The following is a 64,580-nucleotide window of genomic DNA, read 5'->3' on the forward strand; positions in this document are numbered from 1 at the left end:
TTTTAAAATAAATTAATTTTAATTTCCGAAAGTAATTTGAAATAATATTTTCATTTCTTTCATATTTCTTTCTCTTTTTTTTATTTTCTATGATAATTTTTTTTTCTTATAATTTTTTAAATTAATTACAAATTAAAATCTTTATATTTTATATTTCAATCCAAATTAATTTTTTAATTTATTTATTAATTCCAAAGTTTAAAAAATAAAATTTTCTATTTTCCCACGATTTTTTCCGGGGGGAAAATTGAAAAACGCCATTTTGAATGGCGTTTTTAAAAACGCCATTCAAAATGGCGTTTTTAAAGACGCCATTCTAAATGGCGTTTTTTTATTTTTTTTTTATTTTCGGACGATGCCAGCGTGGAAATAGGGGCTGACGTGGAAGGGGAAAAAACGCCATTCAAAATGGCGTTTTTCCCTTTTGCATTAGTTTGGTAAATAAGTTTCGTTTTGATATATTTTGGTAAAAAAGTTTTTTTTTCGTATTATTTGGGAAAAGAACTCGTTGGTGCAAGTCTGTCTCGTAGACTTTGGCTGTGGTGAGCAAAAAAGGGCCTAGGTGGCATTTGCAGGTTATCTTTATCCCCTTCGAGCATCTCAACAATTTTGCTCATGGGGGCGATTAGTTAGTTGACTTCATCTAAATGCACCATAAACCCACTTTAGATAGCTTGCTTTCCACTTCGCTAATCTCCACGATGTTTCCAGTTTCGAGCCCTTCTTGTTGAGTGAGCTGATCATATATCCATGAGGGGTGGTAAATCTGACTTGAGTTCTCCACTCTTGGATCCACATTCCTTCTCCCCCCTGCCATCTCCATTAGCAACATTCCAAACCTATAAACATCAGATTTGTTAGATATAACCCCAAAGTTCCTCGACATTAATTCAGGAGCGATGTATCCTATTGTCCCTCTGGCAGCACTAATCGACACTTGGCTATGATCCTTCGGATACAACTTTGCAAGCCCAAAATCTGCTATCTTTGGGGTGAAATTACGGTCGAGGAGAGTGTTGTGGGGCTTGATCTCAAAGTGTAGAATTTGCATATTATATCCCCGATGGAGGAAATTAATGCCTCAAGCCACTCCCAGGGCTATATCAACGAGAGTTTATCCTAAGTGAAGGGATGATGACTTGTTCCATTTGAGGAGAAGATGTACTTATCAAGTGATCCATTAGGCATGTACTCATAGATGAGAGCCCTATTCAATCCCTCTGAACAGAATCCAATCAGCCGCACAATGTTTATGTGATGAATCCTACGGATGGTAGAGACCTCATTGATGAATTCTTCTCCACTGCACTTGGAATTCCCCAACAACTTAACGGCAACCAGTTGTTCACCTGAGAGTTCACCTCTACAATATTGACCGGCATCCGCATTCTCCAAAATTTGCAGGGGAGAAAAAGGCCAAAAATTAATGGCGCAAATACAAACCTACTCACTATTGCCAACGCTGCAAGCAGAAGTTCTACCAAGATTTTGGATGTAAGTAGTTATTTATAATGATAAGTAAGCAAAATAGTTTGAACTGTGAGCCTCAAAATCATTTGGGATCTTACTATATAGTACTGTAAAATCGTAATCAATATTACCAGGCCAAGTGTGATCCAATAAACAGCAGTAACACTTGCCTTGTAATCTACACATTTAACAAAATTAATCTCACTTTGTTTTATGAAGAAGACCAAAGAAAGTATCTGTTTGCTCGTAAAATGACTGAAAAACTCTCTGCATTTCATATGAAGGAAACAAATGTGGAGATGGATAAGATTACACACGTTCCTTGAAAAAAAAAATGAAAAAGTGAGAGCCCATTTGGAAGAATGGGTTGAAATTTTCATTGGATTTATTAGATTGGGCCGGCAACCAATTACAAATAGACTTATAGATTGGGCTACACTTGTGAATCTGCTACGCCTTTCCCTAATACAATGAACCCGTTTTGTAGGAGTACAAAAATATCTGTTGTTGAATTCATGACAAGAGCATCATGGGCCATAGGAATCATAGCTAACAGTCTGCAGTAGGGCTCAAGATACTTCACTGCATATGCTTGTTTATATACTATGACATAGACAAATGTACTATTCCGGTTCAGGCATGTAACAGGCCAATACATTAGGTTGTGCGCTGCCCGACTACAGTTCACAAAACTAGGCCATACCCTTGCCAAATAGAAGTACAAGTCTTGGGAGCTCTCATATGCTGACCAAGACTCAAGTGGGAAGTGACAACCACCATTTGCCAAGCTTGCACCGACAATATTAATCATCTCATACAAAGAACAAGGTAGAGCCTCCGTCTCACTTCTCCTTACTTCACACTGGTTGATCTAAAAAGAATGAAATAATCAAATCTTTCGGTTCGAAGCATACTCTATTTTGGAAACAACGAAGAAATCTATCAAGGTCTTTGAAGAATGGACAATGAGAACTAAGGATTCAAAAGGATCGAAAAAACTCAAAGCTTTATGAAGAGATAAAACGAATACAGGAGCACGCTTCGAATTTGAGAAACATATGGGCAGGTAGATCTTCTATCAGGGAGAACGACTCTGATAATTACCAAGCATTAGGACAGGAGAGAGACCGATTAGAAGAAATCTGCCGGAAAAGCTATAATGTAGCTGTTCTGTTTTTCTACCTTCCTTTTGTATTCATCCAGTTCCCTCGGGCATTTGGTGCTGACGATATTTCTAAACTACATTCTGTAACAAATATGTAAATATTAAATAAACTACAATCTGAAATAAATATGTAAATATTAAATATTAATATATAATACATCGCCCTGGGGAAATATTCTTTTCTTCCTTGCTTCTCAAAAAAGATATTAATCGTCTCGTAAGATTTGGTCGCATGATATTTGCCTGAGTGATAGTCCAAGATAGTGTTGTTACTATCACAGATAAATTGGCACTTTGGATCCCCACATTCAGCTGGATCGCCTTTTAGATGGAAAAGGTGTCTGATGGGGAGTTGTCCTCAAGATGAAGGAGAAGAGTCTCTAGCTAATTCAACAATGGAGAGGAGACATACGAGGAGAGAATAGAGAGCAAGGTGTGGCTTCATTATGGCTGTTGGTGGACTCTTGCATCAATCTCGGAGAACTTTTAAAGCCAACCATATGAAAAGCTTGAAATGATTGGCACGTTCTTCTGTTTTATCCTATTTCTTGTTGAATTTAGAATGTTTGGAGCAAACTTTTTACCTAACGAAACTTGTTTTGAGAAAACAATAGGCACGGAGTAGCTGAACAAGTTTATTAAAGAAAAAAATAAAGATGGTACAAGGAAAAGAGAGAGAAGAAAATGGGGAATGGGTTGCAGTCCTCCCAGAGCGAAAAACAGCACCACGTGGTTAAGATTTGATGGAACAAAGTTTGGGGTTATATATATATCGGGGAATACCGACCGACCCCGCTCACGCTGACTTATAATCGGGCATACCCGACCGACCGACCGACCGACCGGCCGACCGGCCGACCGGCCGATCGGTCGGACGACATTACCGACCGATTAACGGCTCTCTACCGACTGAGGATAGGTCGGTCGGGCAGATCTTCTCCGCTCTCCCAACTGACTGTACCAGGGAGTCCGATGCCCGACTCTCACAACATGCCTGACCGTCGGAGGGGTCCGAATCTCCATCCGACGCCACTCAGCTGGCCACCGACCCAAGGTCGGTCGACTCCTCCGATCGTCGTACTGCTGCCAGAGACTGTCAGCCCTGACAGCAGCATGCGGCACTGCCGCCTAAGGGCATTATCCCGCCTAGGGCATTGTCAACCCTAGTGATTTGACAGCCCCACGACGATGCGACACTTTCACGGTGACTCTGACAGTCTACAGTGAGTTGACAATTCCTCAATTGTCTGCTTCATTAATGACGGCGCCATACTACACTCCACTATATATATCAGGGAAGGCTACAGTGCTAGGGGGCCGGAGAAAAAAACACACAGGCTTGCTCCCTCTCTCTCTCTCTCTCGTTGAGCTCCTTGTTTTCTTCTCACTGTTGTCTAGTCTCCTCTCTGACTTGACCGTCGGAGGGTCCCCGTTGGAGCCATCTCCGGTCAGTGCGGATTTTCTTTTGCAGGCGCTCGTTCCCGACGACCAGGCGACGAGGGGATTGGCCGCAACAGATTGACGCGCCAGGTAGGGGGGCAGTACTAATGACAAAGATGAGAGCTCAACGATCGAGAGTCACCGGATCGGCGAGGCGCTCTTCCCGTCGGGAAGAGGCCTCTCCGCCACCCTCCACGGCGGAACCCAGCTCTCCACACCCCGCGGTCACCACGGAGGTGCAGATCGCGGCGATCGTACGGCAGATGACTGTGCTGACGGACGCGGTCAAAAGCCTCTAGCAACAACCGGCACGACTGCAGCCATCACCGGTCGGGCAACCGACGGCACGTCCGATGCCCTCCAGGAGCAGCCGCCGATGCCCGCACCGATCTCCATCATCTCCGTGGGAGCGCCTGCCACAGCGCTCCCACAGAGAGGAGGAGGCGCGGCCGCGGCACGATGCCCATCGGTCCCAACAGCTTTCTCCCTCCCAGCTGGAACGAGCGAGGAAGGAGAAGCGTCCGCGAACGCCATCCGCCTCTCTCTCAGATTCTTCTGGAGACTCCACTCCTGGGGTCTCCCAGCACCGACGGACGGACGACTACGAGCGTAGGTTCGAGGAAATCGACCGTCGGCTTGCACAGTTGCAGGTGGACAGGCAGAAGTCTTCAAACGACGTTGACTTCCAGACCGCCCAACCTCTCTCCCGACACATCCTTGACGAACCAATCCCCAGTCGGTTCAAGATGCCGCACGTGGAGCCCTACGACGGCTCCACCGACCCAATCGACCACCTAGAGAGCTACAAAGCTCTCATGACGATTCAAGGGGCAACCGACGCTCTCTTTTACATCGGCTTCCCCGCCACGCTCCGCAAAGCTGCCAGGGCCTGGTACTCCGATCTTCGATCGGAAAGTATCCACTCCTTCGGGCAGCTCGAGCATTCTTTCGTGGCTCACTTCAGCACCAGTCGAAAGCCACCGCGAACGTCGGACAGCTTTTTCTCCCTCAAACAGGGAGAAAATGAGACGCTCCGGCACTTCGTGGCGCGATTCAATACGGCCACGCTTGAGGTCCGGGACCTCAACGAAGACATGGCCATCTCGACCATGAAACGGGGGTTGAAGGCATCCCGTTTTACTTACTCCCTGGACAAGACCCTCCCCCGGACGTATGCCAAACTATTGGAGCGCGCGTACAAGTACATGCGCGCGGACAAAGGAGCCTCCGACCGACGCTCGACCGAATTCAAGGGCCCAAATGAGAAGTGAAGGAAGGGTCGGGACCCCGACGGACCTAGCAGGCCCTCGACCGAGGGTCGGGTCTCGCCTCCACGACGAAACCAGAAGTCGCCCCGACGGCAGACTCCAAGGCCGACACGCCCTAGGTATGACTCTTACACTCCTCTCTCTGCCCTCCGTGCGCAGATTTTGATGGAAATCGAAGGAGAAGAGTACCTGTGACGGCCTCCGCCTCTGAAGGCAAAGGGCCTCGACCGACGGAGGTATTGCCGGTTCCACCGGGGCCACGGCCACAATACCGAGCAATGCATCCAGCTTAAGGATGAGATCGAAGCTCTCATCCACCGAGGGTATCTCGGCAAATTCTGGAGGAACCCGCCGACTCAACCAGTCGCCGACCACCGACCCCAGCTGACTGAGGAAGCAACGACTAATCAGCCGACGGTCAGGGTCATCAATATGATTTCCAAACGACTTGGCCCGGGGACGACTGCCGGAGGGGAGCCAACGAAGAGGCCACGCCCAGGCGATGTAATTACCTTCACAGAGGAAGATGTTCGGGGCATCCAAACCCCCCACGACGATGCTGTTGTTGTCTCGGCAACAATAGCAAACTATGATGTAAAAAGAATTTTTGTAGATAATGAAAGTTCGACGAACATTTTGTTTTACTCGACCTTCTCCCGATGCGACTATCGACAGACCGACTCAAGAGAGTCCCTACGCCCCTAATAGATTTAGCCAGGGATGCAGTCACAACGGAAGGAGAAGTCACCTTGCCCGTGACAGTCGGAACCGAACCATGATAAAGTACGGTCAATTTGACTTTTGCGGTCGTCCAGTTGTCTTCAGCCTACAACGCCATACTCGGAAGACCCGGACTAAACACCCTCAAGGCGATTGTCTCGACGTACCATCTCTTGGTTCGATTCCCGACCAAAAATGGAGTCGGAGAGATGCGCGGAGATCAACAGCTCGCTCGACGATGCTTCCAGATCTTCGCTCAAAGCGACGAGTCGAAGGGCCCCCTGACGATCAACAAGCTAGACCCACGGGAGGGGGAAGAACGGGGTGAACCGGCTGAACAGCTCATCCCCATCCTGATGGCTGGGGATCCCGACCGAAAAGTATGGGTCGGGTCTCAACTACCCGACCCAGACCGACGACGGTTGGTGGAGCTGCTGAGGGCCAACGCCGACGTATTCGTTTGGTCGACAGCAGATATGTCGGGCATCCTCCCGGAGATAATGATGCACCGACTCAACATCGATCCAACGATGAGGCCGGTGAGACAAAAGAAAAGGTCTTTTGCCCCGGAAAGACAGAAGGCCATCGACGAAGAAGTGGACAAGCTACTTGAGGCGGGCTTCATCAGAGAAACCACCTATCCTAACTGGCTCGCCAATGTTGTCATGGTAAGGAAGGCCAACGGGAAGTGGAGGATTTGTATCGACTACACCGACTTGAATCGGGCCTGTCCGAAGGACAGCTTCCCACTTTCAAAGATCGACCAGCTGGTGGATGCGACGTCCGAATTTCGACTGCTCAGCTTCATGGACGCCTTCATCGGGTACAATCAGATCCGAATGGCGCCCGAAGATGAGGAGCACACCACCTTCGTGACCCCAAAGGGCATCTACTGCTACAGGGTGATGCCCTTCGGACTGAAGAATGCGGGAGCTACCTACCAATGACTCGTCAACAAGGTCTTCAAAAATCAGATCGGGCGCAATATGGAAGTATATGTAGACGACATGCTAGTAAAAAGCGCGCAGGCCGCAGATCATGTCCGAGACCTCGAAGAGGCTTTTCGCACCCTACGACAACATCGAATGAAGCTGAATCCGACTAAGTGCACCTTTGGGGTAACCTCAGGGAAGTTCCTCGGGTTCTTCATCTCACAACGGAGAATCGAGGCCAACCCCGAGAAAATCAAGGCCATCATCGACATGCGGCACCCAAACACCAAGAAGGAGGTCCAGCAGTTGAATGGAAAAATTGTCGCCCTCAGTCGATTCATCTCCCGATCGGCTGAAAGGTGCCTCCTATTCTTCAAAACTCTGAGGCAGGCGAAGGGCTTCTCTTGGTCGGATGAGTGCCAACGGGCCTTCGAGGATCTGAAGAGGTACTTGGCTTCCCCGCCGCTGCTTGTGAAGCTGGAGGTCGGGAAAACGTTGTATCTCTATTTGGCCACCTCCCCTGAGGCGGTCAGTTCAGTGCTCATCCGAGAAAATGAAAGCCGAACCCATCAGCCTATCTACTACACCAGCAAAGTGCTCCGCGGTGCTGAAGCTCGATACTCGAAGACGGAAAAGATGATTTTTGCCCTGACCGTCTCCGCAGAGTGACTCCGCCCTTACTTCCACGCGCACGCGATCGAGGTCCTCACCAACCAGCCCCTGAGGGCGATATTGCGCCGACCTGACACGTCGGGACGACTGGCAAAGTGGACAATGAAGCTCAGCGAGTTCGACATACAGTACCAACCGCGACCTGCCTTAAAGGCCCAGGTCCTGGCCGACTTCATCGCAGAATGCCCAACGACCGACCAAGGGTCGGAAGACGTGGACCCCGGACGAGACGTGGTCTCTAGGCCCGACCCGATCTCCACCTGGGTACTGCACATCGACGGAGCTTCAAACGTTCAAGGGAGCGGGGCTGGGTTCCTGCTCACCAACTCGGATGGGGTAGTCACCGAGTACGCCCTCCGATTCGGCTTCAAAGCCTCCAACAACCAGGCCGAGTATGAAGCGCTCCTCGCCGGCTTGAGAATAGCAAGGGAACTTGGGGTCGTCAACCTCAGGGCATTCTCCGACTCTCAGCTGATCGTGGGGCAGGTCAAAGGCGAATTCGAGGTGCGAGATCCAGCCATGGTAAAATATCTCCAAAAAGTGAAGGATCTCGTGACGCGCCTTGGGTATTTCAAAATCTCCCACATCCCCAGATCGGAGAATGCCCGGGCCGACGCACTCTCCAGGCTGGCGACCTCGACTTTCGACTCTTTGGGTCGGACTTTCGTAGAGAATCTCGAGCAGTCGAGTATCGACAAGGTCGATGAGGTGCTACAACTGACGGCCGAACCAAACTGGATGGATCCGATTGTTCGGTTCCTGACCGACGGGATCAGCCTTGAAGATCCCACGGAGACCAGGCGGCTCCAATGGTCGGCCTCCTGATATGTGATCATGGATGGCCGACTCTACAAAAGGTCGTTCTCCCTTCCCTTGCTCAGGTGCTTGGGACCGACCGACGCAGATTATGCTCTCCGGGAGGTGCACGAAGGAATCTGCGGGAGTCACTTGGGGGGCAAATCCCTAGCCTACAAAGTCCTGCGACAGGGTTACTACTGGTCCACCATGAGGAAGGATGCAGCTGAGTTGGTCCGGAAGTGCAAATCATGCCAGAAGTATGCCAACGTACAACACCGACCGGCCAGCCAAATCGCTCCTATTGTCGCTCCATGGCCCTTCGCTCAATGGGGGGTCGACATTCTCAGTCCTTTCCCTCCAGCATTGGGCCAAAGGAAGTTCATAGTCGTCGCCATCGACTACTTCACCAAGTGGGTGGAGGCCGAGCCTCTGGCGCAGATTACGGAACAGAAGATGGAGGACTTCGTCCAAAAATTCATCATCTTCAGGTTCGGATTGCCGCATACCATTATCACCGACAATGGGCGATAATTCGACAACCAAGACTTCAGAGACTTCTGCGTGAGATTTCACATCATGCACCGACTGACTTCAGTCGGGCACCCGCAGTCCAATGGCGAAGTCGAGGTGACCAACCGGATCATACTATACGGGCTCAAAATCCGACTGAATGAAGCCAAGGGCCTCTGGGTCGATGAGCTGGGCTCCATTTTGTGGGCTTACCGAACCACCCCCCGCGCTCCGACTGGGAAATCGCCCTTCAGTTTGGCCTATGGGACGGAGGTGATGATTCCACTCGAGATTGAACTGCCATCTACCAGGGTCGAGCGGTATCGAGAGCCGGACAACTCCGATTGCCGGAGAGCCGACCTAGACCTCCTTCCCGAACTACGGAACGAGGCTCAACTTCGCATGGCTTCATACCGACAGAAGGTAGCCCGATATTACAATGCCAAGGTCAGACCAAAGCTTTTCAGGCCTGGTGACTTGGTCCTAAGAAAGACAGAAGTCTCGAAGCCCCTGGACCAAGGGAAGCTGGCTCCGAATTGGGAAGGGCCCTACATGGTAGCAGACATCTATGGGCCGAGGGCTTACCGACTGGAGACTCTGGAAGGAAAATGTTGCTCCTAGATTGATTTTGATGATTACAAAGCAGATTGAAGGGATACAAACAATTGAAAAAGTCCTTATGCTCTTCAAGGGCAAAATCATAATTTCACTAAAATCCTGATTTGATAGTACCATTTGGTAGAACAAATGATTTGAAATCTATTGGTGAACATTTCATTGTGTTTGGACTTATATTTTTGAAGTTATGAAGGTTTGAAGTGCATGAGTCGACTCATGAGTCAACTCATGGCACTATGAGCTGATTGGCACGCAAAAATTTCCCATGGCACGCTGGATTTTTGGCTTGGCACGACCTGTGAGTCGACTCATGAGTCGACCCACAAGGCATGAGTCGACTCATGAGTCGACCTCTGCTGATTTGGGCCAAAAAAATCCAGAAATCCAAGTTTCTGATCTTTGCAACAGAAGTCGACTCATGAGTCGACTCCTGATGCATGAGTCGACCCCTGCGATGGGAAATGTCAGCAACGGCTATTTTTTTGCCTATTTTAATTGCCTTTTATGCTTCCTAAAAATCCTCTAACGGCTCTTTATCTGCCTAAATTGTTTTCTCTTGCTACTAATGCCATAAAATGCTTAAAATGGTGAAAGAAAATTGCAGATTAAATAGCAGATCAAATTGCAAAAAAAAAGTGTGAAAATCGGGAGATCAAACGTGAAATCAAAAGAGAACAGAGGATCCTAAATCTGAGATCAACGAAATATTCAAGAAGAAGAGAGAGGATCCACAATATTCAAGAGAGTTTGTGAAAAAGAAAAGCAAAAGCATTCAAAGAGAGAATCTTTCAAGTCGATTGTTTTCAACCTTGATCTAGAGATCGTTCAAAGCTTTCAAGAGATCTTCAATCAACAATCAACCTCTTCTCAAGCGTTCAACCGTTCATTTATCTTGAGAAAATCTGAAAAAGGGGTTCTTCATTTGAGTAAAGCTTTTATTGTTATATTTGCTCATTTAAGGAGCTGTTATTGTATTCATCTGTGCTCTAAATATTCTTACTCTTTGTGAGTTTTTGCTCTTGTTTTTGGAGGATTTTCAAAACAAGGAAAGGTTGATCCGAACCTGAAATCGGAGTGTTTTGGGTTTGCTTGTACCCGGGAAACAAGTGTTCTAGCTTGGGATAGCTAGGGTCGGAGTTTCCGATGTCTTGTATTCTAGCTTGGGATAGCTAGTGTCGGAGTTTCCGACGTTTTATATTCGGGTTGAATACAAAGGATAGTGGATTAAAATTCCCAAGTGGGATCTTGGGGAGTGGACGTAGGTGCAAGGTTAGCACCGAACCACTATAAATCCTTGTGTTTGTGGTGTGCTTTATCGCTTTATCTTATTTCTTTATTATATCCTTGCAATACTGCTTTAGTTAATTAATATTGATTTAAAGCCATTGTTTTGTTCTTCATAAGTTATCTGTTGGGCTTAAAATTTTTAGAAACCCAATTCACCCCCCCTCTTGGGTTGCATAGCTGGGCAACAAGTGGTATCAGAGCCAGTGCTCTAGCCCTTCTTTGATCTAACAATCAAAGAGCCAAAGATCTATGGCAACCCATGTTGGAACTTCTCTAGCCGAGGGGCAATCAACAAACCGACCTCCACTTTTCAATGGGTCTAATTACACCTATTGGAAAGCTCGGATAAAGATTTTCATACAAGCACTCGACTATGATATGTGGAGTATCATAGTGAATGGTCCTCACACACCCACCAAGATTATAGATGGTGAGGAGTCAACCAAACCCGAGAAAGAATGGGATGAGGTTGACAAGAAATTGGCACAATTAAATGCCAAAGCTATGAATGTTCTTTATTGTGCACTAGATGCTAGTGAATTTAATCGCATTTCTACTTGTGCATCTGCTAAAGAAATATGGAATATGTTAGAAGTCACCCATGAGGGAACAAATCAAGTAAAAGAGTCTAAAATAAACATGCTTGTACATAAATATGAATTGTTCAAAATAGAGCATGATGAGTCCATAACTGCTATGTTTACTCGTTTTACTGATATAATCAATGGTTTAAAGAGTCTTGGCAAATCTTATACTAACAGTGAACTTGTAAGGAAGATTCTCAGGTCACTGTCAAGAACATGGGAAGCCAAGGTGACTGCCATCCAAGAAGCAAAGGACTTGAACACTCTACCTCTAGAAGAGCTTCTTGGATCCTTGATGACTCATGAACTTAGCATGATGCAACATCAAGAGGATGAAATCAAAAAGAAAAGAACCATTGCCCTCAAATCCACAACTTCACCTGATTATGAAACAGATGACTCTGAAGATGAAGATCAGGATGAGGAGATGGCTCTCATCACCCGAAAATTCAAGAAGTTTCTAAGAAAAAGGAAACAGGGGATGAGAAAGAAATTCACAAAAGGAGATCAAAGCATAGAAAAGGAGAAAGATCAAACCCCTATATGCTACGAGTACAAGAAGCCAGGACATTTCAGATCCGAATGTCCTCAATTGAAGAAAGGTCCAAAGAAATTCAAAAAGAAGGCAATGATGGCGACCTGGAGTGCGAGTGATGACTCAAGCTCCGACGAGGAAACCTCAACCGAACAAGCCAATCTGTGCCTGATGGCACATGAAAATGAGGTAACTTCTGAATCCACTAGTGAATTTACTTTTGAAGAATTGCATGAAGCTTTCTATGATTTAATTGATGAATTAAAGAAACTAGGGAAGAAAAACAAAGAGCTGAAATTGAAAAATCAGTCCTTAGTGAAACAAGCTGAAATTCTTTCAATTGAAAAATTCACATTGATTCAAGAAAATCAAAACTTTAAGGATGAAATTAACAGGCTGAAATCTATAGTAGATAAGTTCACCTTAAGTTCAAACAAGCTAAATATGATCCTTGATAATCAGAAAGCTATATATGATAAGGCTGGACTTGGTTATAAACCCCTGAAGAAACAAAAATTTTTGAAAGATATTTATGCAAATTATTCAAGCAAAAAGCCTACAAATATTACTTGTTTTAAATGTGGAAGAATAGGATATAAATCATACACATGTCTTATTAACAAATATGCAAACACAAAGAAAATATGGGTTCCAAAAGGAACCATTCTGACTAACCTGAAAGGACCCAAGAAAGCTTGGGTACCTAAGACAGAAACTTGATCTGTGCTTGCAGGTGTGTCTAGCATCCCAAGAAGGAAACAGAAAATGGTATCTTGACAGCGGATGCTCGAGACACATGACTGGTGATGAATCACAATTCATTACGCTTGATGCTAAGGATGGAGGGATGGTCACCTTTGGAGATAATGGCAAAGGAAAGATCATCGGGATAGGTAACATTGGTATCACTCCCTCCAAATACATTGAGAATGATTTACTTGTTAAAGGTTTAAAGCATAACTTACTTAGCATTAGTCAATTCTGTGATAAAGGGTATAAAGTAAGTTTTGAATCATCTGTTTGCATTGTGACAAGTCCTATTAACGATGGCATTAAATTTATAGGACATAGGCATGGCAATGTTTATATGGTAGACTTGAATGATTTAACTAAATTAGACATGCAATGTCTAGTTTCCTTAAATGCTAAAATAAATGAGACTAGTTGGCTGTGGCATCGTAGACTTGCACATATTAGCATGCATTCTCTTTCAAAATTAATCAAAAAGGATTTAGTTCTCGGTTTGCCAAAACTAAATTTTGAAAAGGATAGAATTTGTGATGCATGCCAATTAGGTAAACAAACTAGAGTATCATTTAAATCCAAAAACACTATTTCAACTTCTAGACCTTTAGAGCTCTTACATATGGATTTATTTGGACCAACTAAAACCACTAGTCTAGGAGGAAAATGATATGGATTTGTATTAATTGATGATTACTCTCGTTTTACTTGGATTTTCTTTTTAGCTCACAAAAATGAAACTTTTCAAATTTTCACTAAATTTCATCGAAAAGTCACTAATGAAAAAGGATTTTTAATTCAAAATATTAGAAGTGATCATGAAACAGAATTTGAAAATCATGACTTTGAAAATTTTTGTGAAGAAAATGGAATTGGCCATAACTTCTCTGCTCCTAGGACACCTCAACAAAATGGGATAGTTGAAAGAAAAAATAGAACTTTAGAAGAAATAGCCCGTACCATGCTTTGTGAAAGCAACCTTCCAAGATATTTTTGGGCGAAAGCTATTAACACAGCATGTTACATTTTAAATCGTGCTTTAATTAGACAATTTTTAAAGAAAACCCCCTATGAACTTTGGAAAGGAAGAAAACCAAATATTGCCTATTTTCATGTTTTTGGTTGCCGATGTTTTGTATTAAAAAATGGCAAAGAAAAACTTGGTAAATTTGATGCAAAATCAGATGAAGCAATCTTTCTAGGTTACTCCTCCACTAGTAAAGCATTTAGAGTTTTCAACAAAAGAACTTTAGTAGTTGAGGAGTCCATACATGTTGTCTTTGATGAATCTAACGATCTTCCTTCAAGGAAGAATGAGGGTATTGATGATACAGATCCACTAATAGAAGGTATGAAGGAGATCACTCTGAAAGACTCAGCAACTCCAGAAGACAAGGATCAAGAAGTCAAACAAAATGAGAAAGGTGAAGAAATTCAAGAACAACCTCAAGGTACAAATGACTTACCCAAAGAATGGAGGTATGTTCACAACCACCCTAAGGAGTTAATAATTGGTGATCCTATGCATGGGGTAAAAACACGTTCTTCACTTAGAGATGTACTTAATCATTGTGCTTTTGTATCTCAACTTGAACCTAAAACTTTTGAAGAAGCTGAAAATGATCATAACTGGATTAATGCTATGCAAGAAAAACTCAGTCAATTTGAAAGAAATAATGTTTGGACCTTAGTGAAAAGACCTAAAGATTATTCAATAATTGGCACAAAATGGGTCTTTAGAAACAAGTTAGATGAGCATGAAAATGTAATTAGAAATAAAGCAAGACTGGTTGCTAAGGGATATAATCAAGAAGAAGGAATTGATTTTGATGAAACCTTTGCACCTGTTGCTAGATTAGAAGCCATTAGACTTCTACTTGCTTATGCTTGCTTTATGAAATTCAAACTATTTCAAATGGATGTTAAAAGTGCATTTTTAAATGGATATATTTCTGAAGAAGTATATGTAGAACAACCCCCTGGATTTGAAAATCATGCTTTTCCCAATCATGTCTTTAGATTAAATAAAGCTTTATATGGTCTAAAACAAGCACCTAGAGCATGGTATGAAAGGCTAAGCAAATTTCTACTAAATAATGGTTTCTCAAGAGGCAATGTGGATACAACTCTATTTATTAAAAGAAACCAAAATGATATGCTAATTATACAAATTTATGTTGATGACATAATTTTTGGGTCTACTAATGAATCCCTTTGTCAAGACTTTGCTAAGCTTATGCAGGGAGAGTTCGAGATGAGCATGATGGGAGAACTCACCTTCTTCCTCGGACTCCAAATCAAACAATCAAAAGAGGGAATCTCCATCACCCAAAGCAAGTACACCAAGGAACTACTCAAAAGATTTGGAATGGAGAACTGCAAACCAATTGGCACACCAATGAGTCCCTCATGTAAGCTTGACAAGGATGATGAAGGTAAAAGCGTAGACTTAAAATACTATAGAGGTATGATTGGCTCATTATTATATTTAACTACAAGTAGGCCTGATATCATGTTTAGTGTTTGCTTATGTGCAAGATATCAATCTAATCCTAAGGAATCTCATTTGAATGCTGTTAAAAGAATCCTTAGATACTTAAATGGTACACAAACTATAGGGTTATGGTACTCTAAGGACTCACAAATTAATTTGTTAGGATATTCTGATGCTGATTTTGCTGGATGTAAATTAGATAGAAAAAGTACAAGTGGAACTTGCCAATTTCTTGGAGTAAATCTAATCTCATGGTTTAGCAAGAAATAAAATTCGGTGGCACTGTCTACGGCTGAGGCCGAATACATTGCAGCCGGAAGTTGTTGTGCTCAAATCTTGTGGATTAAGCAACAACTCAAAGATTTTGGAATCAAACTTAATGAAACACCAATAAAATGTGATAATACAAGTGCTATAAAAATCTATCTAAAAACCCAATACAACACTCAAGATCTAAACATATTGAGATAAGACATCATTTCATAAGAGAACATGTTCAAAACAAAAATATAATTCTTGAATATGTTAGCACTGAAAATCAATTAGCCGATATCTTTACAAAGGCCCTTAGTGAGGATAGATTCTGTAAAATTAGGAGAAATCTAGGAATTCTAGATCCATTTGTCTGAAATTTCTCAATTTCCAAAGAATAGATGTCAAAAACTCTTAGAGCTCAATTTTCAACATCTATCCTGGTTCCAAAAGCTCAGATTTATCACTCTAAAAACTTATCATTGAGCAAAATTCCTTCACTCAAAATTTCAAATTTTTCTGGAATTTATTCATATTTTTACTGATTTTCTGAACTTCATGAGTCGACCCCCATGAGTCGACTCAATGGCAAACTTGTAAATCCCACCAACTTCCATCGGGTTCATTGTTTTTAAAACGAGAAACCCTGTTTATGAGACGACTCATCTTCTCGTCGTCTTCCTTCCGAAAGCCGTCCTCTCCAACTCTTTTTGCTCCAAATCCAAGGATCAATTCTGAGGCAATTCTCCCTCCTTCTCTCCACCAAAAATCGCCTCCTTGAAAAGGACTTTTCTGTGCTTTCTCGCAGTGATTGGCGCGGGTGGAACGTGCCCTAGAACTTCACCGTTCATTCAAAATCCACTTCTTTTCTCCACCAAAATTTTTCTTTACTCTTTTGTGATCCCTCCTCCACTGAATTCAAATCTTCTTGTCTGCTACTTTATTGGATATGGCTCCAAAGATGAAACTTCCCCAAAGGAGGAAATCAATCCGAGAGCCTGAGGAAATTGTCCGAAAGAAAAGGCATGCTCAGTCTTCCACTGTTCCCAATCCAGTTTCAGTACCTGCTCAAGGTCCCTCTCAATCCTCCATAAGCCCCAGTGTAAATCTTCTTTCTGATAGAAAAGTAGAAATCGGGAAAAATATAGATTTTCGGTTCTTTGAGAAAGAAGGCTTTACTTTTGCTACCAAGATCAAAAATCAAGGATGGGAACTTTATTGCTCTCTTAAGGAAGTCACCTATGTTGATCTAGTCAGAGAGTTCTACCAGAACCTAAATTATGGAAACGGGTCTGTGACTTCAACTGTAAAGGGGATTGACATCTGTTTGGATTCTAGGATATTGGGAGAGATACTTCAGTTGCCTAGTGAAGGATACTCATATATGGAACTCCCAATTAAAGAAGAAGGGATCAGAATTATCTTAGGAGAAGATTTTTCAGGAAGTTTAAACAGATTGGAAGCAAAGCTACTGTCCATTGAGATGAGGGTCCTGCATCAGATTGTGACAAAACTATTCTTTCCTAGGAGTGGTAGACATGACTTACTATCTGGCAGAGATGTTTGTGTCATGTTTCATATCATCACTCAGACCCCCCTAAACCTCCCTGCACTTATGATAGAGGCCATGAGAGAAACTTTGAACAGATCCAAGGCACACTTGCCTTATGGTATGGCCCTTACTAGAGTATTTAGGAGGTTTAGAGTTAGCTGTGAGGGGGAGACACCTACCAAGCTCTCACATGTGGACACTTTCAACCAACACAGCCTGCATCGAATGGGAATTACAAAGACTGTTGGTGGTTGGATCAAGGGCTCTGAAGAAAGAGCTGAGGAGAGAGCTGAGGAAAGAGCTGAAGACAGAACTGAAGGCAGAGTAGAAGATGAAGGTCCATCTTCTCCTGTACATGATTTCAGGGCAGCTTCACCAGATACCCAGTTCATTCCTGATACTGAGGCTGGCCTTTCTAAGTTTACTAGGATGCCCACACCAGTGTATCAGCCAGAGAGCAGAGCACCTCCATCAGAGTTTAGACTGGCTGATGATCAGATCGAGCATATATCTCAGCGTGTACCTTCTTTGCTGTCTAGCCAGTGGAGTAGTACTTCTTTTGCACCTGGAGCTACTTCTTCTGATCAGACCATTACTCCCCACATCTCCACTATATTTCAGATGATTTCAGATCAGTCCGTCAGGATACAGCAGCTTGAGGATACAGTCTGGAGACTTACTGGCAGAGTTCTTGACTTGCAGGAGCAAGTCCTTGCATTGGCCCATCCCCAGCCACAGGAGTCTACCATTGAGGTCACAGACCTCACTGCAGAGGCTGGCGGCTCAGAGGAGCATTAGAAGGTGGATATGAGCTACTGAGGAAAGAGATCAGAGGATCGAGTGAGCATGCTACCACCCAGTTCACTGCTCTACTTCAATCTGTTTCCAGAGCACTGAACGTACTTGATTCTATCAGACTCATGGTATCAGCCCTAGTATCTCAGCGTTCTCAGCCACCCAGTTCATCTCGTTCTCCTACTCGTGGCAGAGGCAGACGGGGTAGAGGACGCACTTCTGATCCATCATCTTCTCATACCAGATCTGATGACTCCGATCCATGATTTGACTCTGATTATTGACTTATCTAGATCTTAGGAGTTAGTATCTTGTTCTAGGATCTATACCTTGGGGCCATGTATTGACATTTAGCTGGTTGAATTTTATGTATTGAAATAATTATGATATTAATGAAATCATCTTTTACCTATATCTTTGTAATGATTATATTTTGATTATATTTCAATCTCTGATATATCTATTGAAATATTATCTTCTCCTTGTTGTTGTTTGCTATTGATAATTGCTATATTAAGGGAGAGCAAACATCTGTGAAAAACTCTAAAGAGGAAGAAATTAAAGAATATTTCAAAAAAAAAGAAAAGAAAGAGTTAACTATGTTTGATGATGTCAAAAAGGGGGAGAAATTAAAATTAAACAAAAATTAAAATTAGAGAAAAAGCAAAACCCTAAATTATGAGAAAAAGGGGAGAAATTAAAATTAAACAAAAATTGAAATTAGACAAAAAGCAAAACTCTAAATTATGAGAAAAAGGGGGAGAAATTAAATTAAAATAAATATTGAAGAAATTAAATAAATATTGGAGAAATTAGACAAAAACAAGGATTGAAAGATTAAACAAAACTTTGAGAAATTTTGGTATCAAAATTTGGTATCAGACAGAACTTTAACAAAAAGTTATCCATCAAAAGCAAAATCATGAGTACAATGCAAATAAGTATTTTTTTATATAAGCTCTAATATTCAAACTTGCTTTTGAAATTTTACTCACCTTGATACATCAATAAGAAATTTGTTTTACTCTGATACATCCTACAATTTCTTTTAACTTGATCTGATACATGATAACATTTGATCCGATACAGGTGAAGGTTTCTCTGATAAATTATAACATTTGATCTGATACAGTGAGAAAGTTTCTCTAATATATTATAACATTTGCTCTGATATAGTGTGAAATTTTCTCTGACATTTGCTCTAATACAGTATGAAATTTTTTCTGATACATTAAAATTTTCTTGCTCTGATACATTATAAAATCTCTTCTGATATCATTGTAAAAATTATTTTTGCTCTGATACATAGAAAAAGTTGTTTATCTTCTCTTGCTCTGATATATCTTGAACTCAAAATGATCTAATACTCTTTTCAAATCTTTAAGAAAATGGACAAACTATTTTTGCATTTATATTACATGCCAAAAGAATCATACTCTTTTCAAGCATATACACTTATAATGGATTCTTTTGAAATTAATGCATTAACACAAATATTTTTGTTCAAATATTTTGTCATCATCAAAAAGGGGAAGATTGTTGCTCCTAGATTGATTTTGATGATTACAAAGCAGATTGAAGGGATACAAACAATTGAAAAAGTCCTTATGCTCTTCAAGGGCAAAATCATAATTTCACTAAAATCCTGATTTGATAGTACCATTTGGTAGAACAAATGATTTGAAATCTATTGGTGAAAATTTCATTGTGTTTGGACTTATATTTTTGAAGTTATGAAGGTTTGAAGTGCATGAGTCGACTCATGAGTCAACTCATGGCACTATGAGCTGATTGGCACGCAAAAATTTCCCATGGCACGCTGGATTTTTGGTTTGGCACGACCTGTGAGTCGACTCATGAGTCGACCCACAAGGCATGAGTCGACTCATGAGTCGATCTCTGCTGATTTGGGCCAAAAAAATCCAGAAATCCAAGTTTCTGATCTTTGCAACAGAAGTCGACTCATGAGTCGACTCCTGATGCATGAGTCGACTCATGAGTCGACCCCTGCGACGGAAAATGTCAGCAACGGCTATTTTTTTGTCCATTTTAATTGCCTTTTATGCTTCCTAAAAATCCTCTAACGGCTCTTTATCTGCCTAAATTATTTTCTCTTGCTACTAATGCCATAAAATGCTTAAAATGGTGAAAGGAAATTGCAGATTAAATAGCAGATCAAATTGCAAAGAAAAAGTGTGAAAATCGGGAGATCAAACGTGAGATCAAAAGAGAACAGAGGATCCTAAATCTGAGATCAACGAAATATTCAAGAAGAAGAGAGAGGATCCACAATATTCAAGAGAGTTTGTGAAAAAGAAAAGCAAAAGCATTCAAAGAGAGAATCTTTCAAGTCGATTGTTTTCAACCTTGATCTAGAGATCGTTCAAAGCTTTCAAGAGATCTTCAATCAACAATCAACCTCTTCTCAAGCGTTCAACCGTTCATTCATCTTGAGAAAATCTGAAAAAGAGGTTCTTCATTTGAGTAAAGCTTTTATTGTTATATTTGCTCATTTAAGGAGCTGTTATTGTATTCATCTGTGCTCTAAATATTCTTACTCTTTGTGAGTTTTTGCTCTTGTTTTTGGAGGATTTTCAAAACAAGGAAAGGTTGATCCGAACCTGAAATCGGAGTGTTTTGGGTTTGCTTGTACCCGGGAAACAAGTGTTCTAGCTTGGGATAGCTAGGGTCGGAGTTTCCGACGTCTTGTATTCTAGCTTGGGATAGCTAGTGTCGGAGTTTCCGACGTTTTGTATTCGGGTTGAATACAAAGGATAGTGGATTAAAATTCCCAAGTGGGATCTTGGGGAGTGGACGTAGGTGCAAGGTTAGCACCGAACCACTATAAATCCTTGTATTTGTGGTGTGCTTTATCGCTTTATCTTATTTCTTTATTATATCCTTGCAATACTGCTTTAGTTAATTAATATTGATTTAAAGCCATTGTTTTGTTCTTCATAAGTTATCTGTTGGGCTTAAAATTTTTAGAAACCCAATTCACCCCCCCTCTTGGGTTGCATAGCTGGGCAACAGAAAATCTATTCTCCGGACCTGGAACGCCGACAACCTGAAGTTGTATCACCAATGAACTTTATACTTGTTCATTCGGAATACAAATCCAGTTTCAAATTTCGAAGTTTTAACTCTTCGACTAACGATCGGAGCTCACCAAGAAGGTCGAGTCCCGACGTCCCGACTCGGCCTAAGTGTCCGCGTGAAACCGACGGCCGACGACGTGTCGGACGGTCACAAGGGCCGAACCATCCACGGCAATGGGAGTTGACACTCCTTCTACGGTCAAACTTTTGGGCCAGACTATCGGCTGACTTACATATTGAGTCCCGACCAAAGAAAGGTGAAATGCCTACGCGACCGCCGTCGCAACTGACCGACCGAGCTACGGCCGGTCGAAGGATATTCGGCTTGCCACTGTCTATCACACGACGCGACCACAGTCGCATTTATGACTCACCGATCGAGCTACGACTGACCAGACGATATTCGACTTACCACCGTATATCAAGAGGCGCAGTATGAATACCCGACACAAGGGTATCGGGATCCAACTTGTCATCATTTCTCCGACTAAATGCGCCGGACGACAACCGACTGAACGCATCAGAAGAAACCCGACTGCCAAGTTTTATCCGACGGTCGGTCGGCTTCTGACTCAACGAAAGCGCCTGACTAACAGCCAGGCGAAGGACGCCCGACTTAGGCCCTTGACCATCGAAAGATCGAGCCAAAGTCGGGACTTGTTCTACCTTCGTGGCGGCACGAATTGCCGGACGTCCTAACTGATCCATATGGGTTAGCGACTTACGTGTTCGGATGCACTCCACGGCACATGAAAAGAGAAAAACAAGCAGAGGAAAAAAGTTTAAGTCCAAGACTCCGATTTCATTGAAGATCAAAATGGGCTTTACAAAGTTGACCCAAAGCCCAAATACAAGCCGGAGCAAAAGCAAAACAGAAAGACGAAAACCGACTAATCATCGGAGTCGGCCTCCTCCACTGGATAGCGATGGGGGACGGTCGGCGGATCCGCTCTGGCTTCGGCAGTCGGGGTCGCCTGATCTTCAGTAGCCTGCTCTACGTCTTCTTCGGCTTCCGTCCTGGTGGAAAGGCCTTCCGATGCTGGTTCGGTCGTTTCCTCCGCAGCTGGGGCCTCCGATTCTGACAGAACTATGCTGCTGAGGTCAATTTCTGGGTACAGGCCTCGAACGGCTTCTCGAGCATCCTCATACCCGACCCGATACGAAAGGAAGCCGCTCTCCAGAAGCTCTTCTCGGTACTCTTTCGAGTCACGGAAGTCTTCGACGGCCAGACCCAAGGCCTCCTTCATCGACTCTGCTTCGGCCTTCGTGATGTCCGCGTCGGCCTGGGCGATGGACAAGCCTTCTTCGGCCTTGGCAAGATTTTCGAGGCTTACTCGGAGCTGCTCGCGGTCGGCCTCTAGCTCCTTGGCGAAGTTGTCTCGCTCGTGCCGAAGCCGACGGACGGTTCGGGACTTCTTCTTCGCATCGTCCCTGGCCGACTGCAGCTCCGACTCCGACGTCGCTAAGGCTCCCTTAAGTCGGGAGACATCCTCCGTAAGTCGGGTGACCTCCCCCTCAAGTCGGCCCTCCCGATCGATCGACTGTTGCAGCTGGTCGACCAGGATAACCTTGTCGGCTTCAAGGCCCGCGACCTTGTCTCTCCAGGCCGCGCGCATGTCGCCGAACTTTCGGTATCCGGCCTCTAGCTCGGATATATTGAAGACCAGCTGCACAAAATAAAACCGATCGTTAAGGGACCAAACTTACGGGAGCTACGTTAAAGGCAAAGGAAAGAGGAGCTTACCCGGATCATCATCGAATAAATTGAAGACAGCATGTCGGAGACACGCTGGTTCTTCATCGCCTCAATGTCGGCAGGAAGAAGGAGCGCCTGACATAGTCTCCTGGCCAAGTCATGGTTGGCCAGGCCCGACGCATCTTCGGGGAGTGGGAAGTCGGTCGATCCTCCGTCGGTCGACCATCCTTCGTCGCCCGACGCCATGGGGGCCTTCCCTCGGCCAAACGCCTAGGCCCTGACGTCGGAGATAGACGGCAAACTCGAGCCCGATCGAGTCTCGACCGTCGGTGCGGCAGCAGCTGGCGCGGGTCGCTCGGGATCGCGCACCACCTCCCGATCCTCCTCTGTCGGCTGGGCAGCCGGTGCACCATTGACCGACTCGTCGGTCGCCCTTCTTTCAGCCGAGGCGGCACCCTCGCTCGATGGTCCCTCGGACGGGACTTCGACGAGCACTGTCGGTGTCGACAGTGCGATAACGGGCTCCACCCCCGACCCAGTCGGTTCGCTCGGCGGAGCTGCCTGGGGCCTCTTGGGAGGCCGCGACGGTCCGGCCCCTTGTGCTAGCCTCTTTCGGACGGCGTACTGGCGTACGTCGGCTGCCGTCAGTCGTGATCTCGGCGGCATATCTGCAGGAGGACAACAGATGGTCGGTACCATAAGGAAGAAACGACAAGGAGAAAAAGGGCAGAAAAAATGAAAGACCGACCTAGGCGGGGGACCGGGCTGAGGCCGGCGTCGTACAGGGCCTGCTCGATGACGAGCTCACTCTACTTCGGCACCGAGATGTCCTTCAGTCGGTGGAAGTCCTCTCGATCTTCAGCCTCCACCCGACTGTTCTCGTTCGGCTCAATTCGGGGATTCCTCCATGGAATGGAAGATGATGCAAAGAAGAACTGATTCTTCCATCCGTGAATGGACGATGGAAGATCAGTAATGAAGGAGAGCCCCTTCCGAGGAATGAAGTACCACCACCCTCGGGCTTTAGGGTGGGGTCGGAGGATGAGAAAAGCTCGAAAGAGGGAGATCCGAGGATCGGTCGGCAAAAGCCAACACAGAAGCGCAAAGCTGACTATCAGCCGAACTGAGTTCGGCGCGAGTTGTGCCGGGCACAGCCCGTAATAGTCAAGGATGTTTCGGACGAACTCCGAAACCGGGAAACGAAGGCCGGCCCGGAGGTCCTCCAAGTAGAAGGCCACCTGGTCCTCAGGCGGGCTGTTAACCCGACCGTCGGCACCAGGGGCGAACAGCCGAAATTGCCCCGGGATGCGGTATTGCTCCCGGAGCCGATCGATGTTTGGCCCCGAAAGTGAAGAAACCTCCACCTCCAGGGTCGACCGAGTGTCGTCAGTCGGCTCTCCCGACCGACCACCTCGTGGAGACGTTCTGGCCATGGACTGAAACACACGGTAGGGAATAAAGAGGAAGGAGATGGTGAAGATAATGATGGCCCTCAGAAGAACGAGAAGGAATTACTGAGCAAAAGAGAAGTGGAGGAGAGTACTTGGGATGAGGAATTACGCGGACAGAGTCTTGACAGCGAAATGAGGGAGGTAAAAAGTTGAATAGGGGCGACCCTGTATATATAGTACCCCCCGACGGTCGAGATGAAGGTGCGACCAACGAGGAGTCCCCAGATCCCGCCACGTGGCATCATCCGGGCCATCTGTCCGCTCGACGGTTCGACGCACCCACCTTCAGATCGAACCATGTCACCTCCATCCGCTCTAACAAACCCGTCCCCATGGCCGCACGCCACGTGGCGTAAAGGCCGTGGCATGTCGTATCCCCGAAGGGATGACGGGAACGGCGGTTCTCCTTCCCGATGGGATGGGACACCTGACACCGACAGGACGTTTGACGCCGGCGGGACATCCGACACTTGCAGAATGTCCGACGCCGACATGACACCTGACACCGACTGGATACCTGACGCCAGCGAATCGCTCGGCATTCATGAGATGCCTGACATCATATCGACCCACGGTACGGTCGAAACTTAGCACACAGTAAATCCACTCCTTTTCACTCGGCGTCGCCGCCCAAACGAAAGCATTGGCCAGCGCGCCGTCCGACCCAGGAGTGGAGGGGGGCAACTGTTGGGGAATACCGACCGACCCCGCTCACGCCGACTTATAATCGGGCATACCCGACCGACCGACCGACCGGCCGATCGGCCGATCGGTCGGACGACATTACCGACCGATTAACGGCTCTCTACCGACTGAGGATAGGTCGGTCGGGCAGACCTTCTCCGCTCTCCCGACCGGCTGCACCAGGGAGTCCGATGCCCGACTCTCACAACATGCCCGACTGACCGTCGGAGGGGTCCGAATCTCCACCCGACGCCACTCAGCTGGCCACCGACCCAAGATCGATCGACTCCTCCGATCGCCGTACTGCTGCCAGAGACTGTCAGTCCTGACAGCAGCATGCGGCACTGCCGCCTAAGGACATTATCCCGCCTAGGGCATTGTCAACCCTAGTGATTTGACAGCCCCACGGTGATGCGACACTTTCACGGCGACTTTGACAGTCTACAGTGAGTTGACAATTCCTCAATTGTCTGCGCCATTAATGACGGTGCCATACTACGCTCCACTATATATATCAGGGAAGGCTACAGTGCTAGGGGGTCGGAGAAAAAAATACACAGGCTTGCTCCCTCTCTCTCTCTCTCGCTGAGCTCCTTATTTTCTTCTCACTGTTGTCTAGTCTCCTCTCTGACTTGACCGTCGGAGGGTCCCCGTCGGAGCCACCTCCGGTCAGTGCGGACTTTCTTTTGCAGGCGCTCGTTCCCGACGATCAGGCGACGAGGAGATTGGCCGCAACAATATATATATATTCATCAAAAAATATATATACAATTAAACACATAAGTTCCATATGGAGCCCACGGTTATATATATAGATATCAACGATAAAACAAGATATCTAAAAGTCCGATTTCCCATATCTGGCTTGATTTGAGATTGTTAGGCATTTGGAATCAAAAACTTTGCATAGGTTGTTCCATGTTTCTAGTGCAACCGGGCTGCGCTTGGAAAATCATGAGAAATTATTGCCTGGACAGGTAGATCCAGGCAAATCTTGAAGCATCTTCATGGTGGATAATGCATAATCGGAAGTTCGTGAAATACTGTGGTATGTTATCCACCGGAGATTTGGATGGTTTATTTGGGCGTGGTTCAGACAAATAAGGACAGAAAAAATCATAGCTTTGATAAGGAAGATGACTTGTCACATCTGTCAAGTCTCCTACGAAAGAACTATAGACTTCGTGCTAAGACGCGGGCGGTATGAAACCATCCTCCGACCTGAGAATGTTTTCTTCGCAAACTCCCTCACGCTAGGCGGTATCAAGGCTGTTGGAGAGAAGTGTAGGCCCTTGTTCCACGCTCACAAAGACGCAGCCATGCTTGATCTCAAGGAAGTCGAAGTTCAGCGATATGGGGTGGTTGCTAAAACCACAGCCACCTAGACAGTCGTTTGATAGCCATCCATATTTGTTAGTTTTTGGGATGTTAATGGGTCTTATCTTCATCCTTTTATTCTTTCGGTAACCAACACGGGGTTTTTGGTGTCAGAAGTGGAAGAGGCCTTGTACTCCCCATTAATTACTTCCATCCTGGTTCATGCGGTATCACCACGATCGATGTATTAGGATGGTGGAAGAAGTCATGGACAACCAAAGGCAAATTGCTCAATGGATTAGGATAGTGGAAGAAGTGTACAATCCTGCGATGCACAACCGAATCAAGAAACATCCTTGTTTTTCTTGTTCTTTATTTTGTTTCTTTCTGTGTTCTTTTTTATTTTGTTTATTTCGAAAGGAATGTTTTTTTTAAAAAAGAAAAAAAAAGGTGTAGCATCACTGCGGTAACTCATGCCAACTCAGCATCACCGCTATAACTGTGTTGTGTAGGTTTTATTTAATCAAAAAAAAAAAGGGTAGCATCCTTCTACCACCTATTCATATAAAAAAATAAAAAAATATGACACTGCTTTCAATAAAATGAACATTTGCAAAGAATTTTGAAATAATTCAAACAACTGATAACAAGAAAGGCTACAGCTTGTGCTAATCTCTTTCCGATATATCGTTTGAACAAAGACTTAAATTATCCAAACCTGGGATCTAAAGGGAAAGATTAGGATGTAGCGATGGAAGAATCGATACTTCATGATTGATGTGCATAGAAGTAGATGCGGTTGCTTTAACTTGGGTGGCATGGAGGCTATCTCATACCAGGCCTCAGTGCGAGAGGAACCCTGGTGCTTGAAACTTTGCATGGAAAGAAGCAAATAATTTGCTGAATTTACGTAGCTGGTTGATTTTTTTTTTTTTTTTGAGCATCAAACATAATCTATACTTTATAATACTTAGTAATTGATGTTTTAAACATGCTATTATAGAGGAAGAGAAATTTGGATACGACACTTTTGAGATTATTTAGATCCAAATATTTTGCAGGAATTTTATATTGTTCGCTTGCTTCCTAAGAACATATTTTACAGAAAGCAAGAAAAATATTCTGACAAAAAAAAAATCTTTAATCATTCTATTTAATTTATATTTTATATGAATTAATTTAATATGATCTTTTTCGCATGATCATGTTTGCATTTAGCTCAATTCTTGCATAGTCACCAAAATGACCGTGAACTCAGTTTCCTGCTGCTCTAGTATTACTTGCACAAAGAAAATTATAGGAGCAAGACTATTAAAGATTGAAGAAATAAAATTGAGAGGAGGAATCAATTTTTTTTTTTTTTTTTGCTTTGCTTTCCTAATTTTATGCCACCACTAACTACAAGATAAAGACTAGGCATACGCAGCTAACATTCCATAGTAATAGGAGATAGACTCAACAAACTAACCTGGACTAACAAACTCACCAAGGGTTATTCAAGTAAAAAATAATAAAGCCAAACAATAAAGCTAACATTCCCCCTTAATCCTGATTCAAAAAAGAAGCCATCATTTCAAGCATATGCTTTAACTTGGTAAAAGCATCATACTTCTAACTTGATCTCTCAAAAAATGATAGCATGTATTAGTGTGCTTGCTTCTTCCATGTGCGATAGAATTCTTTGCCAAGTTGATTGCAGAATTATTGTCAATGAAGATCTTCATTGCCCCTCAACTGGGGCATGGATTTGGCTCATTATGTTGAGCAATCATATTGCTTGACATGCACTTGAAGCTACAGTTACATACTCTGCTTTACAAGTTGAAAGTGCAACTATGGATGGCTTTTTTGATGACCATGAGCAAGCTATAGCACCAAAAATAAAATAGTAGCCAGAGATACTTTTATGGTCATCTAAATCTCCATTCCAATCACTGTTGGAGTAACCTATAAGAATATAATTATTAGATGAGGAATAGAATAAACCATGATCATAAGTCCCCTTTAGGTACCACATGATTCTTTTGGCCACTTGCATATGAGATTGGCGAGGAGATTCCAAAAACCTACTAATCAAACTAACACCATAAGAAATATCTGGCTTTGTGCATCTGAGATATCTCAAACTCCCAACAATTTGTTTGAAATAAGTTGAATCAATATGCATCCCTTGTCCATTCTTTGACAATTTGGTACCAACCTCCACAAGAGTTCTCACAGAATTACAATCTTGCATATGAAACTTCTTCAAGAGTTCAGTAGTATATCTCTTTTGACAAATAAAAATCCCATCTTCTCTTTGAACTACTTTGATACCAAGAAAATATGACATGAGACTAAGATCTGTCACTTCGAACTCATGCATCGTAGACTTCTTGAAATCTTTAATCATTTTGAGATTATTGCTTGTGAATATTAGATCATTAACATAAAGACACACCAACAGTATATTTAAATCACCAGAGTCATTAATCTTCATGTAGAAAGCATGTTCAGATGGCACTTCTGGAAACTGGCCTTATAAAAAAAAGAATCAATTCATCTGTTCCATGCTCGTGGCGCTTGCTTGAAGTCATACAATACTTTCTTCAATTTGTATACCTTATTTGCATTTTTTTGCTTCATGAATACATGTGGTTGCTTGACAAAAATCTCTTCTTCAAGTGGGTCATTTAGAAAGGCTGACTTTACATCCATTTGATGGATCTTCCACTGCTTCTGGGCAGCTAAAGCAATTAGAAATCTAATTGTTTCAATTCGAGCAACAAGAGAGAAAACCTCTTGATAATCATAGCTAGGCCTTTGCTCAAATCCCTTCACCACCAATCTTGCTTTGTGTCTCTCCACCTCACTATTTGACTTCACCTTTGTCATGAAAACCCACTTCACATTAATTGCTTTGTGACCTTGTGGGATATTAGTAAGTTTCCATATATTGTTTCTTTCAATTGCCTTAATCTCCTCATTCATGGCATTCACCCATTTAGGATCTTGGATCGCCTCCTCGAATGTCACATGTTTACTATCTGCAAAGAAAGCAAAGTGTACCAATTCTCCATCATCATCAACTTCATCATCAAGAGTTACCTCATAATCTTGCAGGCGTACTGATTGTTGGTGTTGCCGCCTTGGCCTTCTTGATTCTACCGGGGCCTGTGGCAAAGAAGTTTCTTGAGCAGCCTGTGGTAAAGAAATTTCTTAAACAAAGCTTGATGAGGCTTCTTCATTTGTGATGGAAGCTTCTACTTCTTCTTCAAGAACAGAAATAACACGTATTTGAGAATCTTTATGGGTATCCACATCCCATTTCCAAGCTTCTTCTTCAGCAAAAATTATATCTCGATTGACAATCATCTTCTTTGTCATGGGATTGAAGAGCTTGTACCTCCCATGCTTGTATCCAAGAAAGACAGTCTTGTCTGCTCGATTATTTAGCTTAGTCCTCATCTCTATCGGAATGTGTGCATAAGCAGCAGAACCAAATACTTTAAGATGTTTCACACTCGGCTTGAAACCACTCTATGCTTCTATAGGGGTGATATTGTGGATTCTCCTTGTTGGAGACCTATTCAACAAGTAAACAAAACATGAAACAGCTTCACCCCAGAATGAATTGGGCATTTCTTTTACCTTTAGTATGCTCCTCGCCATATTCATTATAGTTCTATTTTTTCTTTTGGTAACTCCATTGTGCTGTGGAATGTAAGAAAAAGTGACTTCATGCTTTATTCCCTATTCTTCATAATATTTATTAAATTCATTGGAAGTATATTCAACCCCACCATCAGTTCGTAGAACTTTAACAGAATAACCATTTTACTTTTCAACATGCACCTTGAACTTCTTAAAGCAATCAAAAACTTCAGACTTCCTTTTGCAAAAGATAGACCCAAATTTTTTGAGTAAAATCATCCATAAATGTCAAAAAAATACTTATTATTACCATTTGACAAGATATTCATTGGGCCACATACATCGGAATGAATAAGCTCCAATGGTTGTATTGCATGTCGCTGTTCTGCTGCAAATGGCAATCTGTGATGCTTTTCAAGAGTGCAAGCCTCACACAATTGTTCTGGATGATGAATACTAGGCAAGCCTTTCACCATATTTTCTCTAACAAGCATTTTTAAACTTCTAAAGTTCAAATGTCCAAAGCAAAGGTGCCACAGCTAAGACTTATCATTTATGGCATTGAGACAATTATAAACACCACTGAAAATATCAACCAGAAACATAGGATTCTTTGTCAAAGGTGCTTTGAGAATGAGCATACCTTTTTTATCAAGAATGAAAAGTTGGTTGTCATAGAGGTTCATAGCATACCCCTTTTCCGCCAACTGACCTATACTAAGCAAATTACTCTTCATGCTTGGCACATAGAAGACACTAGAAATATACTTATGATCTTCATTCTTCAAGTTGATAAGAATCTGTCCTTTTCCAGTCACTGGTATGGTACTGTCATCGGCAAATTTAACTTTGGTGCGAAATAACTCATCAAGATCAGCAAATAGCTCCTTTTTGCTACACATATGATTGGTACACCTAGTGTCAAGGAACCATGTATGGTAGTTTGGTGCTTCACCAGTTGCAGTGACCATCAAGAGAGCATGGTCGCCACCATAATCAACATCATCTTCTTGTACACAATGAGCCCTCTGAGTGTTATCCTTATATCTGCACTCATTTGAATATTGGGCATATTTGTCACAAGAATAACACTCAACATTGGATTTGTCATACCTTCCTCTACCGCGTCCACGGCCATGACCTCTTGAGTTTTGTTGATGGCTAGTACTTGATTTTTCTTGATTATTGCCTCCAACTCCATGATTGTTATTATGACCACCACGACCTCTATTGTAGTAATAGCCACCATGTCCTCGTCCTCTGCCACGAGAACCATTGGGCTTTTGGCTTGTTTTACCACCTTGATCACCTTTGATGGGGACTTGACTTTGAAGAGCTTGCTCAATAAGGTTCTTAACTTTCTTCTCATTCATGCGTTGTTCATGGGCTTGCAAAATGCTGTATAATTCCTCAATAGTCATTGAAGAAAGATCATGTGCTTCTTCTATCGCCACCATGATATGCTCAAATCTGGAAGTGAGTGACTGTAAAATCTTCTCCACTTTGGGTTGCTCCTTGTACTCCTCTCCATATATTTTTATTTGATTTGTCAAAGTAAGAACTCGAGTAATATAAGTAGTAGTAGTTTCTGAAGACTCATATTGACGTCTCAGAGTTTGGAGTCTCACCTTCTTAACTCTGTCCACACCTTTGTATGACATCATCAAGGTATCCTAAGCTTGCTTTGATGTGATTGCTCTCACAATCTTCTCAAAAATTTCATCATTCACCTCTTGATGAATGAAATGTAATGCCTTCTTATTCTTTTTCTTGATCTCGTGGTGGGTGTTCTTCTGTGCATCGGTTGCATTTTCTGCAAAATCAGCAACACCATTTTCCACGATATCTAGCAACTCATGGTAATCGAAAAGCACCCTCATTTGAACACTCCATCGATTATAATTTTTCCCATCCAAGACAGGAATTGAGAATTGAGTCGAGCTATTCATTGTACAAGCTCTGATATCACTGATGTAGTATTACTTACACAAACAAAATTATAGGAACAAGATGAGTAAAGATCGAAGAAATAAAATTGAGAGGAGGAATCAATTTTTTTTTTTTTTTGCTTTGCTTTCCTGATTTTATGCTACCACTAACTACAAGATAAAGACTAAGCATACATAGCTAACATTCCATAGTAATAGGAGATATAGACTCAACAAACTAACCTAGACTAACAAACTCACCAAGACTTATTCAAATAAAAAACAATAAAGCAAAAGAATCGGGATTAACAGCTAACACCTACAAAGGGGTTTGGACTTTGAGTTTGAACAACTAGGCAAATAGATTGTTGATACTAATTATAATTTTGTTGCATCTGTCACTAAATTTGAAACTTTTTATTACCCTCCATTTAAGCTTTTCTATCAGCTTCTATTCATCTTGAAGGACAATGAATCCTTTCATTGAATTATTTCTAGGTATTATTTACAAAAATCACTTAGAGGAAGTCATGATAGCTGAGTAGAGGATTGATGAAGTCTTGACATGGCTTAGGATTAAGCTATGCAAAGTACGAACATAACATTATACAGGATTGATAGGGTAGAACATGTATAGTGTTTTGTAGTATATCAATAGATTTTGCTCTTGAAATCTGTAAATTGTTTACACACCATTCCCTTGACTAGTGGAGGAGACGAAAGGTGTGGAAGGTATTTGCAAGCTCTCCAGGTTCTCCATCAGCATCTGAACCACTCTGGTCATAGAGGGCCGATCCAGGGGGACTTGGCTATTGTGATGGATTGAATTGAGGGGTCGATGAGGGTTATTATACATCTCTTTTATTATGGAACATTCAGAAGGGATTTTGTAGATCAATATATTGGCTACTCCATTGTCTTTTTACAATATTTGTTTTTTATTTGTTTGACTTGTTTGGTTGTATTCAAGTTGTATGAGTGCTCCGCCTTAGCCAAAAAAAGATAATTTTCAGATGGACCCTTAGTAATGTGAATGGAGATGGAAAGAGAGGAATGGAGGGGTCTGGGTTGTATCTTATGTCCGAAAGAATAATTGATTTTCTCTCATGATGTCAGCCACTAGATGACATCTCATATAGATTTCAAAGCACCATCAAATTTTTCTTTCATCTGCTTACACAGCTTTCAAAGTGTAGATTGGGCAATCTAACGGTTAGCAATATGAATGGAAGTGAATCATTCTTTAATGTAAAAGATGCAACTTGACACCTTCTATGCCTTCTAGGGGACCATAGAAGGCGCATTTGTCACATTATGATTTGTGAAAGGGTGTTGGCATGGAGGCCCACCATGTGACAAGGAGTGGTGTGATGGGATGTTCATAGCCATCGGATAAGAATGGTGACATTTAAGGAAACTTATGATTGGTGGGGTTTGGCATCCAAATCTTTTTCAAAAATAACTGGAGGGATCAGAGTCAACAGGAGAGGAAAGCTTTGCAATTGGTTGGGGTTGACTTTGGGTTCACTTACCCTATTAAGGTAGGAGATAATTTAGTATTTGGTTCTAAATAGAGATTTTATAGGAGCTCATACGTGTCACTAAGGAGGGCCCCTTTGCATCAATCTTATATCATGCTTGAAATTGCTATGTGTTTTTTTTAAAAAATTAATAACAAAGTGGTTATGCTACTATATTGCCATAAACTGACTATCACAAGGCATCAATAGTAGATAAAAGATTAAAGAAAAAACAAACCCAAAAAAAAAATATGAGAGAGTAAGCAATAATATATAAAATAAGAGAAGAAAGCTATAATTAGCTCCAAATAGAGTGAGTAAGCATTAGGTTAAATGATGGCCCAAATTGCATCCTCAACACCTTAAAAAACCATTGAAACCATGCAGCAAGTAGAAAAAAATTAGAGGCCCTTACTTGTGAGTATGGGATTATGAAACACCAGAATTTGAACAATTAAAATGCCTATAATAGATTTCTTGAATAGACACACTTGCATATGGTTGTAAAAATAGCCATGTAATATAAAAAGATGAAGCAAAGGAACCTTAGAAGTATAAACATGACATGAAAACCCTGATGATAAAAGCCTTGGACCAGATGGCTTCACTTTGCTCTTCTTCCAACATTTTTGGGATTTGGTTATCCAAGATTTGATGCTCTTCTTCACTTAGATGTTCTTCTCGAATCTTGACCTAGCCAAAATCAACTATGTTTCCCTCACCCTTATCCCAAAGAAAAAAACGGCGAAGGTACCTTCTGACTTTCAGCCAATAAGTCTTGTTCATTATTGTATAAGAATTTTTACCAAGCTGCTCGCTAACAAGTTGAGACCTTTCCTGAATGACTTAATCGATTCTAGTCGAACTACTTATATTTAGGGGCATTCTATTTTGGATAACTATTTCTATGCCAGTGAGATCATTCACCACACCAGGCGATCCTCTGGATAAAATCTGATTTGCAAAATAGACTTCCCAAAAGCCTTCTATCAGATTATTCCTTCTTACATTGTCAAAATTCTATCTTGGTTCAACTGCTATATCCCTCATTTTCCATTCAACTATCTTGGGCTGTCATTGGATGGTCAGAGGCTCTCGAGATCAGACTAAAATGTTCTTCTCTCAAAGATTGAATCCTGATTTACCACATAAAAATTCAAGCTTCTCTCCTTTATAGGGGGGCTCATCTTGGTCAACTTAGTTCTCATCTCGCTATCCTTATACTTCATGTCTTTATTCAGGTTACCTACTTGGGTGGCTAAGTAGATCGACTCTTATTGATGGCCATTTCTTTGGGCCAGGTCCTCCTTAACCAGTGGCTTATCTTGTAAGGTCAGTTGGAGTATCGTTTGCCTGAAAAACAGGATGGCTAAGGTTAAGAATATTTACCAGTTAATACCTCTCTTCTTGCTAGGTAGTGGTGGAGATTGCTCTCAAATGAATTTGGTATGTGGAAGAAGCAAATTTAGTGGCCATATCATAAGAAAATTAGGTTAGCTAACTTATAAAGACCACCTAGGAGGTACTCTTCCTTATGGCAAGATGTCATGCATGTCTTATCTGCCTTTTGGAATCGCACTCAATTTAGCTATGCAATAGTCTCCACACTCTCTTTTGGAAAGATAATTGGATCATCAACACTCCCCTCCAAGCGCTTTCTCTGACCTCTTTAAGCTCTATAGGAACAAGAATGACATGGTAGCAAGTTAATTCAATTCGAGTTCAAGAAGATGGCATCTCAAACTACTTTCTAATTCTTCATTTGAGGTATGCACCCAATTTGCCCACATCTCTACAATCTTGAGCTCTATCATGCTTTGTAGCAATGAGGACCGGCTAATTTGGAAGGCTATTGGCAACGGCGACTTCACTACTGACTCGTTGTATCAATTTCTTAACTCCTCTAGGAGCGTCTATAGGTTTGCTTCCACCTTGTGGAATCTCTATTTCTCTGAAGGTTTGATATTTCCTATGGCTATGTTGGAATAATAAATTGAATACCAGAGATGCTATTGGAAAGAAGCTCGATAAATCTTAGGTGGATGTTCAATCTGTAGCTCTTCATCTAAAATTGTTGACCACCTCTTCTCCTGTTGCCTCCTTCTCTCTATGATTTGGAAGTCCATGTCTTGCCTTTGGGGTCTTCCACCCTCAATCAACCTTCAGGTACATATACATAGATTGGATGGAAACAAAGTTTTCAAAGGCTATCCAACTAGTTATCCTGATGCTCTTTGTTGATGTTACTGGGACATGCTGAAAGGAATGTAACTCTAAGCTCTTCCTATAAAGAACCTCCTCTACATTGGTGGTCGCACGCGATGCCTTTTTCCTCTTCAATGATTGGCTTGTCCTCTGCAAGCCCAAGTAGCTTATAGTCTTTGGTGCAATTTGGTCAAAGATAAAGCGAGTCCCCACTTCCTTGGCTAGCGCCTAATCTCCATTATCTTGCCCCTTGGTCTGTCCTCATTTGTAGATGTATCCTATTCGTCTCCTTAGAAGTATATCTCTTCCACTATGTCGAGGAGCTGTGTAACCTCTCTAACTTGTAACTCTTTCTCTAATTCTTTTTTAATAGGATCTTCCTGGTGGTTCTAGTGGCTTTCAATTTAGATAAAAAAACAAGAAGAATTATAAAACTATAGGAGAATGGGAAACTAGGCTCTCAATCGCTATAGAGAAAGAAAAGAAGCCCAAGAATCTGCAATATAACATGAAAAAATAGATAATTATAGATAAAAAGAAGACTGACAATAGACTAAAGACAGAGGCCATTACATAAATTTAGAAACCACAAGTCTGGTAGCCTAAAAAATCATTAGAGAGCACCACAACCTATCTTTTGAGATTCAATTGAAACATAAAGAGAAGACGAAAAGCAACATAAGCAATATTAACCATTTGCAAAATATTATATTCAAAATTTGTGTAGCTAATATATGAGCCAGATTAGGATGAACCTTCTCGTATTGAAACTAAAAAGTTATCATTCAATGCATGCTCAGCTGCTCACAGCTGCTTAGTTAGTAGCTTGATGTCCTTCCCTCCTCATGTGCAACACCTTGAATTTTTTAAAAGAGTGCTTCCTTTGCAAGATATCCTGCAATATTGGAGAGCAACCAGCACTGCGGTGTGAAAAACAACTGATCTAGGCCACTGCAATATACAATCAAACTTTCCATGGGTTATAATGAGTAACTAGGACATATAGTCTCAGCCAAGCCCCCATTAATATTAGTTCAGCATAAGATAGCGAACAAGGCCACTTATAGCTTCCTAGTTTCTAAGGGTCCCATCAAAGTTCACCATCAACACTCCAAAAGAACGAGACATCCAAGAAATAAAGGTCGAAGAGGGATGAGGCTGATGAATCAACTGAGAGATACCTAGGTCTTTGACCAAGTGCCAATGGTGAGTAAGTGTGAACCAGGTAACTGGAACATATCATAATAGAAGCAACGACAGTCTCACCAAATCCTCTACTGTATTATGCTGCTATCAAAAAAAGCACTTATTTATGCCATATAGGTGGTCATTGCTCATATCACCTTCCTTACCAAGATATAAGATATTTGAAATTATTGTTGATGAATAGAATTTGCCATTTAGGACTCGATAGTAAAGTACTGTCTCCTCAATCCTAACAAGATTTCCATAAGATTTTAGAGTAAAGATGCTAGTTTACCATGGTAAAGTCTTAGATATTTGTGCAAATAGAATCCAATTTTCACTAACATCTTGAGGACAGTATAGAGTATGAAAAACATAAATCTTTTGTGTGAAAAACCATCTCCAACTTTCATTGAGATTTCGAGGGCAAATAGGATATGAAAAATATAAATTTTTTGTATGAAAAACACGTCAAGATATATGAGTACACTTAATTACACATGCTTAGAACCTTCACATTGAGTTGTAGCAAAATTTTGTAACCTCTAGCAAGTACTATTTTTCTAGGCATAGTCTAACAAGTGAGGAAATGTTGTCACTACTATGACATCATATGGATGAACTTCTCTCTCTAATCTTTTTAGAGAGAGAAAGTTTGAAAAAATTTTTTCCTCCCACTAATCTTTGAGCACTGAGGCCTCCTCTGATGGATCCCTTCCTTCAGCGATCGACCACTGGGCCCCTCTCTCTTCTCCTCTCTCTCTCCCTGTTCTCCTCTTTCTTCCCCCTCTCTCTTGTTCTCTCACTACTAGAAATAAGGGCTTCACTAGTGGAATTTTCTGACGGACATGATCCATCAGAAATTTCTGATGGATCACTAATAGATTAACGTCAAAAAAGGAGGAACAAAATATAATTGATATATCTCAAAATCTCTGACAAATTTTTGATGAATTATTTATCAAAACCAACTCCATCAGAACATCTGTTAAAACATCTGTCTGAATTTTTTTAAAAAATCTAAATAATATAAAAAATATTTGTGACTAATTTTATGATAAATTATTTATCAGTAATATTTCTAACCAAAATTTTCATCAGAAACATAATTTTAACAATTTTTAAATTATTAAAATATCTATTTCTAATAGAAGAGCTATCAGAAATTTGAAATAAATTTTGTGATGGATAATTTGTTAGAAATTAACATCATAAGTATGATAAATTTTGTGATGGATAATTAGTCAATAATTAACATCATAAGTTCATGATGGATAATCTATCAAAAATTAATAACACAAGTTTGAAATTTTGTGATGGATAAATGGAAGGATTTGAACTCTAAATCCTTAGATAATTTATTCACTACTTTAGCCATCAAAACCTAACCAAGACATACTTATATCATGATTGATAAACTATTTATACTACTTAAACCCTTCTATATAAATCCAACTCAAAACCCTTATTTTCCCATTGACTAAGCTTCCCTATTTGAATACCATGTTTTATGTTTGATTGCTCCTTCATTTGATTGAGGTTCTTGAGGATGAAAGAAGTAGAGAAAAAATAAATAAGAAACTCCAAAAAAATCAAAGAAAAAGTTTAGAAAAAATCAGATAGAAATAAGAGAATATAACAAGAATTGAGAGTAATAGTGGTGACACAATAGTAATGATCTAAAAAGTTGTTACTGCACTAAGTCTATAGTGATGATATTAATATTTGTCATTAATATTGAGTATAATAGTGATAACATATAATATTGTCATAAGAGATTAATTTGTAGTGATGATATATTACTCGTGGCTAAAAAATTATCATAAATAATATATTATTTGTAAGAACATCACGTGCAATCATAAAAATTATACTATTTATGACAATATATAAGTGTTACTAGAAAGTTATGACTAATAGTATATTATTTGTGATAATAATTTATATTATCACAAAAAGATACTATTTATGATAATATACAGTGTTACTAAAAAGTTATCATGATTTGTATATTATTTATGATAATATAAAATATCATTATAAAAAAGATACTCTTTGTGGGGATATGTAATGTATTACTATAAAATCATTATCATTAGTATATTAGTTATGACAACATAAGATGTTGTCCCAAAAAAATATACTATACATATGCGATATCAAAAAGTTGCCATGATTAGTATATTGGCTTAGTTTAATTTTAGTTTACAAAATATAATTTGTCAATAAATAATAGATGATTAATTGAATTGGCTACTGAGTTATTAAGTATGTGTAAATATTTATTATAAAATAGATTATAATAAAATTATCTATTTTTTATGTAATTTATATTTATATAATTTTTTTACATATAAATATTATCGTATCAATTAATTCTTCTCACAAGTTGGTCGAATTGATTTTACTTGAAATTTATCAAACTTGAGTGACTACAATGCAAAATTTGATAGACATGAGGCCAATTCCCCTCCATTAAACTCAATATAGTATCTGTTGCTTAATACACACCTTCGGCCCTTTTACCAAAAAAAGGAAAAAAAACTCAGTATAGCCTATGAAATTAGTTAGCTTTGATAGTTTTTGATGTGCCCAACAATATCCAAGAATATTAGTTAGAATGTTATTAATGGAGGGCCTTAACTGTACTTAGTTGTTCATGAACCCTAGCACCCACAACCCCTGAGCAACCCACATCCCAAACCCCTTTCCTCAAAACCCTCGCGACTTCACCATGTTCTTCTCCTCCGCCGCCACCGCTGCCGCACCGGTTCAACCAGCCGCTGTGTGGGCTCGGATCCGTCTCGCCGACAGCCGGGACATCCCCCACATCCACCGTCTTATCCACCAGATGGTGGAGTTTGAGAAGCTGACCCACCTCTTCTCCGCCATCAAGCCCTCCCTCTCCTCCACCCTCTTCCCCTCTCCCCAACCTCCAGCCTTCCTGTCCTTCACCGTGCTCATCCTCGAGCGCTCCCCGAATCTCTTCTCCAAAGGCGATGAAGAGCACAAGGACGCGGCGAACCCCTCTCTCTTCTGCCCGATTGTTTGGCGGGTGGAGCTGAAGTGCTGGAGGACCCGAAGGCGGTGGAGTTCGCGTCGCCGCGCGGCGGAGGGGCGGTGGTGGTAGGGTTCGTGCTGTGCTTCCCGAACTACTCAACCTTCCTGGCGAAGCTGGGGCTGTACGTGGATGATATATTTGTGAGGGCGGCGTGGCGGTGAAGGGGGCTTGGTCGAGGGATGGGGAGGGTGGACTGGTGCGTGCTCGATTGGAACGTGAATGCGATTAGCTTCCATGAGGAGAGGGGGGTGGAGGTGCTGCCACAGTGGCGGATCTGCCGGCTTACTGGAGAGGCCCTTCAGCGTTATGGGGCGGAGGGTGGTGGCCGGAGTTAGAGCGAGTTAAGTTCCTAATTTTCTATCTTCTTTCCGCTACTTCCTTCGGAATATTGATTTTTTTTTTTTTTTTTTTTGTTTTAAGAAAAGGAGCAGAGCAGTGATGGATTTGCCTTTCCTTTCTATTTTTGTTTTCTAGGGTTCCTTCCCTCCCTTTTCCCATCTTCTGATAATTAGAAAATGCCTTTTTGTTCCTGTAAGCTAGGACTGGGTGGGTGTGTCCGTCATTTCCTTGGGATGTGCTTTCATAGACATTCCTGTTCTATGGGTGCTTTCATGCACATCCCAAGTCCCGTGATTTCATGTATGCATTTGTTTTTGTTGCTTCAAGAAAATTTGCTGGATTACATTTTGTTTCCTGCAAGTAGTTGAGCGACTAAGAGGATCTCATAGTGTGGATGCGTACTGCTGCTCTGCCTACCTTCAGGACACTGTATGGTATAATTGAAGTGGATATAGATGGTGATGAGATCATAATAGTACATCTTGTCAACAAGTACAATACTTACAGCTTTGAGGGGAAGAAAGAAAAATATTGTTCTTACTACATCCAATTGGCTGGGAGGCAAAAATGGTTTCCTTGGGATGGCCTATATTGCCACTGGCACCTCCTTCATTCTGATCTCAGTCTTGTTTGCTTTGATTCATGTGAAATACCCAAAGTAAATTTCTACACTGGCATGATAGCATTCCTTTTAACATAATGACGTGTCTTGAAAGATTGCGTACTTTCAAAATGTTGATAACAACTGCATATCAGGATGATCTCTTCATTCCTATCCATTGTTTTTTCTTGTAATTTCTGTATCTCTGTTGTAATATGTTATGTTTGAAGCATTCGGTTTATCATGTCAATAACAAGTTGGTTTTGCAGCAGTGACTTTCTAACTAATGCAATTATGCTGTATAGCAATACGTTAAGTCATAGTCTCCCCTTAAGGTTTAAGTATATGTTATCCTTTCTTATGATTTCTGTTTGCAAGCCCCGTGGTGATCCAACTTATTTGTCTTGGAACAAGAAAAGCAACGCCAGCTAATGTGAGATTTCTGGACCGATAATTTCAACCCTCATTCATATTTTTCTTCAATGACAAGTTTTATGATTGAATTCTAGGTTCCAGAACAGGTTAATTTCTTTGGCTACTCAGGTCTCAAACAATTCGATTTACTGTGCCACTGGGGTGGCTCACTGTCAGAATCCATTCAGTTTCATGTGGCTGATTGTTGGCTGGTGATCATCCAGATTAGCTACATATGGGGTCATTGATGCTTAGCATCCCAATTACAGACACTATCCCAATCAAAGTTATTGAGGAGAGTTTGCTAAAAGCTTTTCTCGACAAAGCTTGTATTTTTAAATAGGACAGACAGATATCAAGTGTAGAAGCTTTTGTTTTCTTGTTCTTTGATGTGCATGTTGGGGGGTGGATAGTGGATGATGAGCGACACCAAATTATCAAGAGAAGAATGCTGTCTCTGTTATAACTGAAATTAGCTTATGGTAATTTCTGTAATTACATTAATTAAAAATGATTACATATTTAAAATTACTTAGGTGCTCAGAAAAGTAGTGTTTTAAATTTGACTATGTAATTTATAATTTAACAAAGTTCTATTTTTAAGTTAGCAAGAAAATGGAGGAAGTACCTTTTTTTTTTAATGTTGAGGATAGTTATGAACTGTTGGTACCAATCAAAATGTTATCTGGGTATCTCTATGATGAGGCATAAACATTCTTGACTTAAAAAGAAAGACGAGCCATGTTGTGGCCTCATTGTTGGCCCGTTCACTGAAGTGGACGATTTTTTGAAGGATGTCTAATTATGTTGTTTCCTTTTCCTTTGGACTCTCCTTTCAGTAACATAATTGCAGTAAATCTAAAAAGTTATGATTTTCTTGACCATCCGAATGTTTAGGTGAGTCATAAATTTTTGCAACAGCAGCTTAAATTATTTCATTTGATTTCTTCTCAAGTACATGTTATTCTCTCTTTCCTGAACTAGATATGCAATGAGGGACGCCAAGCTGCTTTGGCTGAAATATTGAAAATCCTCACCATGGTCTGTGAAGCAAGTAAGTTGCCTTTGGCTCGGACATGGGTTCTTTGCAGACATCGTAGGATTCTTGCACATGGTGGTGGTTTGGAAAAGAATTGCTCCAGCTTTGATGGTACTTGCATGGGACAAGTCTGCATGTCAACAACTGATGTGGCATTTCATGTCATTGATGCTCACATGTGGGGATTCAGGGAGACGTGTGGAACATCATCTTCAAAAGGGACAAGGTGTCGCAGGTAGGGCATTCACATCATGGAGGCCATGTTTCTTTAAAGATATTACTCAGTTCTCCAAAATTGAGTATCCTCTGGTCCATTATGCTCAAATGTTTGGATTGGTCTGTTGTTTTGCTCTATGCTTACAGACTACTCAGACTGGACATGATGATTATGTATTCGAGTTCTTCCTGTCTCTTGACTGCAAGAATGTTGGTGAACAACTGGCATTGTCGTAGTCAATGACAACCATGATGGAAAAATGTTTTTGTATCCTAAAAGTTATCACTGATGTAGAACTACAAGAAGGATCATCTCTTGAAGTTATTGACATGCTTGAAATTGAGAGTCAAAAATCGATCGGAACCTAAACCAATCTGTATTTGAAGCCGTGAGAATGGTCTTCATACTTTCTTTGAATGTAATCCTGTTGAGGGCCTTAATGAGATGCAGAAAGAGAAGAATGCAATTCCTGAGTTGTCAGAACAACATTTCCTGACAGATGCTAATGATGAAAGGAATACAAAGATTGTTGTTGATTCAAGTGGTACTGGAACTCCTTGTTCTTCCTTGGTCAATAAAAATGATAGGCCACTTGAAAGGAGACAAGGTAAAGCTGAGAAAACAATTAGTCTAGAGGTTCTCCAACAGTATTTTGCTGGGAGCCTGAAAGATCCTGCAAAAGCCTTGGAGGGAAGCTTAAGCGTGCAACTGATGCCTCCAGTCTTTTTTATAAGCTCTTACTTAGCAGTATTTATGGATTTTAAATAATGTCATTAATGCAATGTGCCTTTACGAAATAATCATCATTATTTTTTTCCTCCTCTGTTGTCTCAGTGCAATTCATGATGTACAATTGGCCTCTGCTTGTTTATCTTCTTACTCATATAACGGGAAGTCCTGGGATGTTGACTCAACCACTAGATTCAACTGTTTTCAAATTTTTAATTTTCTTAACATACAATAGTGAGTCTTTATAGAACCTCAATGCTCATCAACCATTTATGTAGGGTCACAAACATTGCATGTGCATAATGCTAGTTTTCTGAAAATTCTACCTTTGTTTGTTGCACTTGCAATCTCAAAACAGATAATCATGTATTTTTCATTTTACATATGTGGAGCATCATGTATCTGAAACTAGTTATTTTATGGTTTCACAGTTTGCATTACAACCATGAAACATATCTATAGGCACCATGGAATCTCCAGATGGCCATCTCGCAAGGTCAATAAGGTCAATCGCTCTCTTTCCAAATGGATCTTCTCTTCTATATGCTGCAGGTAACTTATGGATCTCTCTACATATCCTGTATCTTTGCTCCAATTTATTTGCTTCGCAAGTTGGCTGCTTTAGTATTTCTCTTCTATAAGTTGTAAGAGCAATATCCATACTTGGAGGTCCTTCTGCATCCTACTCCTGCATAGTCAGACAGCTCTTCATTTCAGTCTAATTGGATACAGGAGCAATTTGAGGAGATGCTCAACAAATGGATGGAGGAGCGCATGTTGATAGGGACAGTCAAGATAAAGACATGAGTTGTAGCTTAGACGATGGTTCAGATTTCTCACTTGTTTGAAGCTTAGACACATTCAAGGGGCATGGAGATGCCATCTTTAGGCCAATTTTCACCTTCTCCTCATGATGATAATGATCCTCTAGTTGCTGATTGACTAGACATTTAATATTTTAGATTTAACATTTATATATATAATGCACTTTTATAAGTATGCGAAGAATTTTTATTTATGGTATTTGATATATTTTAATGTAATTGATGGTAAACTTTAGATCTTAAATATGTGTAATTGGTTGAATAATAATGCGTGAATCTTAATATTTTGTTTTATTAAATTTGATATTCATTTAAGATTTATAAATTTTTGACAGATTTTTGATAGATTTCTTATCAGTAAATTTTGCGACGAATTATTTGTTAGTGTATGGAAAGAAATTTAAATACAATAGTGATAGATTTTTGATAGATATTCTGTCAAAATTTTTCTTATGGAAAATCTATTAGTATGAGTATCAAGTTGTAAATTTTTTTTTTGATGGATAGTTTGTCAAAATTTTTTTTGATGAATTATCTATCAAGAAATTTTATTACAATTATATTTTTTTGACAAAAAAAACATGGATTGGAGAATGTGGAAAGTATATTTCTAATAGATTATTTGTCATAAATCTATCAAAAAAATTTCTGATAGATACGATCTGTCATAAAAAAATTACTGATATGATTTTTCTGACAGATGAGAATCCATCAAAAAATCTGTCAGAAATATATTTTTTGATAAATTTTATGAATTTTTCTGGTGGAGTTGTTCATCCATGAAGCCTTTATTTCTAATAGTGTTTCCCTCCCTCCCTCCCCTCTTTCTCGTTTCTTCTCTCCCTATCTTCTCTACCTCCCTCTTCCTCTTTTTCCAACGTTGGTCGGCCAATTCGGTTGGATGCTGACTTATTCCCTCATCCTCTATTTCTCTATCTTCCCTGTCCCATTTCAGTGGTGAGCTTGGGCATTTTCGGTTAGTAGTCGAGCTTCTTTCCCCCATCCTCTCTTTCTATCTCTTCATTGGTTTTTCTTGACGATTGGTGAGGCCATTTCCGACTGGGAGCTGATTTTTTCTTATCTCTCTCCCTATCCCTCGCTCTTTTTCCCTCTCTCTTTGCTGTTGGAAACCCACACCGCCCCACCCCTCGGTCGAGCCCCTTATCCTCTCTTTCCTATTGGACTTTTCATGGGTTATCACTGGCCTTTCTCGATGGTGAGTCAATCGTTGGAATTTGCACTTGATTTCTCACCTGCGGTATGGTTGGTCGGGCCCCCCCATTCCTCTCCGTTCTCTCTTCTCTGCTTCTTTCCTTCGGCTCTAAGGATCTCTATCTTCCTTGATTGGGAACTTAATCCTCCCCCCTCTCTCTCTCCTTCATCTTCTTTCCTTCCTCTAAGGTAGTCCATTTCTTTTGTCTCCAAGCGCTGGGATCAGGATGTTCGCCAGCCTTTCTCGATAGTGGGCCTGCCACTGGAAGCCCCTCTTCCTTCCCTCTCTCTCAACTTCTCATTCTTCTGGATGTCGAATGCTGGATGCCTTCTCCGTACTTCTCTCTTTTTTTTCAATGCTAATGGTGTTGTGGCCGGCACCCACTCTTCTCCGATTGCTAGATTCGTGCTTTTTTTTGGGTGCCGTGCCTAAATGAGTCATGAAAATTCTTCTCGTTTCTCTCTCCTCTTTTCTCTCTCTTGCGTTGGTTAAACCTCTTCGGCAGTTAACCATCTCCTCCATTCAAAAGTTTCTTTATCTTCTCTTTCGGAGTTTTGGTGTTATCAGCAATCCTCTCCTTTCTAGGTTGGCAGGTAGATCCAGCCATTAAACAGTTGCCAGACTTCTTTTTCTAGGCTGCAGACTGGGTTTAGATCTTCCTCTCTTCTCTTGAGACAAGTTGAATCGATGATTTTCTTCTAATGGTTGGCAATACTCCACCCCTGTCGGTAGTATGAAGGTCTCTTATTTTTAAAATTCAAATTTTAGAATTTAAAAATTAGTATTTTTATTTATATAGGAGAATTTGAATTTTAAATATTGATTGGATGCCAGGGGGAATTTGGAATTTAAATTTCAGTAGTGATGGGGGGCTCCTCTTTTCTTAAGGATCCTTTTGTACTTTATTTTTTCTTACTAAATTTGGATTGGTTTTTTTTTTTTAATAAATTTGGATTGATTTTCCTTCTCTTTTCATCAAAATAAACATGACATCATATAAAAAAATAAAAAAAGGGGAGCATGCCATCCCAGACCATGTTAAGGCAAGAGTTGCTTGGACAAGCAAAAGCGAAAGCTACACAGATACAAATTTCCTAAAAATTTAACCTAAAGATAAAGAGGGCAAACGGACAAAAGCCTAAACGAAACAAATATGTAGTAAACTGCCATCCATTTATATAGAACTTCAATCTTTTTTTTTTTTTTTTCTGATGAAATATAGAACTTCAATCTTGATGATATACAATAATACAAAGTGACATCCAGTTCGACCTCCTAGTTGGTGTACTGCAAATGGCTCATGGGACAGCTTTTGGGACCGGACCTGGATGCTGATCTGGATGAGGGGAAGGAGTGGGACCTGTTTGTCTTAAAATAGCAGCTCCCTTGTCGAAGACATCTGTCTTCTCCGAAAGAAAATCAGAAGAAATTATTAGTGTGTAGTGCTGAAAGGTATCAACAGGGGGTTCCCTAAGACTACAGGCTGATGCATTAAAGATTGTGGCGCTCCTGTATCTTATCTACTCTAATTTTTCTTTTTACATCCTCAGGCAAAAAATTTCAATAACATGTTCCTGCCTAGGAAACCAACAAAGTAATGCCAGCAGGAAAATAAAACTCAATAAATTAGCATGCAAGTTATAGTGTGATTCGCAGGACTTTGGATTGCCAGGAAGATGACTGGATAATGTGCAATCAAATCTAGAAACATCTTTATTTTTCTAGTTCGCTACTTTGCTTCTTTTTTTTGTTCCTTTTTCTTTTTCCTTTTTTTTTTTTTGGAAGAGAATGAAATTGAAAAGGAAACAATGTTTGCAAGAAAATGTACATTAGTAAAAAATTTTGAAATAATTAAAATATCTCATGACAAGAAAGGCTACAGCATGTGCTAATCTCTTTCCTTCATTTGAATTAGGAATTAAATCATCCGAATCTGGGATCTAAAGGGCGAGATTAGGATGCAACGATGGAAGAATCCATGACCTCGATCGGAATTGATGTGCATAGAAGCAGATGGGGTGGTTTCAACTTGGGCGACATGGAGGCTAGCTCATACCAGGCCTCAACGCCAGAGGCACCTTGGTGCTTGGAAAAATGGTCAATAATCTACTGAATTTACATGGCTGGTTGAATTCTTTTTTTTTTTTTTTTTTTTTGATGAGCATAAAAAATAATCTATACTTCATAATACTAAGCAACTGATGTTTTAAAAAGACTATAGAGGCAGAGAAATTTAGATATAATACTTTTAAGATTATTTAGATCAAAATATTTTGCAGAAAGTTTTTATTACTTCCTTGCTTCCCAAAAACATGCTTTACAGAAAGCAATGAAAATATTCTGGCAAAAAAATATTCAAATTTTCTAGTGAATTTTATTTTATGTGAATCTATTTAACATGATTTTTATGGCACAATCATGTTTGAATTTGGTCCAAATCTTGTTGAGTCATCAGAATGCTTATGAACTCATTTTCTTACAAAGGGGTTTCGGACTTTGAGTCTGACCAAGTTGGCAAATATATTGCTGGCATTAGTTATAATTTTGGTGCATCTGTCACTAAATTTGAAACTTTTTATTACTCTCCATCATTTTAAGGTTTTCTACTAGCTACTGTTCATCTCGAGGGACAATCAATCTTTTTATTGAATTATTTCTAGGCATTATTTACAAAAATCACTTACAGAAAGTCATGATAGTTAAGTAGAAGACAGATGAAGTCTTGATACGGCGTAGGAGTAAGATATGAAAAGTACAAATATAATATTTTACAATATTGATAGGGTGGAATATTTATAGTATTCTGTGGTATGTCAACTGAGTCTGCTCTTGAAATCTGCATTTTGTTTACACACCATTCTTTTGGCCAGTGGAGGAGACGAAAGGCGTGGGAGGTATCTCCAAGCTCTCCAAATTTTCCATCAGCATGTGAATCACTTTTGTCATGGAGGGCCGATCCATTGGATTCCACTGTATGCACCACAATGCTATTATAGCAAGCTTTTTGGCGATATCTTCTTCAACTCCATTCCTCTGCATCACCAATCCTAGATCATGACCTTGTACTATCTGGCCATATATCCACTCTGGAAAATATATCTCGCTTGTTTTCTCGATTTCAGGATCAACATTCTTTCTCCCACCCACCATTTCCAGCACCAACATTCCAAAACTATAGACATCTGATTTATAAGACACTGTTCCAAAATTTCTACAATAGATCTCGGGTGCAATGTAGCCCATTGTTCCCCTCGCAGCAGTCATCGTGATAATACTCTGGTCTCTTGAGCATAACTTTGCAAGGCCAAAATCTGAAATCTTTGGATTAAAGTTATGGTCCAATAAAATATTGTGAGGTTTGATGTCAAAATGTAGGATGCGCTGACTGCATCCCTGATGCAAATACTCGATACCCTGAGCAATCCCAATAGCGATCTCTTGCAGCTTTTGCATGTCCAATGGTTGATGATCTGTTTTGTTTCTTTTATCAAAAATATACTTCTCTAGTGACTCATTTGGCATAAATTCATAAATAAGTGCACGCCATGTTCCTTCTGAACAAAATCCCAAAAGACGAACCACATTTGCATGGTGGATTCTTCCAACTGTGGCTACTTCATTGATGAAGTCTTCTCCCTCCCCTTTGGATTTTATCAGCGTCTTAACTGCCACTGGAATCCCATTTGGTAGCTCTCCTTTATACACGGTTCCAAATCCACCTTGGCCTAATTTATGCTTAAAATGCTTTGTCATCTTTTTAACATCAGCAAAAGAGTATCGCGTGGGTTTTGTGGCCCTGTAGGTTGCAAGAAACATTTCTACCTTTAAACGTACTTCTTTTTCCTTGTCAGATTTTCTAAAGATGTAGACTAGACTGAATGCCACCGACACAAGTACGACAAATGCACCAAGAGATAAGCCTGAAGCAAAACAATGCAGTAGTTAGCACAATTTGTCCTGCCACACTCAGTTGCAAGAGGAAAAAATGGTAAAATGATTGTTATATATCATCGAGAAGGCCTCTCATCCTCATATGCGACCAAGTCCGGCTGTAGTTTTTACCAATGCCATGCAGTTCCTCCTAAGAGTCACTCCATCTCGAATACTTAAAAAAGTCACATGGAAATATTATTGGTGAGGTCTAATGAATAAACTGTTTATACCATGCCCTTCTTTTTACTTTATTTTTTTATTTTTTATAAAAAGGGAGGGAGTTATCCCCCTTCCACCCAATTTTATGAAGGAATAAATTTATGATATTGGAAAGAAGAGAAGAGGAGGTAGGAAGGATAAAAGAGAGAGAACAAATTAGGTTGGGGGTCCAAGAGAGAATGCTCTACTGAGAATTTCCTGAGAAAGCCACATCTTGACTATTTTGTTGGTCATCTATCATTAAATGTTATGTTAGATGACTGGTTCAGTGGAGTGCTTTCCTACGAAAATCTGTTAAGAGTTTACAGGGACTCACCTATGATGAGGTTGACGTTTGAAGGATCTGCACCTGCAGAAAATTAAGATCAACAGATAACATGAATTAGTTGGATGTAAAACAATAGATATGTTTAAATTAGTTAAAACAAGATAGATTATCTCATTAGCATTGGTTGACCTAGTTATGAGATGCATATATATATATAGGGAAATTATGTGAGCACTATAGAGAATTAGCACGCAATAAAGCACAAGTTGGATAAAAGGTCATTCAAGAGTATAACTAAGCCAGCTGATTAAATGAATCCACATGGATATAAATTCCGATAATATAACTTTTGAGAACTGGGAGGGAGTGAAATTCTCCCCCCCAAATTTTATTAAAAAAGCAATTACCGAGTGTGCCTTGCGGGAACGTAAGAAGTTCCCACAGGAAACAAAGTGTCAAATAAAATAGAAAAGAGGATTATCACAGAAAGGATCAAGGGATGAAAGAACCAATTAAACAGAAATACTAGCCATCAGTTGGAATATAACTAATACCTGCATTTTATGGTTTTACCTATATTTCAAAGAATTCTTCCAAATAAGCAAAAGCCAAAATTGTGATGTCTTAGCAGTCAAAATATGATGTGTCTATGAAACTAAAAACTATGATCTAAATCAAAAACAGAAAAGCATCAATTCCATGATAGAACCCAAACTCTGTAGCAGGGCATTTGTGAAGCTCCCACTTGTGTCCACAAGTCTCGGCAATGTTGTAGCCCATCTTGCGCATCTCATGCATCATATTTCATTTTGAAGAGAATACAAACGTGAAGAAGGGTCATTCAAGAGTACAACTAATTTAGCTGATTGGATTTACCCATATGGGCGGTTGGAATATGGTTGAAAGAAGAGATGTGAGGTTTATATGCCTATTAAATGTCCCGTGTCCATTTTTAGCCGTATTTTATGGAATTTGTGTCCATTAAACAAGTCTTGTTGATTAATAAAACATGCAAAAGTCAAAATGTGATTCACGAGAGTTCTTCTTTTCTTTTTCTTTGACGAGAGTTCTTCTTTTCTTTTTCTTTGATTTTTTACTTTTGATTTGAACCCCTAAACCTTAACCAAGAGCAAGTTCTTAAGAGAGTGGTGCCGACTAGCTGAGACAAGGTGGGTTGAGTTGTGAAATATTGATGGCCTACTTAGTGTAGTTTTTAGGAGTTGCTAGCATAGACCATGCAATGAAGAGTAGTAAAAATCATCGCATATTCCAGTGTTGTTAAGAGTTATGCCAATGAAGTCATGTTAGTTTTAGGACTGGTTGAGTCCATTGATAATTATACCAGCATCTAAATAGCAAAGCATGTAAAGACTCAACCCAAGAGATTAGCATATAAAAGGTTTGGCTCGCCATTTGTGGCTAATGCCACCCGAGTGTGAATAGTAACGACGGGTTGCACGCATGATGCATGTCCTCATATTTACCGTGCATGTGTGGTAGCATTCATCACCTCAATAAATAAGCTTAATGTTGATAACATGCTCTTCTTTTTGCTTTTTTTATTATTTTTTTTATTTTTATGATGGTGAGAGAGAGTTATCTCATTCTCACTGAGGATGAAAATGGTATGGATATTATCTGTCCGAATCTGTTTCCATATCCGAATCAATCCGAATATGGACAAAAATTTGAGAATTCGACTAATATCCGCATCCGTATCTATATCCGTCAAAGAAAAATTGATATTAATATCGGTGGACAACTATCTAATTTGTATCCGAATATCCGAATCTACATGTAACCCTATATAATTTAATATAATATTTATTAAGTTTTTTAAAAAAATATACAACCATATAAATATATTATTAACTTGATTTATCATCTAATTAGTCATATCTTTGACTTTGTAGTTATAAAATTTAATTATTTAAGTTATATCTGTCATTATATCCATACTTACAAATTTCGAATTATATCCCTATTCGTTTAAAACAAATATGGATATGAATTTTTGCATACAAATAATATTTGTATTCATCAGACAAAACAAATATGGATATGGATATGCTAATATTCGATCTGTATCTGATCTGATTTTAGCCCTAATTTCCATCCAATTTTATGAAGAAATAAATATAGGATGTAGTAAAGAAGACAGAAGTGGTAAGAAGGACAATAGGGAGAATACTAATTAGATTACATACCAGTAAGATTGAATAAATCATTAAACTATATTCCATAGCAGAGACAATGCTCTACTTAGAATTCCCCAGTCAAGCTGAATCCTTGACTGGTTTATCTGTCACGTATCATTAAATTCTATCTTACATGACTAGTTCAGTTGAGTGCTTTTTTATACAAATTTGCAAACAGTTTATAGGGACTCACCTGCAGTGTGATTTTTGTTTGAAGAATCTAAACCTGCACAAAAGATTGACAGATAAGATGAATTTGTTTGGATGTTAAATTATAGAGATGTTTAAATTAGTTAAAACAATATAGAAGAAAAGAATGATCTGATTAACATTGAATGCAATATGAGAAGCATATAAATATAGGAAAATTATATGAAGTTCTTCAGAGCTTTCGCACACAATCAGCACAAGTCGGATAAAAGGTCATCCAAGAGTATAGCTTGCACAAACCCCTAATGATGTAGGTTCCAATTCGTTGGAATATAAGAAATACCTACTACTAAGTGCCATGAGGATTATTTATGACTTTGCCTGGATTTGAAAGAATACTTTCAAATAAGCAAATGCCAAGATATGATTTTCTAAGTAGCCGAAACATAATTTATGGATGAAATGAAATAACTTGAAGACAAATAAGCATAAATTCCACTACATAACCCAAACTCCATAGTAGAGTATTAGTGGAAGCTCTCGCATTTCCACAATTATCGGCAATGTTGTATCCTATCACGTGCACATGTATCACATTTTGTTTGAAATTAACATGAAATGGAAAGTTTTGAAGTTATTTAGGCAAGGAATACAAGTGGTGAAGAAGGGTCATTTATGGGTATTACTAAATGTGACAGAAAGAAGAGATGCGGTCTTTTTGTGCCTATTAAATGTCATCGGACTTGTTACCAAAAAAAAAATATATATATCATGGGACTATTTTTAGCCGTATTTTAAGGAATTCATTTTAAATAAGCAAAAATATTGTTTTAAAATACGATTTGTGAGATTTTTTCTTTTATTTTCTTTTTTTGGTAAATTTTTTTGTATTTTTTTTTTAATTTTTATTTTTTAACAAATAAGTAATTTAATTCTTCATGACCCTTGTTCCCGCTAATGCTAAAATCACATCTCCTGAGGACTAGCACTTAGAGGAGTCATGCCAAAATGGTTGAGACAAAGCTAATTGACTTGTTAAATAATTAATGCACACATTTTGTTGATCATGCTCAATTTTTGCATGATGGGTGGTGGATTTATAGCATACTTAATTTCGATTTTGGACTTGTTGTCAGCATGGACTATGCAATATTAAAGACTACTGAAAATCATTGCATATTCCAACCATGTTAAAAGTAATACGGATAGAAACTATTTTAGTTTGAGAATTGGTTGAGTCGTATTAGTAATACAAAGTGCCGTCCCCTGGTCCGAGCCCAGTCTGACCTGCCCGATAAGCAGGCCTAGATCTAAGTTTATATAGTTTATTCTTGGATGAGCGAGATCATGTAATTTTCTATATCCAAATACTTTTAGGATCTTAGTTTCTGTCAAATCGGAAGAATTCTTCCTCCCCTTTTAACTCATTCCTGTGGTAAGTGAATGTCTAACATATCCACGAGTAATTAGACCGGCATCCAAATAGCCGAGCGTAAACAGAGACCAAAGGGACTAGCAATTGGAAAAAATATGGCTCGCCACCGGTGGCGAGTGCCACCTGAGTGTGAATGGTGATGGCCTGGTGCGAGTATGATGGACACCCTGGCATCGCCACAGCTCACCACCGTGAGCTAGCAAATAACCATCCACAGAAGGAAGGAATATGGAAGCTCACCAGGCTGTTCGGAAAAGCTGCAGGAAGCTTGGTTTATTGTCCAGTCAAATTTGCAACGTCCTCCCGCACCTTCGCAGTCGCTGCATGTGTCGCCGATCTCGGGAAGGTCCCACTGAAGCATCACCTCTCCCCTTTGCACACTTGTTCCCCATCCTGGAATCACAAGATTATTTGAAACCACCACACAATCCGAAGGTAGCAGGACCACAGGCATGTCGACTTCAGCCAGATAAACAAAATGGTCGGCACTGCTCAAGCATGAGACCGGTCCCACGTCATACGCCTCTCTTAAGGTCCGGCTCCCGTAATTCCATGCTTTTGAACAGTTCACCAAACTGGCCGATGCCACAAGAGGTTTGTAAACTGTCGTGGTGAGGCTGGCGGAGCTGAAGTTTTGTAGCTGGCAGCCAGACCACGGGTCTTCAAGCCTGATCGTTATGAAGGATTCTATGTAGTCGATGTCAATCACCTTATGGGAGCCCCAGTCGGGTAGGGAGAGGAGGGTTTCGTTTCCCCAGCACGAGAGAACGAGGCCCGGGGCACCACAGTGTGATGGACTGGATTCTACTCGGAAAGGGTATCTGACATCTAGGCCTCCTTTTCCACAGTTGGAAGGAGGGCAAGCTGTGAAAAAATCTTCTTCTTTATGGCCCAGTGTCATCTTGCTTCTGACTTGGAAGAGTAGAAGAAAGATCGCACTGAGGAGCCCGGACACCGCCATGAACGAGCATAAGCGAGAACTTTCAGCTCCAGAAGATATCTGATCAGTTTTCCCTTACGGCTTTATGGGGACTGAAATTATTATGCCATCATTGACCACAGCCAGATTTGACTAGTAAGTGATTGACCTGGTCATCGATCCACTGAAATGCGCGTAACCAGTGAGTCTTATCGCAAGTAGATGGTGAACGCTGTTCTCAGGAGGACCGTTCCTATGGAATCTTCCCTCTCCGAGTCAATGATGAGCATTTGAAGAAGTAATGGAAGTTTTTTTTTTTTTTTTTTTTTAAAAGCAACTGAAAACAAATTTATCTTTACAATATTGGAAGTATTTCCAGTATATATCAACATATATATATACGCGCTGCTTACACCAGCGTCATCCAAACCAAGTACTCACAGGAGCCCTCTACATGATAAAGTGATTATATATAAACTTCAGCGGCTAAAAATATAATAGAGAGGCAAAAAGAAAAAGAAAGAAAGAAAGAAGGGAGGGGGACAGAAACGGGACTCGTGCAGCTTGTAAATTGAGATTTTACTGTTAACTTTATGTTTTTTCAATAATGAGCTGTATTACAGATGTATGCTTACACTTAAACATATTCTCTCGGTATCGATGCTAATGGCATCTTTTTTTGAATAGAAACGATGCTCATATCACCAAACTACAAAAGGTAGATATCCATAGAAAAGTTTGAAGCCCAAACTATTTGGTTGTCCAAACTATGCCCGAAATTTTCTACTTGAAGCAATAAAGAGTGATGCAATAAATTTATCAAAGAAGGAATATGATCGAATTTTGCTTGTATGAATTGACGAACGTTCCATCTACAAATCCACATCAGTGTGTCTTTTTTGTGCTATCTGATTTTTTTTTGAGGAAATTTGTCGTTGCATCTGATTATTGAATATAGAAATGCTCTCTTATTGTTTTATACATGGAAATTTGTGCTATCTGATTCTTGAATATAGAAACGCTCTCTTATTGTTTTATACATGGAAATTTGTGCTATCTGATTATTGAGTACAGAAATTTGGCCCACCCTCCCTGCAGCTAAATGCATCTTTCTTATTGTTTTGCTTCTCTTTCCCATTCATCAATGTGACCGCAAGCTGAAATTTTCTGTTGTTGGGCTCTATTGAGAGCTCTGTTATAGAGCATTTTGTATTCCTTAATTGAATAAAATGGGGGTATAGCTTCCTGCTACCTCTTGTTCGCATCATTTAAAAAAAAAAAAAAAGGAAATGCTCTGACTCCATTCTCACATCAAGGTAATGGAAGACATTCACTATAGTTCTTTATTTGTTTGGGACCTTATTTTTATCTTTTCTAAACTCTCTTATAATACAAAACAAAAAAACAAGATGATTGGCTTCCCAGTAAGTAGGCTATACCTTGTAATAAAAAAAAAAATGCTAAACATGTCTAAAGTATCCTTTATAATTGTCCTTATCATCCAACATCTTCTCGTCCCTATTAAGCAATTCATCGAACATGTAGCCTGCAGGCTTCTTCTCAGAGAATGCTGGTTGCCATTGGAATGGAAGAAAAGAAATTTGGCAACGTGCTTGACTGAAAAGTTTTGCATCATATTGAAGTATATCACTCTATAAATGGTCCAAAGATGAGATTCTGGTGCACAACTTGCCCCTCTGTTTTTGTCACATCAAAAAAATTTGCACCTCCGTTATAGGAAGAAAATACTTATGGCAGAAAATGACTACATGCTCCAGTAAAAGCTAAAAGATAATCATCTTTCAAATTGGTTGTACAATCCATGGTTGACCTACCAAGAAATTTTCCATAGATAGAGTCATAAAGATACGCAACTAATTACATGATATAATATGATGGCTACATATTAATTCAAGAAAATATAATATCAATGCTAGGACTCAAAACAAAGCAGGTTGCATTGTGAAACTGGTCTTGCAAGGCCTTCGAGAGTTGGGAGTCATCACATTCTAGCAAGATCCACTCTAGTGGTCTATTCAGGGAAGTTCATCATGCTCGCAGATGATCGATAATTCTGTGAGAGAAGAGTCCATGCAAGACTGTCTTATAGAGATTGGCTGCGACGAAGAAAAACAAGGTCTGGGTGGAATCTGCAGGCTATTGACATCACCTTCCAGCATCTCTATAACTTTGCTCATCGAGGGACGACTAGATGACTTCATCTGAATGCACCATAAACCCACCATACATAGCTTTCTCTCCTCATCACCAATTTCTATACTGTTATTGATTTCGAGTTCTTTCCCCGGTGCAAGCTGATCATAGATCCATGAAGGATAGTAAACCTGACTTGAATTCTCCACCCTTCGATCCACATTCCTCCTTCCCCCTGCCATCTCCAAGAGTAACATTCCAAAACTATAAACATCCGACTTATCAGATATTACCCCAAAATTCCTAGATATCAATTCAGGAGCTATATATCCTATCGTCCCTCTGGCAGCACTCATGGACACCAGGCCATATTCCTTCGGGTATAACTTTGCAAGTCCAAAATCCGAAATCTTTGGGGTGAAATTCTTGTCAAGAAGGATGTTCTGAGGCTTGATGTCGAAGTGTAGAATTTGCATATCACATCCACGATGGAGATAATCGATACCTCGAGCCACTCCTAGTGCCATATCATTGAGTTTATCCCAAGTGAAATTAAAAGGACGATGTCTCGTTCCGCTTGGCGAGAAGATATACTTATCAAGTGACCCATTGGGCATGTACTCATATACGAGAGCCCTCTTGGATCCCTCTGAACTGAAGCCAACAAGTTGCACTACATTTACGTGGTGAATCCTGCCAATTGTGGAGACCTCGTTGATGAATTCTTCTCCATTGTACTTGGAATTGCCCAACATCTTGATGGCGACCAGATGGTCACCGAGGAGTTTCCCTTTGAAGACGGACCCAAAACCCCCTTGTCCTATTTTTTCTTTGAAGTGGTTTGTGATGGCAACGATGTCAGTGTATGAATACCTCGTTGGTAAAAGTGGTTGCTGGCTCCGCAGAAACTTCTCCACGCTGTCGATGGATGTTCGTGTGCTCCAAAATTTGTGGGCAAGGAAAAGGTAAACCGCTAAAGGTGCAAATACAAGTCTGCCTGACATTGCAAGTGCTGCAAAACCGAACGTGTTTAGTCGGTACTGCATAACCAAGAAAAATGGTTAGTGAGCGATGGATGGTCTTACCTATCAAGTGCTCCACAATTAATATTAAAGTGCGAAAGACATCTTGAATAAGGGGAGGATAACTTCGAGCATATCTATCCCTGATGCACCTTACGAAGTAAAAGTTCAAGTCATAGGCAGCAAGAATCTTAGAGGGAACTGATACATCGGCGGTCTCTATACGACGGAACAACCTCCTGTATGACATGCGAAGATGTAGAAAACAAATTAGGAACATTCACCTCTAAGCTTGGGAAAGAGATCGAGAGTTTGAGGCTGCAGATCACCGTAATTCGTCCAGACACGGCTGAAATGAGAATCTTTGGAGGTCGTCGTCCCATGAAAGAACAAAGCCTTTCTGAAGGAGTTTGAAAACGTCAGTCGTTGAATCCATTTCAGGAGAACCAGCCGTGGGAATCGCAGCCAGAAACCTGCAGGAAGGCTCAAGAAACTGCAACGAATTCGCGTCTTCTCCAACAACGACATAAGCAAATGTGTTGTTGTTGTGGCTCAGGCAAGGGATGAACTGATACGTGTCGTTCTTAATCTGCCTCGTGCAATTCATGAAAATAGACCAAGTATACCATTGTAACTGGTACGGAAATGATAACCAAAAGTCATCGTAAGAATTTTCAGAATCATCCCACTCAAATGGCGAAGATCGAGTGGGAAGACCACAACGGCCACTTGCCAAGCCAGAATCAACAACATTGATTTCTTGTTGGTCATATGAAATTTCAGTGACATAGTATCTTGTTTCCTTGAGAAAATGGAAGGCTAAGCCATTCCCAGCATAATAGAACTTGTCTGATTGGATATCCAAGATAGTTTTGTTACCTTCGCAAATGAGTTGGTACTGTGATGAAAGACCACAACCTGCTGGATCATCTTTCAAACGAAAAGGGTAGCTGATATTTTGCAGTCCGCAGGAGGAAGAACAGTCTTTTCTCTCTGCGAGGCCCATAGCTAGTCTAATACTGAAGAAGAGGAGAAACGAAAGCACAGAACAGATGGATGAAACTTGGTGTGTGCACATAATGGGATGGAGAGCAAGCTTCTTCCCCGCGGCCGAAATGGTTGGAAATGAGGCGAGCACAAGCATGTCTAAACAAGAAGAAGAATAAAGATCTGCACCAGTCAAACTGACATCATTGGAAAAATTCCCAGCTCCCAGTTGATGGGAACGTAGGGATCAACTGGAACCAGAAATTTGGTAGCAACGTCCGACCGCAGATGTCGAGAGAAAGCCTACAGTACAAGGGTTTATATATATATATATATATATATATATAATTAAATAATAAAAGGTAGTGCCAGTGCGCAATGTCTTTCCCAGCATGGATCTTCAATGGTGTGCACGCGGCACTGTAGGATACAATGTGCTTGTGGATGCCGTCCATCATAAGATGGACCGTTATGTATGAGCGCAAATCATGCGATGCATATATATTACATGTGTTGTTTGGCGGCCGCCTATTCTACGATGGACAGCATTTATGGATGCACTCACATCCGTTTTCATGCCTTTCCACACTCTGAAATATCTGCTCTTCGGTTTCGAATTGGAGCACCAGCATTAACACCTACAGAAAAGTCATATTAAATGAAGTCCAAATACTAAAAAATCACTCTAGAAAAGCCGCTAGGGTCGATAAGTACTATAATGTTAGGATTTGATGCCTCAAGACTCGGTATACATTGAGCCCACAGCGAGGTCTACGATGAAAAATGAAGTCCAACGAAGCTAAGATCACCCCAAACGGAATTCGGATGGAAAAAATACGCACGATTGAAGTCGGCACGAAACTCGGGGTGGCAGAGAACCGCCGGCGGTCGGCGGCGGCGGCGTGGCCGCACACCCGGGGTGGCAGAGAACCGCCGGCGGTCGGCGGCGGCGGCGTGGCCGCACACAATGGGGTGCGGCCCAGCGTGCGGGCTGGGCGCGGTAGGGCGCGGCCCAACGCGCGGTGCCCGGCCCAGGCCCAGGTGTGCGAGCAGGTGGGCCAGCCCTGGTGCGCGGGCGGGCGGTCCGACCCAGGCCCAGGCGTCGTTCGGAGCATGATTGCCCGGTCCATCATGGATCGATCGGTGCACGGAGGAGGGCATGGACCTCGTGGGCATTTTCCACGTGTTTCTCATAGTCCACGGTACTGTTTCGTGGACCTATCACGATCAAACGGCTCTGGGAGCTGTCGGTCATGATCCGACAGTTTCGGAAGTTTTATGAGCTTGTTTGGGCCTGATTAGGAGTTCTAATCACTTCCTAATTGGGTTTTTTAGCCTTTAAAAGACTGTGATCGTGAACAGAAAGATAAGGACGTGGTGTGGCTCAGTTTTTTCACCGCAGAGAATCCATGAACACCCATGAAGAGAGAGAGAGATGCGAGGATGCTGTGGAGAGAAGGAGCAGAGCTCTTGGATAGCAGACACTGATCACTTCAGGGGGGTCTTCCTAGAAAGAAAGCTTTTGTGAGGGAGAACTTCCTGTGAGAGAAAAATTGGGTGTACGAAGGTTGAGGGTGAGATCTCCTCTTGTAATATTTCATTTTCTCATAGTGAAGTTTGCATGTCCCATGGAGACGAGCCCTTTTTTGGCTGATCCATATAATTGATTGTTTTCTTTTTTATTTCTTCTTTCTTCCTGCTGCATCGTGCGATACCGAAAAGATCCTAGGAGGTGGTGTCTTGGCCAGACATCCACCAACAAGTGGTATCAGAGAGAGGCGGTACAAGGATGCAGATTGCAACGGTAGTGAGCAAGACTGAAGATGGAGAAGACAAGATCAATCAAGATGGAGATCAACAAGTTTGATGGAAAGAGCAATTTCTCCTTGTGGCAAGTAAGGGTGAAGGACATGCTCATCCAATAAGGGTTGATCGATGCTCTCTTGTGCGAGAAGAAGCCGACCACCATGGAGGTGCGGGATTGAAAATGGCTACAGATATAAATGGTGAGTACCATCAGCATGTACCTAGCAGATGAGGTGGTGATCCATGTGCTTAGCGAGACTTTCCTGACGGTGCTATAATCAAAGCTTGAGGAACTATACATGGTGAAGTTTCTTACCAACACTCTCTTCCTCTGGAGACAACTTCACCAACTGCAGATGGCTGAGGGACAGAGCGTGTAGGAGCATCTAAGCCATTTTCAGAAGATCTTCACCGACCTTTTCAGCGTTGACGAGAATGTTGAGGAGATGACCAGGGCGTTGGTTTTGCTAGTATCGCTTCCTCCTTCGTATGAGTCCTTGGTGACTACTCTTCTAGTGGGGAAGAGCACCATCAAGATGGATGAGGTCACCGCGGTGATACTCCTGAATGAGGTTCTCAGGAGGGAGAACCCGACTTCGAGCTCAGGTGGCAGTAGTTCAGCTCTGGTGGTTTATGGAGGAGCAGGAAGTAGTAGATGGAGTGACAGGAGATCGCGATGAGGACGGTCCTGGACTTAAGCAAAATCAGGTGTTATCAGTGCGATGAGTTGGGGCATCTAGCCAAAGATTGCTCTCAACTCAAAAATTAGACGATGACTGCTGTGGCGACGGCCAATAGCGATTCAGATGGAGATATCCTAAAGATATCTGATAAGATATCTATTTCTTTCCAGCAGTGGATTTTAGATTCTGCATGCACCTATCATGTATGTTGTAGAAAAGAGCAGTTTGACTCTCTGGAGAATAGTGAGGGTACTGTTTATCTGTCGAATGGATCATGCTGTGCGATCAGAGGTATCGGGACGTTCAGCTGGAGGACACATGATGGTGCAGTGAGGAGATTGGAGGAGGTCCGATACATATTTAATTTCAGATAGAATCTTATCTCACTGAGCAGACTGGATTCGAGAGGCTACAGGACGGTAGCTGGTGGAAGAATTCTAAAGGTGCTACACGACGATAGGATTGTTCTGGAGGGGAAGAAGGGGAAAAGAGAACATTATTACCTGGCGGGGAGCCCAATGCAAGGTAGAGCTTCAGGAGCCAGGTGAAGCCCAAAGCGAGGTAGAGCTCCAGATGGAGGTGGATCGGGCACGAGATAAGAGACTCAGGAGGATAAAAAATGACGTCGCAAGGTGAGATTCCTATTGCCGCAGGATGATACCCCGAAAAACTCTCGAAGTTAGGGAGAAGGCCGAATATTGAGTCGAAGTGGAGATTGTTAGAATTTGATGTCTCAAGATTCGGTTCATATTAAGCCCATAGTGAGGTCCGCGATGAAAAATGGAGTTCAACGAGATCAATATCATCCCAAATGGAGTTCGGATGGAGAAGATACGTATGATTGAAGTCGGCACGAAATTCGAGGTGATGAAGGACCACCGGCGAAGCAGTGGCGGTGCAGCTGCACACGGTGCCTGGCCCAGGCCCAGGCGCACGAGCATGCGGCTGGCCCAGGCTCGGGCATGCGGCCCAGGCCTCGGCGCATGGTGTGGGCACGGCCCAGGACCACGCGCGGGCCGGCCCAGGCCCAAGCGCCATTGGGAGCCTGATTGCCTGATTCATCGTGGACCAGGCGGTGCATGGAGGAGGGCGTGGATCGCATTGGTATTTCCCACACATTTCTCGTGGTTCACGGCACTGTTCCATGGACCGATTCTGGAGGTTTTATGAGCTTGTTTGGGCCTGATTAGGAGTTCTAATCACTTCCTAATTGGGTTTCTTAGCCTTTAAAAGGCTATGATCGTGAACAGAAAGATACGGACGTGGTGTGGCTCGATTTTTTCACCACAGAGAACCTGTGAACACCCGTGAAGAGAGAGAGAGATGCGAGAACTTCAGGGGGGTACTTCAGGGGGGGTCACTTCAGAGGGGTCTTGGACAGCGGTCACTTCAGGGGGTCTTTCTAGAGAGAGAGCTTTTGTGAGGGAGAACTTTTTATGAGAGAGCAATTGGGTGTATGAGGATTGAGGATGAGATCTTCTTTTATAATATTTCTTTTTCTCATAGTGAAGTTTGCATGTCCCGTGAAGGTGAGCCATTTTTTAGCTGATCCATGTAATTGATTGTTTTCTGTTTTATTTTTTCTTTCTTCTTGCTATATCGCATGGTACCGAAAAGATCCTGAAAGGTGGTGTCATGATCAGACATCCACCAACATATAGAAGGTTCATTGCTTATAGCTGAGTAGATAATATGTTAAGCATCTCCAAATTAGCCCCTATTTAATCCTGTTTGAGTGATGAAATTTTGAGCATTTGTTCCTTACCATAATGAAACTTGCTCTCTTATTATGAGAAAAACCGCCCCATGCGTTGCTGCATATATATATATATATATATATGCAATACCAGAACACAGATCATGTTCCATGATCATGCGAGTAAAGGCAAGATAAGAAAATTTCGATTAAAGTTTGTTTGGATAAAATTTTGATGAATTTTAGACTAAAGTAGGTTTTTCCGAGGAAAAGTAAAGTAGGCTTTATCAAATCTCAAGCCAATATTTATTCGTTTTCGTTGATTTCCAGAATTTAAGATTGGGAAAATAATTAGAGCTCATGACGTCCTGGGTCATTAATCCCTGTTTCATGTTCACCGGCACAACTCATTTGCTGCTGGTAGTCATTTTAGTCGAATTAATTGCCATAATAGAACTGGGTACAGGGGAAGTTCATTTGCCCAGAATTTTGGTATGGCTGATGGTGCTTGATTCAACCTACATCTTAGATTTTTTTCTGTCAAAATGATCAAAAAGTATCCTGCATGGCTTGGGATTAAACAAATTAGAATGAGTCATACAGCTACAAAGCTTTTCTCGAGTTTTATCCCAATTTAGTAAGGTCATAATAGAATTAGTACATTCCTTCGAAAAGTGGGGAAAAAAAAAATCTCAAAATCGTAGGTCCAGTATGTGACTGCCGGATGCGTTAAAAGCATCGAAGAACTGAAGTCTATCGCCAAGAGCCTCACTAGAGGACTTGATTGTGGAAAGGAGATTGGTGATGTATGGATAGCTGCTCATCTTGATGCTTCTGTCGATAGATATCTAAGATTTTGAGCCGCGGACAGAGTTAGAGACACCGGCACCGTTTCACATGAGAAGGTGCATCCCTCTTGTAGGAGTCTAGATCTAAATACATCTGAGGGTATTTCGACTTAGGGAGGGACACCGGCATCATTTCCAATGAAAAAGTGAACCCCTCTTGGAGGAGTCTATGATCTACATGCATCCAGATGTATCGGCTTCCAAAAAGCATGTTGCTCGAAGCTCTAACAATCAAAGACCTCAAAAAAAAAAAAAAAAAAGCCCTAGTTAGAAAGTATTTTTAGAGTTTTTAACATGTATAAGCACTCAAGTGTGCTCATAGATTCTCACATATTCTCCATTTTAACCCTTAAGTCCTTACCAACAAAAAGTCCAAATTCAAGCATATCTAATTACCAATACCATGATCAGTTATGATCAATCCAAATGACCCCATATTATAGTATCTACTAGTCTACGTGGAAGCTAGCCCAAGTACACTTTGATATCATTTGCTACAAATCAAATTTTTATCCCAAAATACTAGCTGAAAGGCATTATTTGAGTTTCTTAGTCCTATGTAAGTATTCAAGATTTTTCAAACATGTGACTACTGTAAGACTAAATACATGCTCGCATGACTTTTTATATTTTTGGACCGTTATAATGGTGTTAGAGAGGATGCAGTTCATGGCCTATGCAGATCAGGATACATTATCTTGGTGTATTTGGGCCAACTATGGGCCGATCTTGGTATTTTTTTACTAGATTTGATCGAATTTGGATTCTTAGTCTACTAAGGATGCTAGGCTTCAAATGGGAGGAGTATGGAGGGAACTATATAAACATATATTTAGTCTCATATGGATTACATACTAGAAAGATTTTTAGTAACTAAAACATCTAAATAACACCCTTTGACTAGCCACGAAGCAAGAATCAGATGATATTAATCTCTATGTTCTTATGCGTTCCCTAAAAAAAGATCTTTATGTTCTTATATGAAATATCGATATAAAAAAGAGAGGCACTTTCACTGCTTTTGGAAGGAAAATAAAAGATAGGTTTAAACCTAATTAAAGGTAGCTATTGAAGATATTAAAATAGAGAATTGACGAGGAGTGTGTTGGGTGAACCCATAAAGCAATATTGTTCCTCAACATCAAGACTGCTTATATCAAAATGGAGCTAATGTTAAGCATGCTACGATATTGTAGAGAATATATAATAAGTCATAGGAGATGGGATCGAAAATTCCTCATCAAATTTTTTATTTTTTTTCAAGAAAACAAT

At 41.0% G+C, this 64,580-nt stretch overlaps 3 protein-coding genes, 1 long non-coding RNA gene and 3 pseudogenes across 5 annotated transcripts; 3 read left to right on the forward strand and 4 right to left on the reverse strand.

The window, feature by feature from the left end:
* Nucleotides 1-488: 488 nt before the first annotated feature.
* On the reverse strand, nucleotides 489-4,609 carry LOC140853093 (rust resistance kinase Lr10-like; annotated as a pseudogene).
* A 23,241-nt stretch (nucleotides 4,610-27,850) lies between these two features.
* LOC105036428 (uncharacterized) lies at nucleotides 27,851-31,379 on the reverse strand. Its single transcript, XM_010912195.2, has 5 exons — nucleotides 30,359-31,379; nucleotides 29,329-29,531; nucleotides 28,684-29,262; nucleotides 28,543-28,594; nucleotides 27,851-28,029 (listed from the first exon to the last, which is right to left on the reverse strand). Exons 1-5 carry the CDS (start codon nucleotides 31,377-31,379, stop codon nucleotides 27,851-27,853), a joined length of 2,034 nt encoding a protein of 677 aa, XP_010910497.2.
* Nucleotides 31,380-39,187: 7,808 nt separating this feature from the next.
* LOC105037439 (L-ornithine N5-acetyltransferase NATA1-like) lies at nucleotides 39,188-43,503 on the forward strand (annotated as a pseudogene).
* Nucleotides 42,080-43,044, forward strand: LOC140853094 (protein NLP3-like; annotated as a pseudogene).
* Nucleotides 43,504-46,909: 3,406 nt separating the features above from the next.
* LOC140853213 (uncharacterized) lies at nucleotides 46,910-48,442 on the forward strand. The gene is made up of 2 exons (XR_012136189.1): nucleotides 46,910-47,087; nucleotides 47,861-48,442. It is a non-coding gene; the product is annotated as an uncharacterized lncRNA (long non-coding RNA).
* Nucleotides 47,613-54,388, reverse strand: LOC140853209 (rust resistance kinase Lr10-like). Of its 2 annotated transcripts, XM_073247336.1 has the most exons (4): nucleotides 53,434-54,388; nucleotides 51,802-51,834; nucleotides 49,459-49,491; nucleotides 47,613-48,910 (listed from the first exon to the last, which is right to left on the reverse strand). In XM_073247336.1, the coding sequence occupies exons 1-4, from the start codon at nucleotides 54,152-54,154 to the stop codon at nucleotides 47,838-47,840; spliced, it is 1,860 nt and encodes a 619-aa protein (XP_073103437.1). In that variant the 5' UTR covers nucleotides 54,155-54,388; the 3' UTR covers nucleotides 47,613-47,837. The 2 variants fall into 2 exon arrangements, with proteins under 2 accessions (XP_073103437.1, XP_073103438.1); XM_073247337.1 differs by lacking the exon at nucleotides 51,802-51,834.
* Nucleotides 54,389-55,885: 1,497 nt separating this feature from the next.
* On the reverse strand, nucleotides 55,886-58,394 carry LOC114913843 (LEAF RUST 10 DISEASE-RESISTANCE LOCUS RECEPTOR-LIKE PROTEIN KINASE-like 2.1). The gene is made up of 3 exons (XM_073248128.1): nucleotides 57,618-58,394; nucleotides 57,352-57,527; nucleotides 55,886-57,278 (listed from the first exon to the last, which is right to left on the reverse strand). Exons 1-3 carry the CDS (start codon nucleotides 58,364-58,366, stop codon nucleotides 56,149-56,151), a joined length of 2,055 nt encoding a protein of 684 aa, XP_073104229.1. The 5' UTR covers nucleotides 58,367-58,394; the 3' UTR covers nucleotides 55,886-56,148.
* Between the last annotated feature and the right edge of the window lie 6,186 nt (nucleotides 58,395-64,580).

Source organism: Elaeis guineensis, chromosome 13 (genome assembly GCF_000442705.2).
Source record: "Elaeis guineensis isolate ETL-2024a chromosome 13, EG11, whole genome shotgun sequence".
Classification (NCBI taxonomy): domain Eukaryota; kingdom Viridiplantae; phylum Streptophyta; class Magnoliopsida; order Arecales; family Arecaceae; genus Elaeis; species Elaeis guineensis.

Coding starts and splice junctions, on each gene's coding strand:
- LOC105036428 (XM_010912195.2), bottom strand. CDS start 31,379: ATGATGTCATACAAAGGTGTGGACAGAGTTAAGAAGGTGAGACTCCAA. Junction 29,532..30,358: donor TTTCATTCTTGATAAAAAAG/GTATGCTCATTC, acceptor ACATTCCGATAG/AGATGAGGACTAAGCTAAAT. Junction 28,030..28,542: donor CATGAAGATTAATGACTCTG/GTGATTTAAATA, acceptor ATATTCTTATAG/GTTACTCCAACAGTGATTGG.
- LOC140853209 (XM_073247336.1), bottom strand. CDS start 54,154: ATGGCGGTGTCCGGGCTCCTCAGTGCGATCTTTCTTCTACTCTTCCAA. Junction 51,835..53,433: donor CAGCTTTTCCGAACAGCCTG/GTGAGCTTCCAT, acceptor TCTTTTGTGCAG/GTTTAGATTCTTCAAACAAA. Junction 48,911..49,458: donor AAACGTCAACCTCATCATAG/GTGAGTCCCTGT, acceptor GTTTTGCTTCAG/GCTTATCTCTTGGTGCATTT.
- LOC114913843 (XM_073248128.1), bottom strand. CDS start 58,366: ATGTGCACACACCAAGTTTCATCCATCTGTTCTGTGCTTTCGTTTCTC. Junction 57,528..57,617: donor CCGTGTCTGGACGAATTACG/GTGATCTGCAGC, acceptor CATGTCATACAG/GAGGTTGTTCCGTCGTATAG. Junction 57,279..57,351: donor AATTGTGGAGCACTTGATAG/GTAAGACCATCC, acceptor TCGGTTTTGCAG/CACTTGCAATGTCAGGCAGA.